Source organism: Bombina bombina, chromosome 6 (genome assembly GCF_027579735.1).
Source record: "Bombina bombina isolate aBomBom1 chromosome 6, aBomBom1.pri, whole genome shotgun sequence".
NCBI lineage: Eukaryota > Metazoa > Chordata > Amphibia > Anura > Bombinatoridae > Bombina > Bombina bombina.
In genome coordinates, this window is record NC_069504.1 from 1,137,304,885 (window position 1) to 1,137,376,973 (window position 72,089).

Genomic DNA, 72,089 nt, shown 5'->3' on the forward strand with positions numbered 1-72,089 from the left:
AACGTCTAATAGTGAGATCTATAACAGTATCTTTATATCACTGATACAATCTAGTACTCTCTGTATAAGGAATTCCTTCATATAATGTCTAATAGTGAGATCTATAACAGTATCTTTATATCACTGATACAATCTAGTACTCTCTGTATAAGGAATTCCTTCATATAATGTCTAATAGTGAGATCTATAACAGTATCTTTATAGCACTGATACAAACTAGTACTCTCTGTATAAGGAGTTCCTTCATATAACGTCTAATAGTGAGATCTATAACAGTATCTTTATATCACTGATACAAACTAGTACTCTCTATATAAGGAATTCCTTCATATAACGTCTAATAGCGAGATCTATAACAGTATCTTTTTATCACTGATACAAACAAGTTAACTCTGTATAAGGAAATCCTTCATATAACGTCTAATAGTGAGATCTATAACAGTATCTTTATATCACTGATACAAACTAGTACTCTCTATATAAGGAATTCCTTCATATAACGTCTAATAGCGAGATCTATAACAGTATCTTTTTATCACTGATACAAACAAGTTAACTCTGTATAAGGAAATCCTTCATATAACGTCTAATAGTGAGATTTATAACAGTATCTTTATATCACTGATACAAACTAGTACTCTCTGTATAAGGAATACCTTCATATAGTGAGATCTATAACAGTATCTTTATGTCACTGATACAAACTAGTAATATATGTTTAAGGAAAACCTTCATATATTGAGATCTATAACAGTATCTTTATATCACTGATACAAACTAGTACTCTCTGTATAAGGAATTCCTTCATATAACGTCTAATAGTGAGATCTATAACAGAATCTTTATTTCACTGATACAAACTAGTACTCTCTGTATAAGGAATACCTTCATATAGTGAGATCTATAACAGTATCTTTATGTCACTAATACAAACTAGTACTCTCTGTATAAGGAATTCCTTCATATAGTGAGATCTATAACAGTATCTTTATGTCACTGATACAAACTAGTAATATATGTTTAAGGAATACCTTCATATAGTGAGATCTATAACAGTATCTTTAAATCACTGACACAAACTAGTACTCTCTGTATAAGGAATTCCTTCATATAGTGAGATCTATAACAGTATATTTATGTCACTGATACAAACTAGTACTCTCTGTATAAGGAATTCCTTCATATAACGTCTAATAGTGAGATCTATAACAGTATCTTTATATCACTGATACAATCTAGTACTCTCTGTATAAGGAATTCTTTCATATAACGTCTAATAGTGAGATCTATAACGGTATCTTTATATCACTGATACAATCTAGTACTCTCTGTATAAGGAATTCCTTCATATAACGTCTAATAGTGAGATCTATAACAGTATCTTTATATCACTGATACAATCTAGTACTCTCTGTATAAGGAGTTCCTTCATATAACGTCTAATAGTGAGATCTATAACAGTATCTTTATATCACTGATACAAACTAGTACTCTCTGTATAAGGAATTCCTTCATATAACGTCTAATAGTGAGATCTATAACAGTATCTTTATATCACTGATACAATCTAGTACTATCTGTATAAGGAATACCTTCATATAACATCTAATAGTGAGATCTATAACAGAATCTTTATATCACTGATACAATCTAGTACTCTCTGTATAAGGAATTCCTTCATATAACGTCTAATAGTGAGATCTATAACAGAATCTTTATTTCACTGATACAAACTAGTACTTTCTGTATAAGGAATTCTTTCATATAACGTCGAATAGTGAGATCTATAACAGTATCTTTATATCACTGATTCAAACTAGTACTCTCTGTATAAGAAATTCCTTCATATAACGTCTAATAGTGAGATCTATAAACCCTAAGTTAGCTACAATATAACTAATAGTTACATTGTATCTAGCTTAGGTTTTATTTTTATTTCACAGGCAAGTTTGTATTTATTTTAACTAGGTAGACTAGTTATAAAATAGTTATTAACTATTTACCCAACTACCTAGTTAAAATAAATACAAATTTACCTGTAAAATAAAACCTAACCTGAGTTATAATAACACCTATCCTTACACTACAATTAAATAAATTACATTAATTAAATACAATTAACTAAATTACAAAAACAAAGACTAAATTACACAAAATAAAAAATAAATTTTCAAATATGTAAACTAATTACACCTAATCTAATAGCCCTATCAAAATAAAAAGCACCCCCCCCCAAATAAAAAAACCCTAGCCTACAATAAACTACCAATGACCCTTAAAAACATAATTTATGTAAGAACTTACCTGATAAATTAATTTATTTCATATTGGCAAGAGTCCATGAGCTAGTGAAGTATGGGATATACAATCCTACCAGGAAGGGCAAAGTTTCCCAAACCTCGAAATGCCTATAAATACACCCCTCACCACACCCGCAATTCAGTTTAACGAATAGCCAAGTAGTGGGTGATAAAGAAAGGCGTAAAAAGAATCAACAAAGGAATTTGGAAATAATTGTGCTTTATACAAAAAAATCATAACCACCATAAAAAAGAGGGTGGGGCTCATGGACTCTTGAAGAGAGGGTGGGCCTCATGGACTCTTGAGGCAAGAGTCACTAGAGAGGGAGGGACAAAATAAAAACAGCCATTTCGCTGACAAAAATTAATCCACAACCCAAATATAAGTTTATTCTCAAAAAAGAAAAAGAAAAACTTAAATCATAAGCAGAAGAATCAAACTGAAACAGCTGCCTGAAGAACTTTCCTACCAAAAACTGCTTCCAAAGAAGCAAATACATAAAAATGGTAGAATTTAGTAACTGTATGCAAAGAAGACCAAGTTGCTGCTTTGCAATTCTGATCAACTGAAGCTTCATTCTTAAAAGCCCAGCAGCATTCCAAGATTTGAGCCACAAAGCTCTTCTAGCTAAAATAGCTAAAGACATAGATTTAACATCAATTTTGATATAAAATTGGCATCACAAATGAAATTATTAGCATGTTGAATCAACTTAACAATGCTAGACAAATCATGATCCGATACTTGTTGCGCTAAAGTTTCCAACCAAAAAGTTGAAGCAGCTGCAACATCAGCCAAAGAAATTGCAGGCCTAAGAAGATGACCTGAATATTAATAAGCCTTCCTTAGATAAGATTCAAGTTTCCTATCTAAAGGATCTTTAAAAGATTTCCGTAGGAATAGTAGTACGTTTAGCAAGAGTAGAGAGAGCCCTATCAACTTTGGGGATCTTTTCCCAAAACTCAAATCTAACTGCTGGCAAAGGATACAATTTTTTAAACCTTGAAGAAGGAATAAAAGAAGTACCAGGCCTATTCCATTCTTTAGAAATCATATCAGAAATAGCATCAGAAACTGGAAAAACCTCTGGAATAATCACAGGAGGTTTATAAACAGAATTTAAACGTTTACTAGTTTTAATATCAAGAGGACTAGTTTCCTCCATATCTAATGTAATCAACACTTCTTTTAATAAAGAACGAATATACTCCAATTTAAATAAATAAGAGGATTTGTCAGTGTCAATATCTGAGGCAGGATCTTATGAATCAGATAGATCCTCATCAGAGAAGGATAAATCAGTATGTTGCCGGTCATTTGAAATTTCATCAACTCTATGAGAAGTTTTAAAGGCCTTTTATGTTTATTAGAATGCGGGATGGCAGACAAAGCCTTCTGAATAGAATCGGAAATAAATTATTTTAAATTTACCAGTATATCTTGTGCATTAGATGTTCAGGGAACAGCAACAGGTAATGAACTACTACAGATGGATACATTTTCTGCATGTTAAAGTTTATCATGACAACTGTTACAAACCACAGCTGGAGGTATAATCTCCACAAGTTTACAACACTTAATTTTGGTAGAACTGTTATCAGGCAGCAGGGATCCAACAGTGAATTCTGAGACAGGATCACATTGAGACCTTGCAAATGTAAGAGAAAACAACAAAATATAAAGCAAAATGATCAATTTCCTTATATGGCAGTTTCAGGAATGGGAAAAAATGCAAACAGCATAGCCCTCTGACATAGAAAAAGGCAAGAGGCAAATAGGAATGGGGTCTTAAATAATGAAAATATTTGGTGTCAAGAATGACGCACAACAAATAGAAAAATATTTTTTGTCGACAAAAACGTCCGAAAACAACACACTAGCGTCATAGATGATGCAACCTTGTGAAGGAAATGACGAATTTGAGTCAACAAACGTAACTTTGCGGCAAAATATCTTGCACCAAAAATTACGTAATAAACTTTGGCATTTTGCGCCCTCGCAAACCTAATTCTGCCCGCGAATTTAAAAGACAGTCAATTTGAAAAAGAGACTATACCCCAGGTAAGAAATAAATTTTCATTGAAAAAAACATTTCCCAGATATGAAACTGACAGTCTGCAAAAGGAAATATACTGAAAACCTTAATCATGGCAAAAGTACAATACATACTGTATATTTAGAACTTTATATAAATACATAAAGTGCCAAACCATAGAGAGTGTCTTAAGTAATGAAAACATACTTACCAAAAAGACACCCATCCACATATTGCAGATATCCAGATATCCAGTACTGAATTGGTTGTCAGTAGAGGTAATGGAATATGAGAGTATATCGTTGATCTGAAAAAGGAGGTAGGAGATGAATCTCTACGACCGATAACAGAGAACCTATGAAATAGATCCCCGTGAGGAAAACCATTGCATTCAATAGGTGATACTCCCTTCACATCCCTCTGATATTCACTGTACTCTGAGAGGAATCGGGCTTCAAAAAATGCTGAGAAGCGTATATCAACGTAGAAATCTTAGCACAAACTTACTTCACCACCTCCATAGGAGCCAAAGTTTGTAAAACTGAATTATGGGTGTGGTGAGGGGTTTATTTATAGGCATTTCGAGGTTTGGGAAACTTTGCCCCTCCTGGTATGATTGTATATCCCATACGTCACTAGCTCATGGACTCTTGCCAATTACATGAAAGAAAGGGCGTTTTGTGGGTTATTGCCCCAAAGAAATCAGTTTTTTACCTGTAAAAAGAAATACAAACAACCCCCCAACAGTAAAACCCACCACCCACACAACCAACCCTCGAAATAAAATCCTATCTAAAAAAGCTAAGCTCCCCATTGCCCTGAAAAGGGCATTTGGATGGGCATTGCCTTTAAAATGGCATTTAGATCTTTTTCTGCCCAAACCCTAATCTAAAAATAAAACCCACCCAAGATCCACTTACAGTTTTTGAAGACCGGACATCCATCCTCAACGAAGCGGCAGAAGTCTTCATCCAAGTGGGCCGAAGTCTTCATCCAAGCCCGCAGAAGTCTTCATCCAGAGGGCATATTCTATCTTTATCCATCTGGCGCGGAGCAGCTCAATCTTCAAGACATCCGGTGCGGAGCATCCTCTTCTTTCTACTGCTAACGAAGAATGAAGGTTCCTTTAAGGGACGTCATCCAAGATGGCGTCCCTTGAATTCCAATTTGGTGATAGAATTCTATCAGCCAATCGGAATTAAAGGTGAAAAAATCCTATTGGCTGATGCAATCAACCAATAGGATTGAGCTCGCATTCTATTGGCTGTTCCAATCAGCCAATAGAGTGCAAGCTCAATCCTATTGGCTGATTGGATCAGCCAATAGGATTGAAGCTCAATCATATGGGCTGATTGCATCAGCCAATAGATTTTTTCACCTTTAATTCCGATTGGCTGATAGAATTCTATCAGCCAATCGAAATTCAAGGGACGCCATCTTGGATGACGTCCCTTAATGGAACCTTCATTCTTCGATAGCCGTGGAAAGAAGAGGATGCTCCGCAACAGATGTCTTGAAGATGGAAATTAGCTGGGAGTGGACAGTGTAATAATTCACAATATTTTACAGTTTTTGTTATTTATAAATGTAACTTAAACTGACCAAAGACCCCCAAAAATAGTTTGATTCAGATAAAACTTACAATTTTGAACAACTTTACAATTTACTTCAATTATCAAATTTTCTTGTTTTCTTGTTATCCTTTGTTGAAAAGCAGGGGTGTAAGCTCAAGAGTGTGCACGTGTCTTCAGCACTAGATGGCAGCAGTTGTATAATAATGTTATACATTAGCAAGAGCACTAGATGCAGCAGTTTTATAATAATGTTATCCATTAACAAGAGCACTAGATGGCAGCAGTTTTATAACAATGTTATACATTAACAAGAGCACTAGATGGCAGCAGTTGTATAACAATGTTATATATTAGTAAGAGTGCTAGATGGCAGCAGTTTTATAACAATGTTATACATTAGCAAGAGCACTAGATGGCAGCAGTTTTATAATAATGTTATCCATTAACAAGAGCACTAGATGGCAGCAGTTTTATAACAATGTTATACATTAGCAAGAGCACTAGATGGCAGCAGTTTTATAACAATGTTATACATTAGTAAGAGCGCTAGATGGCAGCAGTTTTATAACAATGTTATACATTAGCAAGAGCACTAGACAGCAGCAGTTTTATAATAATATTATACATTAGCAAGAGCACTAGATGGCAGCAGTTTTATAATAATGTTATACATTTACAAGAGCACTAGATGGCAGCAGTTTATAACAATATTATACATTGACAAGAGCACTAGATGGCAGCAGTAACAATGTTATACATTAACAAGAGCACTAGATGGCAGCTGTTTTATAAAAATGTTATACATTAACAAGAGCACTAGATGGCAGACGTTTTGTAACAATGTTATACATTAACAAAAACACTAGATGGCAGCAGTTTTGTAACAATGCTATATATTTTAAAATCTATATCAACAAACTGCACCACCTCCCAGAAATACCCCACTGCTATAAATCTCATTCTCACCTACTCTTACTTTCCATCTTGATGCTATTAGCATCAGGCAACATCTCTCCAAATCCTGGGCCCACCATCATTTCTACCATTACCCAATCACGTACTCCTTATAGAAACTTTAATAAAAGCAACACACATAACCTCATTTCCATCCAATGCATCCCACACGCACACACTCCTTTCACCTGCGCACTATGGAACTCACGCTCTGTCTGCAACAAACTTACAGCCATTCATGACCTGTTTATATCAAATGCTTTCACCCTTTTAGCAATTACAGAAACCTGGTTATCTCCTTCTGACACTGTTTCTATTGCTGTTCTCACACATGGTGGCCTTCACTATAGCCATACCCCTAGGCCAGGTGAGAAATGTGGCGGCGGTGTTGGCATCCTGCTCTCCCCCTCCTGCACTTATCAATACCTACCTCCAATCCCATCTCCTCCTTTGAAGTCCACTGTATTCGCCTGTTCTCCCCTTTCTCCCTCAAAGTGGCAGTCATCTATCGCCCTCCTGGACCAACCTCCCAATTTTTTAACAACTTCGCCGCCTAACTTCCTCACTTTCTCTCTTCAAATATACCAACCCTACTTCTTGGGGACTTCAACATTCCCACTGACAACCCATCTGCCCCCACTGCCTCTAAACATCTTTCACTCACAATCCACCCTACTCCTGACTCACCGTGATGGACACTCCATCGAACTGGTATTTTCCTACCTCTGCTCTATATCTGACACCACCTGTTGCCCTTTTCCCATTTCAGACCATCACCTGGTCACCTATAATATTAATGCAAAAGCTAAACCCAGTTCTCCATCCCGCCCCCGCACCTGCAGAAATACACATGCTGTGGACCCGCTCCAATTTTCAAAAAATCATTCAAAATCTCCTCCCTTACACTTCCACTATAACCTGCCCTGATCTTGCTACAGCCCACTATAACAAAACTCTTTCCTCTGCATTAGACACTCTTGCCCCTCCCCAACTGCGCAAAACACAATGCAATCAGTTACAGCCCTGGCATGCTCAGCAAACACGCTATTTGCAAAAATGCTCTCGTACTGCTGAGCTTGTCTGGAGGAAAACTCACTCTGAACCTGATTTCATACACTATAAGTTTATTCTTCATTCATACACTTCTGCCCTTCACTTAGCCAAGCAAACCTACTTCTCTTCTATCATATTTACTCTTTCCTCAAACCCTAAATGACTCTTTTCCACCTTTAACTCTCTCCTCTACCCACCTGCTCCACCACCCCCGTCTGTCTTTAGTGCTCAAGCCCTGGCGGACTACTTTTTAAACAAAACACGTACTATCTGAAGCAACATCCCAACACCAAGCTGCAATATTCCAACAACAGGCCCAATTACTCCCTCTGCCACCCTCTCTATCTTCCATCCAGCCACTGAGAATGAAGTTTCTTCCTTACTATCTTCCTCACACCTCACTACCTGCCCACTTGACCCTATCCCTTCCCATCTAATATCCTTCCTATCTTCCACCCTCACTCCTGCTCTTACCCACATCTTCAACCTATCTCTCTCTCTACCGGCTCATTCCCATCTTTTTTCAAACACGCAAAAGTCACTCCCATACTCAAAAAACCCTACCTCAACCCTAATTCTCCTGATAGCTACCGCCCCATATCACTGCTTCCACTAACATCAAAACTCCTTGAAATACTAGTTTACAATCACCTAACCCACTTCCTGTCCACCAACTCCTTGCTTGACCCACTGCAATCCAGATTCTGCCCAAAACACTCAACTGAGACTGCCCTTACCAAGGTTACAAACGATCTTCTCTCTGCAAAAAATATTGCCCACTACTCTATACTCATCTTACTCGACCTCTCAGCTGCCTTCGACACAGTTAGCCACCCCCTCCTTCTAAAGACCCTTAGCTCTTTTGGCCTCTGTGACACTGCTCTTTCCTGGATTCACTCCTATATTTCTCACAGGTCTTTTTCTGTGTCATTTGCCAGCGACTCCTCCTCTCCTATGCCTCTGTATGTTGGAGTACCTCAAGGATCTGTTCTGGGTCCTCTACTCTTCTCCATCTATACTTCTTCACTGGGTAAACTTATCAACAGTTATGGCTTCAAATATCACCTCTATGCTGATGACACCCAAATCTACCTCTCCACCCCTGCTCTCTCTCCCTCTGTCCTTTCTCATGTCAGCAACTGCTTATCTGGTATTTCTTCCTGGATGGCCTCTCACCACCTAAAGATTAACATGTCCAAGACTGAACTCCTTCTTATCCCCCCTCAAGCTCTACACCGACTTATGAATTCTCTATCCCATTTCCCCATCGCTCCAAGTCCGCTGCCTCTGAGTCACACATGACTCAAATCTATCCTTCGTCCCCCATATCCAATCGCTTTCTACATCCTGCAGCAACCATCTACGCAATATTTCCAAAATTCGCCCTTTTCTGAGCACTGACACCACAAAGCAAATAATACACTCCCTTGTTATCTCCCAACTACTGCAATAACTTACTCGCTGGCCTTCCTCTATCCCGCCTCTCTTCCCCTTCAATCCATCCTAAATGCCTCTGCCAGGCTGATCCACCTTTCCCGTCGATCTGTATCTGCTGCACCTCTCTGCGAGTCCCTTCATTGGCTCCCCATTCACAGCAGAATTAAATTCAAAATTCTCACCCTTACATACAATGCTCTCACCAACGCCACTCCCCTCTACCTATCCTATCTAATACACAAGTATACTCCAGCCCGTCCACTAAGATCCAACAATGACCTGCTCCTTGCATCCACAACTATCACCTCCTCTCATGCTAGACTGCAGGACTTCTGTCGTGCAGCACCTACCCTCTGGAACGCTCTCCCTTGTGCTGTCAGGCTTTGCCCTAATCTGTCTTCCTTTAAATGTTCCCTAAAGACTTTTCTGTTCAGGGAAGCCTACCACCCAACTCAATAATAAATTAATTTCACTTACCTAACATTTCCCTCATCTAACTCTGTATTAACATCTTTCCCAATCTTGCAGTCCTCACCTCCTGTTTCTCAACCTCCTACCCTTCTAGATTGTAAATTCCCACGGAAATAGGGCCTTCAATCCTTCCTGTATGTGTAAATTTTGTCCTGTATCTTACAAGTCTTGTATTGTTTTATTTAAATGAATTGTATCCATGGACAGCGCTGCAAATATGTTGGCGCTTCATAAATAAAGTATAATAATAATTTGCAAGAGCGCAAGATTGCAGCAGTTTTATAAAAATTTTATACATTAGCAAGAGCACTAGATGGCAGCAGTTTTATAACAATGTTATACATTAGCAAGAGCACTAGATGGCAGCAGTTTTATAACAATGTTATACATTAGCAAGAGCACTAGATGGCAGCAGTTTTATAACAATGTTATACATTAGCAAGAGCACTAGATGGCAGCAGTTTTATAACAATGTTATACATTAGCAAGAGCACTAGATGGCAGCAGTTTTATAACAATGTTATACATTAGCAAGAGCACTAGATGACAGCAGTTTTATAACAATGTTATACATTAGCAAGAGCGCTAGATGGCAGCAGTTTTATAACAGTGTTATACATTAGCAAGAGCACTAGATGGCAGCAGTTTTATAACAATGTTATACATTAGCTAGAGCACTAGATGGCAGCAGTTTTAAAACAATGTTATACATTAGCCAGAGCGATAGATGGCAGTAGTTTTATAATAATGTTATACATTAACAAGAGTGCTAGATGGCAGCAATTTTATAACAATGTTATACATTTGCAAGAGCGCTAGATGGCAGCAGTTTTATAACAATGTTATACATTAGCAAGAGCACTAGATGGCAGCAGTTTTATAACAATGTTATACATTAGCAAGAGCACTAGATGGCAGCAGGTTAAAAACAATGTTATACATTAGCAAGAGCACTAGATGGCAGCAGTTTTATAACAATAATATACATTAGCAAGAGCACTAGATGGCAGCCGTTTTATAATAATGTTATACATTAGCAAGAGCACTAGATAACAGCACTATTACCCGTCATGTAGTGCAACAGATACTACCAAGGTATCTCTATAACACACAATATTATACATTAGCGAGAGCACTAGATAACAGCACTATTACCTGTCATGTAGTGCTACAGATGTTACCTAGGTATCTCTATAATACACAATATTATACATTAGCAAGAACACTAAATAACAGCACTATTACCTGTCATGTAGTGCTACAGATACTACCTAGGTATCTCTATAATATACAATATTATACATTAGCAAGAGCACTAGATAAAAGCACTATTACCTGTCATTTAGTGCTACAGATGGTATCTAGGTATCTATAACACACAATATTATACATTAGCAAGAGCACTAGATAAAAGCACTATTACCTGTCATTTAGTGCTACAGATGGTATCTAGGTATCTATAACACACAATATTATACATTAGCAAGAGCACTAGATAACAGCACTATTCCTGTCATGTAGTGCTAAAGATACTACCTAGGTATCTCTGTAACACAATATCATACATTAGCAAGAGTACTAGATAACAGCACTATTACCTGTCGTGTAGTGCTACAGATTCTACCAAGGTATCTCTATAACACAAAATTATACATTAACAAGAGCACTAGATAACAGCACTATTACCTGTCATGTAGTGCTACAGATACTACCTAGGTATCTCTATAACACACAATATTATACATTAGCAAGAGCACTAGATAACAGCACTATTACCTGACATGTAGTGCTACAGACACTACCTAGGTATCTCTATAACACACAATATTATACATTAGCAAGAGCACTAGATAACAGCACTATTACCTGTCAAGTAGTGCTACAGATGCTACCCAGGTATCTCTATAATACACAATATTATACATTAGCAAGAGCACTAGATAACAGCACTATTACCTGTCAAGTAGTGCTACAGATGCTACCTAGGTATCTCTATAACACAATATTATACATTAGCAAGAGCACTAGATAACAGCACTATTACCTGTCATGTAGTGCTACAGATACTACCTAGGTATCTCTATACCACACAATATTATACATTAGCAAGATCACTAGATAACAGCACTATTACCTGTCATGTAGTGCTACAGATGCTACTAGGTATCTTTATAACATATTATTATACATTAGCAAGAGCACTAGATAACAGCACTATTACCTGTCATGTAGTGCTACAGATACTACCTAGGTATCTCTATAACACAATATTATACATTAGCATGAGCACTAGATAACAGCACTATTACCTGTCATGTAGTGCTACAGATGCTACCTAGGTATCTCTATAATACACAATATTATACATTAACAAGAGCACTAGATAACAGCACTATTATCTGTCATGTAGTGCTACAGATACTACCTAGGTATCTCTATACCACACAATATTATACATTAGCAAGAGCACTAGATAACAGCACTATTACCTGTCATGTAGTGCTACAGATACTACCTAGGTATCTCTATATCACACAATATTATACATTAGTAAGATCACTAGATAACAGCACTATTACCTGTCATGTAGTGCTACAGATACTACCTAGGTATTTCTATAACACAATATTATACATTAGCATGAGCACTAGATAACAGCACTATTACCTGTCATGTAGTGCTACAGATGCTACCTAGGTATCTCTATAATACACAATATTATACATTAACAAGAGCACTAGATAACAGCACTATTACCTGTCATGTAGTGCTACAGATACTACCTAGGTATCTCTATACCACACAATATTATACATTAGCAAGAGCACTAGATAACAGCACTATTACCTGTCATGTAGTGCTACAGATACTACCTAGGTATCTCTATAACACACAATATTATACATTAGCAAGAGCACTAGATAACAGCACTATTACCTGTCATGTAGTGCTACAGATACTACCTAGGTATCTCTATAACACACACTATTATACATTAGCAAGAGCACTAGATAACAGCACTATTACCTGTCATGTAGTGTTACAGATACTACCTAGGTATCTCTATAACACACAATATTATACATTAGCATGAGCACTAGATAACAGCACTATTACCTGTCATGTAGTGCTACAGATACTACCTAGGTATCTCTATAACACACAATATTATACATTAGCAAGAGCACTAGATAACAGCACTATTACCTGTAATGTAGTGCTACAGATACTACCTAGGTATCTCTATAACACACAATATTATACATTAGCATGAGCACTAGATAACAGCACATTACCTGTCAAGTAGTGTTACAGATACTACCTAGGTATATCTATAACACATAATATTATACATTAGCAAGAGCACTAGATAACAGCACTATTACCTGTCATGTAGTGTTACAGATACTTCCTAGGTATCTCTATAACACAATATTATACATTAGCAAGAGCACTAGATAACAGCACTATTACCTGTCATGTAGTGCTACAGATACTACCTAGGTATCTCTATAATATAATATTATACATTAGCAAGAGCACTAGCTAACAGCATTATTACCTGTCATGTAGTGCTACAGATACTACCTAGGTATCTCTATAACACATAATATTATACATTAGCAAGAACACTAGATAACAGCACTATTACCTGTCATGTAGTGCTACAAATACTACCTAGGTATCTCTATAATATAATATTATACATTAGCAAGAGCACTAGCTAACAGCATTATTACCTGTCATGTAGTGCTACAGATACTACCTAGGTATCTCTATAACACACAATATTATACATTAGCAAGAGCACTAGATAATAGCACTATTACCTGTCATGTAGTGTTACAGATGCTGTCTAGGTATCTCTATAACACACAATATTATACATTAGCAAGAGCACTAGATAACAGCACTATTACCTGTCATGTAGTGCTTCAGATACTACCTAGGTATCTCTATTACACACAATATTATACATTAGCAAGAGCACTAGATAACAGCACTATTACCTGTCATGTAGTGTTACAGATACTACCTAAAAGTATCTCTATAACACAATATTATACATTAGCAAGAGCACTAGATAACAGCACTATTACCTGTCATGTAGTGCTACAGATACTACCTAGGTATCTCTATAACACAATATTATACATTAGCAAGAGCACTAGATTACAGCACTATTACCTGTCATGTAGTGCTACAGATACTACCTAGTTATCTCTATAACACAATATTATACATTAGCAAGAACACTAGATAATAGCACTATTACCTGTCATGTAGTGCTACAAATGCTACCTAGTTATCTCTATAACACACAATATTGTACATTAACAAGAGCACTAGATAACAGCACTATTACCTGTCATGTAGTGCTACAGATACTACCTAGGTATCTCTATAACACACAATATTATACATTAGCAAGAACACTAAATAACAGCAATATTTCTACAGGCATGTGCACGCTACCTACCTAAGTATCTCTTCAACAAAGAATAACAAGAGAATGAAGCAAATTAGATAATAGAACTAAATAGTTGTTTGAAACTGTGGGATCTATCGGAATTATAAACTGAAAATTTTGGTTTTCACGCCCCTTTAAATGAATGTTGCAGATTATGAATGAGATGATTTAGATTTTTGCATGAAGAGTTATTGTAATGCAGCATTTAATTGCTGGTTATAAAAAAACAACTTAAAGTCCCTTTAACGCCTGGTTATGTAATTGCACTTAGGTGACGTTAATAATGCGTTATTCATGTGTTGCTAACAAGCAGCAGGGCAGACACATTACACTGCCTTGTACACAATGATTATACAAACCCTCAGCGGGTATACTAAGTGCTATTCTTTCTACACTACAATATTCGTATGATGGTTATTTCAATAGGGTAAAATGATACATAAAACAAAAGGTGCTTCTTGCGATGCTTTTTTCCGTAAGTGTTTTGGTAATAGACAAAAGGGGAGCACAATACACGAGTGACAGATGTGCGTCTTCTGGAGCTGTGTCAGTAACTCTACCTCACTGGCAGATTTAATAAATGCATAGTTAAAAGCAGACAACGCCTTTGTTCCGTGCGAGCCATCTGGCACAGTGCGCGGCGCCCAGTAATCATGATACATTTCTGCTATTGTAAAGCTGACATTGTCATGCTCCCCCCATTTATTTGTACTGAAATGATACAGCGCTTCACTCTTCAATAAATCATTTACTGTACATCTGTCTGTGAGTTCTTATGTAATTAACAGTACAGGATACGTGGGATGGGGAGTGTTATTGTAAAATTCATATAGGTGTTAGTTTTATCAGCACTTCTCCGTTATACGCCCTAATCTGTTATACACCCTAATCTGTTATACACCCTAATTCATTATATGCCCTAATCTGTTATACACCCTAATTCATTATACGCCCTAATCTGTTATATACCCTAATCTGTTATACACCCTAATTCATTATACGCCCTAATCTGTTATATACCCTAATCTGTTATACACCCTAATTCATTATATGCACTAATCTGTTATACACCTAATTCCTTATATACCCTAATCTGTTATACACCTTAATTTATTATATGCCCTAATCTGTTATATGCCCTAATCTGTTAAATAGCCTAATTCATTATAAACCCTAATGCTTATACGCCCTAATGCAATATATGCATTAATCTGTTATACACCCTAATCTGTTATATGCCCTAATCTGTTATATGCCCTAATCCATTATACCCCCAATCCATTATACACCCTAATCAGTCATATGCCCTCATCCAATATAGACCCTAATCCATCATACCCCCTTATCCGTTACACCCTAATCTGTCACACGCCCTTATCTGTTATACACCCTAATCCGTTATACACCCTAATCCGTTATATGGCCTAATACATTATACACCCTAATCCATTATACAACCTAATCTGTTATACACCCTAATCCATTATACCTAGGCTTACCATAATTTTTAGAGGTGAAACAGGGACCACCTGGTGCAGTGCCAGTGGGGGTGTGGTCAAGGGGGCGTGCCAATTACCGGTCCTTTTAAAGTAGTAGCTTTTATGTGCGTAATGTTTTTTGGATACTCTACCCTTCTTCAGTTAAACAACAAGTGAATCACACAGTTTAAATAGACCATAACACCACCCCTAGTGAAAAAGGAACCATTACGTTGTCATGGCAACCCATACACAACATGCGCAAATAAATAATTAATCTAAATCTCAGATTATAAATAATGCCAAACATTAAGCATAATTACCAATTTCATAAAATAGTGAAAAGCATATACATCACACAATTTAATATCTGCAGTGTAATATGTGTTTTATGTGTCTAATTAAGGAACAGAGCCAAATACTTATAAGGCATAAATACAACATTGAATGAAAGTAAAAAAGAAACACGTACCTGCTAAAGCTGTTTAAGAGGCTACTCTATACCATAATGCAGGAAGATTACAGCCAAAATGCTGTCCTGCATGAAGTAAAGCAAGATCCACGCCAATCCTGCCTGTCTGCACTTCCTGATCATACTTATATGATTCCCCTAAAGGTGTATTACCGGTGATGTCACCAGGGGTTGGGGGGGGTGTTAAATTACTAGAAATATAAACCAAGTAGTACTACAAAATAAAAAAACCTATGCTGCTCACTCAGCTGTATTACTAAATGTAAACTTCAAAGGGCACAAACGTTAAGCTAAGCAGGGCTTTATGTAACAAAGTGCTGGAAGCGCACAGAATCACAGTCCCGGTTCATTTTGACTAATGGCGGTCTGAAACCCGGACACATGATTTGAAACCCGGAGGTAGCAACACTACTGGGACAAAATGAACAACTGGGTAGCAGGGACAATCACAGTCAAAGTGGGACTTCTGGTAAGCCTAGTTATACACCCTAATTCGTTATATGCCCTAATCTATTATACAACCTAACCCGCTATACACCCTAACCGGTTGTACGTCCTAAACGCTATATGCCCTCATCTCTTATACACCCTAATCTACTATACATTACCCCTCACCTCTCATCCAGACAAGTTTATTGCTATGCAGAGTCAGCCAACACACAGTGCAGGAGCCTTTACACAGGTTCAGGATTTCTAAACCGTGTGATTAATATTCTTATCTGATATTTACACTTTCATGTTCACTTGACAAGAGGGACCTGTTATTACAGTTTACAGGACTATTATTAAACACTTTATCTCACGTTCCCTAGAGAGGATTAAAAGCTAATTCTCTTACCTGGGGTTTCAGACTGCTGCAAACTGCATAAACCAGCTATTAATTTGCAGCACTTGCAGGTTTTGCTTTTTGTTGTCTCTAGGGAGCGTTGCACAAGCACACGTTATATATATAAAAAAAAGCAAGAGTTGTTTACTGTGATTTTATTCTAAAGCAATGAACTGGGCTGAATTCCTTAACTAGGGACTGGCAGGTACTGTTAGCAAATCTGTCAGTAGCTTTTCAATATTTAAATTGCTTGCATCTTATTATCAGGTTTTCTATCAGCAAAACTAACAAACTTATTTGCTCAAAACTAGTGAGAGATAAAACCACAGCAGTTCTAGTGTCTCTGGATAAAACTAGTGAGAGATAAATCCACAGCAGTTCTAGTGTCTCTGGATAAAACTAGTGAGAGATAAATCCACAGCAGTTCTAGCGTCTCTGGATAAAACTAGTGAGAGATAAATCCACAGCAGTTCTAGTGTCTCTGGATAAAACTAAGTGAGAGATAAATCCACAGCAGTTCTAGTGTCTCTGGATAAAACTAGTGAGAGATATATCCACCAGCAGTTCTAGTGTCTCTGGATAAAAACTAGTGAGAGATAATCCACAGCAGTTCTAGTGTCTCTGGATAAAACTAGTGAGCAATAAATCCACAGCAGTTCTAGTGTCTCTGTATAAAACTAGTGAGAGGATAAATCCACAGCAGTTTCTAGTGTCTCTGGATAAAACTAGTGAGAGATATAAATCACAGTAGTTCTAGCGTCTCTGGATAAAACTAGTGAGAGATAAATCCACAGCAGTTCTAGTGTCTCTGGATAAAAATAGTGAGAGATAAATCCACAGCAGTTCTTGTGTCTCTGGATAAAACTAGTGAGAGATAAATCCACAGCAGTTCAAGCATCTCTGGATAAAACTAGTGAGAGATAAATCCACAGCAGTTCTATTGTCTCTGGATAAAACTAGTGAGAGATAATCCACAGCAGTTCTAGTGTCTCTGGAGTAAAAACTAGTGAGAGATAAATCCACAGCCAGTTCTATTGTCTCTGGATAAAATAGTGAGAGATAAATCCACAGCAGTTCCATTGTCTCTGGATAAAACTAGTGAGATGTAAATCCACAGCTTTCTAGTTTCTCTGGATAAAACTATTGAGATAAATCCACAGCAGTCTAGTGTCTCTGGATAAAAACTAGTGAGAAGTTAAATCCACAGCAGTTCTAGTGTCTCTGGATAAAACTAGTGAGAGATAAATCCACAGCAGTTCTAGTGTCTCTGGATAAAACTAGTGAGAGATAAATCCACAGCAGTTCTAGTGTCTCTGGATAAAACTAGTGAGAGATAATTCCACAGCAGTTCTAGTGTCTCTGTATAAAACTAGTGAGAGATAAATCCACATCAGTTCTAGTGTCTCTGGATAAAACTAGTGAGAGATAAATCCACAGCAGTTCAAGCATCTCTGGATAAAATTAGTGAGATAAATCCACATCAGTTCTAGTGTCTCTGGATAAAACTAGTGAGAGATAAATCCACATCAGTTCTAGTGTCTCTGGATAAAACTAGTGAGAGATAAATCCACAGCAGTTCAAGCATCTCTGGATAAAATTAGTGAGAGATAAATCCACAGCAGTTCTATTGTCTCTGGATAAAACTAATGAGAGATAAATCCACATCAGTTCTAGTGTCTCTGGATAAAACTAGTGAGAGATAAATCCACAGCAGTTCTAGCATCTCTGGATAAAACTAGTGAGAGATAAATCCACATCAGCTCTGAGTGTCTCTGGATAAAACTAGTGAGAGATAAATCCACAGCAGTTTCTAGCATCCTGGATAAAACTTGTGAGAGATAAATCCACAGCAGTTCTAGTGTCCAGGTGGAATACATATTCATACTAGGGTACAGGTGAATGACATATATATATATATATATATATATATATATATATATATATATAGTTATATATATAATACACTAACATATATATAATAATACAAAAGAATTTGTTTATATATGAAGGGGAGGGTGGGGCCATATTTTTATCATATATTACTAGAGGTTGCAATTCTGATGTCAGGAATTGACTTATAAACCCCATATGATTTGAATACACATCTCAAGGCACAATGCAGACAGGATGTCCCAAAAACTTCAAAAGAGAGCATTTGCTCCCTAGCCAAGTACAAACTTCAAAACATTCTTTTACCTCACCACTTAATGAGATTAGATCTTTTTCAAACAAAGATAGACAGGTACCTAGATCAGGATACTACCTGTTGGTGGGAGGGACGCTGAGTCTATAATCAGAAACGGAAAGATACTCAAAATCCCAAGGAAATGGTAATTAGCATAGGGCTGTTAATTACCCCTGGAAACTCAGATACACGTCTGTATTGCTAGCTAAACAAAGAAACATGGTTCTACATTGTGACTGTCAAAAAATACTGTTAAAATACAACTCGTATTTAGATTTCAAGTAAAATATACCTCGATATTGTAGGAAAATATATATTTTAATGGATATGAGATTGTCTATGTGTATGATATTAATATGAACACATGAATGATGGGGATTTGTCTATGCCTAAGAAAGATTAATATGGAAAGCTGGAAAACCTAAAAAATCCAAATTTCAACATGTCTTAACCTATGTATTTTGTTTTTTTTAAAACATAGGGATGTTTTTTAAGGATTTAATATAGCCAATTTTAATAATCTATTTCTTTATTTTCCAGGGCATATAACAAATACACGTGTGGTGTCCCAATAAGAGGGGGGTACTGGAATATGAAATATGCTGTGGTTTTATATGAATAAAGGAATAACCAATGCTATTTTTAAATGGATTTTAAGATAATAATTAGCAGTATAAATTGCTTATTAATATGATTATTAAAAATATGCTTATGTCTGGTATTGGATGATCAGGAAAAATGACATGATACTACCTATCTATAATTCAAATTGTAAGTGATTAATGCAAAGAGTTATAATAGTATTAAATAATCACTTTATAAGGATATTTAAATTGTAGGCAAAAATTGAAGGAAAACTGTATTGCTGATTGTCTGCTGCCCCTAGAGAATTGAATGGTATGACAGCCAAATGAATTGTCTATTAGAACATATACAGAGCCAGGTGAGGAGGGGGCGGTCCCCCAAAATGAACCAAAAATGCTATGCATCCCGAAGGGCCAATCCAAGACCGAACCATTGGGCATTAAAAAAACAGATCATCAGTGATTAAATATAAGAAAGGCAGGAATGCAAGGGAAGGCTCTGTGTCTGCTGATACCATGTGATTGACTTGATGCAATACTAGTTGGAAACACAATCACATATCAAAAGCTGAGACTAGCTTCTGGATCTTTGCAATAACTTCTTTTCTCATATGAGGTGATCTGAAAATATTTGGAAAAGATTGAACTACAAATTGGCTCAAACTGGTGATGTATGATTGTTCTATTTTTTTATATTTAAATCAAAGTATTTGGTAAACATAAACAAATTGCAGTTCAGCAATTTTAAAAAGGTAATTTTATATTTTAGACTTATATTCACAGTCCTGTGTAGTTTTAAACTAGTCGTTTGTTTGCCAAATAATTTATAGTTGCAGCCACATAAATATATTATTGAATTTGTCTTAATTGTAGATAATTAAGAATTTTACTCAGCCTAGATAAATTGGCATTAAAACAGGAGCTGTTTACAGTAAGAATATTATTATTCCGGTGTTTTATTATAGAGTTAAATAGAATAATCCACAGCAGTTCTAACATCTCTGGATAAAACTAGTTAGAGATAAATCCACAGCAGTTCTAGCGTCTCTGGATAAAACTAGTGAGAAATAAATCCACAGCAGTTCTAGTGTCTCTGGATAAAACTAGTGAGAGATAAATCCACAGCAGTTCTAGTGTCTCTGGATAAAAATAGTGAGAGATAAATCCACAGCAGTTCTAGTGTCTCTGGATAAAAATAGTGAGAGATAAATCCACAGCAGTTCTTGTGTCTCTGGATAAAACTAGTGAGAGATAAATCCACAGCAGTTCTAGCGTCTCTGGATAAAACTAGTGAGAGATAAATTCACAGCAGTTCTAGCGTCTCTGGATAAAACTAGTTAGAGATAAATCCACAGCAGTTCTAGCGTCTCTGGATAAAACTAGTGAGAGATAAATCCACAGCAGTTTTATTGTCTCTGGATAAAACTAGTGAGAGATAAATCCACAGCAGTTCTAGTGTCTCTGGATAAAACTAGTGAGAGATAAATCCACAGCAGTTCTGTGTCTCTGGATAAAACTAGTGAGAGATAAATCCACATCAGTTCTAGTGTCTCTGGATAAAACTAGTGAGAGATAAATCCACAGCAGTTCTGAGCATCTCTGGATAAAACTAGTGAGAGATAAATCCACAGCAGTTCTAGGGTCTCTGGATAAAACTAGTTAAGGATAAATCCACAGCAGTTCTAGCGGTCTCTGGATAAAACTAGTGAGAGATTAGATCCACATCAGTTCTATTGTCTCTGACTAAAACTAGTGAGAGATAATCCACAGCAGTTCTAGTGTCTCTGGATAAAACTAGTGAGAGATAAATCCACAGCAGTTCTTGTGTCTCTGGATAAAACTAGTGAGAGATAAATCCACATCAGTTCTAGTGGTCTCTGGATTAAAACTAGTGGAAGGATTGGGGCGTGTCTCTAGGCAGCACCTTGAATGGTTGCAATATGGCAGCTCTGTGTGGATCGCTGATTAAATTGCCTGTTATCAGTGAATTGAATGATTGTTAACTTATACCATCCTAATATACAGATTCTGCAGATCAAGCTGATTTGAAAGATATGTTTTTTACTGATTTTTCCACCTTAGCTAAACCGATCTGGAGCGTTGAGGGCCTAGGGCAAACTCTATACAGAGAAGGCTCTCAACACCCCCCCCGGTATTACTACAGGCCGGGTAAGCAGTGCATAGACACTGGAATAAGAAGAAAGAAGAAAGAGAACAAAAAGACGACAGAGACCACATATTTTTCACTCATATAGTCTGTGTTTATACATCACCATACTTGATTTAAGTGGCAGCTAAGAAGGTGGATTGAGGAGCTGTTCTGTTACTAGCATCCACTATAAGATGGCGTCGGGAGCTAAGGCTCTACTTGAGGCCGTGGGCATCCTACTAAACAATCACCACGAGAGATACTGCAAGCCTGGTCAACTGGAATGGGGTAAGCTAAGTGCATTCACAAAGGCAAATAAGGGGCCCGACGAATAATTCCAGGAGGGCATACCTGTGAAACCCGACAAAGATATGAGTACCCAGGTCTTTGCTCCAGGTCCACCAACTCCCTTTCCTGAGGTGCAGGCTCCAACTGAGTCAAATCGGGACCGACACTTAAATGGTCCGGTACACAACTTTCCCGCTGTGGACAACTCTACAGAAAATGTGCCCGGCGTGAGAGCATCAAGGATATCTGTTCCGGTGGGGCCACTGACCGCAGCTAAATGGAGGTGCGAGATCGAGTCTGTTGCGGAGGCCCTGTTTCCCAGCCCGGGGGAGACCCGCCACACACTGAAATTAGGAGACTGCTGTGTGATCACTCCGGACTTATGGCAACACAGGGACTTAACGCCAACCACGTGTGAGAGGGGCCAAAACTGGGATGAAGCCCGTGCATCGAGCGGTGAGCATACCAGGAGGGGTAATTGAGATGGCCGGGATGTCCCTTCTGGCATACTGCAAGCCCGCTCTGAACAGAAAGCCGGATGGCAATTTGGGACTGCCGTTTGATCTGGAGGCTTGGTGCATTCATTAGGACTGGGGTTGCAGCGCCGCTGCTTGAGCGATAGCATTAGAAAGCCCCAGGTTATGGCATGTGTTTTGTACACTAGAAATATCTGTTACTTTTTGGGGATAGTATAAATAAGTATTCCTCATAAATAGATTGCGGCGGGAAGCCCCCCCAGTAATGATACTTTAGTCTATGGAGCCGGAAAACTGAACTTAACTCACATAGCCCTCAAAAAAGTTAGAGCACAATTCTCTTACAATGTCTGGTGTGGACAGCTGAGGAGTTGTTCCCGGCATCAGATAACCTTATAGACTATAGAGCACTGTACTTTATTGCAGGTTTATATCAGTTTCTATGGACTCCTATGCTATGTACCTAGTATACCAATATTATTCATTGAGTCCTATGTTTACCACACGCTGTTTGTCTGTATTATTCCAACTGCTATTATGTGCCTGGACCCACCTCAACAAGTGCCGACTTAATGCTGTCATATCCCTTTCAGCTAGAGGCAGACAGCTCCATTAACCTATTAACATGTAAATACTATATTACATATGATAACCCCCCCCCCCCTTTTTTATTATTTTAATGCACAGCAACATGAAGTCAACTAGCATCCCTGCATAGGGCTCCAGATATAGCGTTCTTGCTTTGTTAATGGCTAGTGATATACTCATCTGAATAGATCTTAGATAAGTCTATGCCATCCTCTTTGACTCTAACTCTCTCCCCATTCTAGGTCTACATATCCCACTGCGCTATTAGTCTCTATTGCTGTTATACAGTCACTGACATAAAGTCTTACTTAGAGCTGGAGGAAGTGGGCAGACATTGTTTTGTTTTGCTATTTTCTGTATAATTAGTATTAGGTGATTCTAATTCTAGTCCAGGTTTATGTTTGAAATAATGCTCCAGTGTTGTCTCTGAACATTACAAGTGACACTAAACTGATCTTACTGTTGAATATAATCTTGTTTACATATTTTAAGCCCAAAAGTGGCTATTGACCACACTACCTTTCTCCGCTATAGACCATTACCCCACTAGGAGGTCCAAAAGTGGCCTACTCATACATTGGAGGTATATATAATTATGAAAAGTGAGGATCTATCAGATTTGCCTATTCTTCACCCCTGCGGAAGGTATGGGACTATATTACACATATTCTTTTCTTGTGGGGTGGTGAGCATTGTACCTACATATGTATGTACACTATTCCTTTAATTTTATTTTTTTTTCTATGTTAGTAGCAGAATTTCCATTTACTCTGTATTGTTTTTTTTTCTTTATTCCTCAATAAAAATTAATAAAAAAAAAACAAAAAAAAAAAAAACTAATGAGAGATAAATCCACAGCAGTTTCTAGCATCTCTGGATAAAACTAGTGAGAGATAAATCCACAGCAGTTCTAGTGTCCTCTGGATAAAACTAGTGAGAGATAAATCCACAGCAGTTCTACGTGTCCAGGTGAATACATATTCATACTAGGGTACAGGTGAATGACATATATATATATATATATATATAGATATATATGATATATATATATACTATTGATATATATATATATATAGTACACTAAGATATATATTATAATACAAAAGAATTTGTGTTTATTATGAAGCCATATTTTTATCATATATTACTATAGGGTAGCATTCTGATGTCAGAGTATTGACTTAAAACCCATATGATTTGAATACACTTCTCAAGGCAACAATGGCAAGGCAGGATGTCCCAAAAACTTCAAAAGAGAGCATTTGCTCCCTAGCCAAGTACAAACTTCAAAACATTCTTTACCTCACCACTTAATAAGATTAGATCTTTTCATAACAAAGATAGGCATGGTACCTAGATCAGGATACTACCTGTGGTGATGAGGGGACGCTGAGTCTATAATCAGAAACGGAAAGATGACTCAAAATCCCAAGGAAATGTTATTAGCTGTCAGGGTTTTAGGTGTACTGTTTCTTTAAATTCTTTCTCCAATCATTTATCTACTTTCTCCCATAAAGCACCTGTTCACTAAGCACTCCTTGCTGTATATTGTTATTCACCATTGGAGTAACACTGAGCCTTGCTCTGCTGAGCATTTACTGACTTATTTTGTTTCCTCTGCCTATCCAGTTATCAGGCCTGTCTGCTGAGCTTTGCCAACAACATCTCTGGAACCTCTGCCTGTCTGCTACAAATATCGTTGTTCTCTAAGTGCCTGTAACACCTTGGCTAACTCAGCACTATTGACGGATCCAAATCTGCTACGGACAGTTTTCTACCACCTCTGCCTCCTGCTACATAAAGATCTCATAGTGAGTGGTGATTGCCTACTCTTGTTCTGTGCCATCAGCTGTTTACCAAAATTATATAGATAATCCTGTTATCTCCTTAACCGCACTTACCTCCTTGTAAATCGGAACCGGCTTCTCTTTTGTTGCGCGTGAAGTCATACGCAGCTCTGCAGAACTCTCCACCGGGAACTCAGTCTCCTCCCCGCTCTCAAACTGCTGTGGAGTCTGGACTGCCATTCAGTGTCTCCTTTGCACGCCGAGACAAGGTACTGTGCTGTACATTTAGTACTTGCTGCCAGTTTTGCTGCCTTAGACATATTGATACTATTTATCCTCACACTGTGGGGAAGTTTCACCATAGTTTTATGCCTCCTCTCCCCACTTACTGTGTACATTGACAGATCTTATGATTGCACATTCATCTTCAGAGCTTGTTTATGCATACATGAATTCTATCACATATTAAAGGCACACAGTTTTATTTGAGAACATAAGAGTGTGTGTGTTCCCAATAGAATTTGTGCTACAGTACCATTATTTTATATTACCACAAGATAGCACAGTAACTCCACTTGGAGGCTAATTCTTACATAATACTAAGCCCTTAAAAGAAATGGATCCAGCTGATATTCCCCAAACAGTTTATAACTTATGCCAAAAGGTGGACCAAATGGGTCAGGCTATACTTGATTTACAAGTTGAAAATCAGGTTCTTAGGGAACTGATTAAGGAGGGTAAAGAACAACAAACCCCCACCACTGAACCACAGATCAGTTTGCCAGATTTATTTTATGGCGAAAGGAAATGTTATAGGCAGTTCAAAAACGCATGTCATCTCCTATACAATTTAAAACCCAAGACTTACCCCTACTGAAAGGGTCAGGGTTTATCTACAATATACTTTCTAAGGTCAGAAACCCAGAATCTGGGCAGATCATTTATTGTGAATAAATGATCCCACATTAAATTCTCTGACTGACTTCTTTCTAGCCATAGGATGAACTATACAGAGACACAGACATCCAATTAACAGGCTGAACAGAAAATGAGGGGTGCCTAAAACAAGGAAGAAATCAGTAGAAAGAATACATCACGGAATTTAAGCTATATGCTTCTGATTCAGCTTGGAAGCTTGGTTTCTCTCAGAAACCAGTTAGATTAGGCCTTTCTGACCCCGTTAAAGATGAGGCTGGCTCGCATCGAGTTTACCAAGCACTCTAGAAGCCCTTATGAAAGTGGCAACCCAAATCGACCGCAGGCTCAGGGAACGGAAGGCAGAACGAGGACATACAGATCAACCTTCAAGAGCAGTAATACCACTTACTCTCAGATGAAGCCCACATACCGATCAACCAACTCCTATGAAATAGGAGGGTCCTAAGGGGGGGCCTCTCACACCAGAAGAAAGGCTAAGGAGAAGATCTAATCATCTCTGCATGTATTGTGCAAATCCTAGCCATACAGTCTCGGACTGCCCAATATTACGCAAGAACAAAAAGAGTAAGTTCACACTTTTTAATATAACCAGACATACTGATAAACCAATTTCTTACTGTAATTTATGTCTCCTGTTACAGTGGGACCTTAGGAGATTGTCTACTTCCGCCATTGTAGATTCAGGAGCCTTTGGCAATTCACCGATGTGTCTATTGTACAACAGAATAAAATACCTATTGTGGTTAAAACAAAACCCAGTCTCACTAAAAGTTATTGATGGTTCTGTGATTTCTAATGGTCCCATAACACATAATACTATTCCCTTATTAGTTACCACTAAAGATGGTCAGTACCGAATACTTAACATTTGATGTAATACCCTCACCACATTTTCCAATAGTTTTGGGTTTATTTTGGTTACAAACACACAATCCTCTAATTGATTGGTCAAACCTAACGGTTAATTTCCACTCTACTTACTGTGAAAACACTTGCTTCCCACAACCAATAATATTACACACAGATTCAGAACAGATACGAATACCCAACCCTACCAAGATTTTAATGAGGTGTTCAGCAAAATTGAAGCTGAAACTCTTCCACCCCACCGAGTATATGATTGCCCAATTGAACTTATTCCTGGAGCAACATTACCTGTGGGACATCTTTACCCATTAAGTCAACCTGAATTAAATCATCTAAAATTGTATTTACAGGATAACTTAAGGAAAGGTTTTATTAGACCTTCATCATCACCCGCAGCAGCCGGAATGTTCTTTGTTACAAACAAAGACTCATCTCTCAGACCGATAATCGATTATCGGGAGCTTAACAAAAGGAGAGTAAAAAACCGATATCCACTCCCATTAATTCCGGAGTTAATCGAAAGATTAAGCAATGCTACTATCTTTACTAAGTTGGACTTGCGTGGGGCTTACAACCTTATTCGTATAGGAGAAGGCGACGAATGGCTCACAGCATTTAGAACAAGGTATGGTTTATTTGAATACCTTGTGAATGCCATTCGGCCTATGTAATGCCCCCGCAACGTTCCAACATTTTATTAACAATATATTTTGTGATCTACTCGATATATGTCTAGTAGTCTATTTAGACGATATTCTCATCTATTCTAACAACTTAGATGATCATATAAAACATGTTCGATGGGTTTTAGCACGACTGAAAACTCATAAAACTTTATGCCAAACTAGAAAAATGTGCTTTCCACAACACCACTGTATCATTTCTAGGCTATACTATCTCACCTGAAGCATTCAATGCAAACCGAGAAGGTTCATTCAGTAAAAATTGGCCACAACCTGCTGACAAAAAATCACTTCAAAGGTTTTTAGGTTTTGCCAATTATTACAGAAATTTATAAAGAATTTTTCTTCAATTGTCAGACCTCTTACTCAACTCACTGGTTCTACTCAACCATTTCATTGGAACAATACTCATTCAAGAGTTTTTGATTTTCTAAAAAAAGCTTTTACGAAGCTCCCATACTCACATTCCCAAATGTGGATTTACAATACATCCTTGAGGTAGATTCTTCCGACTTTGCAATTGGAGCAGTTCTATCTCAACAGAAAACGCCTAAAGATCCCTTACATCCTATCTCCTTCTTCTCCCAAGAGTATGACATCAGCTGAAAGAAATTACGCAATTGGAGACAAGGAATTATTGGCTATCCGCAAATCCTTGGAGTTCTGGAGGCATCTTTTAGAAGGAGCAAATAAGCCCTTCATAATCTACACAGACCACAAAAACCTACAATATCTCCAAACAACAAAACTCTTTCTGCCAGACAGGTTAGATGGAGTTTGTATTTCGCAAGGTTCGATTTTCAATTCTATACCGCCCAGCCAACAGGAATGGAAAAGCAGACGCTTTGTCTCGTCAGACATCAACAACCTTACCAAGTGATATGCCCACTTCAATAATTCCCACTGAACGTTTTATTGGTCTTACAACAGACTTTCTCACAGATATCAAGAAGTCATCAATCACACCTCCAATTGATGTAAACGTTGCCTTGGACAAGAAGAAGGATTGTACTTTTACAAAGAAAAGATCTATGTCCCAGAAATATGAGAATCCTGGTACTCAAAACAACATCATGATTCACCTCTATCAGGACATCCAGGAATATCTCGCACTGAGGACCTCATAACCAGGACTTACTGGTAGCCGGATATAAGGGAAAATGTTTCAAATTACATAAAAGGTTTGCGTCAACTGTCAAACATGTAAAACAGAACGAAAAGCACCTTATGGACTTCTTCTGTCAATCCCAGCTTCAGATAGACCGTGGAAGCAAATAGGAATTGATTTCATAGTAGATCTACCCCCATCTAATAACCATACAACGATAATGGTAGTTGTCGATAGTTTCACAAAAATGGCACATTTCATACCATTCCATAAACTTCCTACTTCATCAGAAACAGCCACACTCTTCATTCAACATGTGATTCGACTACATGGTGTTCCCACGACACTGATTTCTGACCGTGGATCTCAGTTCACATCCCAGATTTGGAAAAGTCTCTGCCAATCCATCAATATTACTCATCAATTCACAACAGCTTCCACCCACAGGCAAACGGACAAGTCGAGAGAATCAATCAATGGTTAGATGAATACTTACGATGGCTTTTGTTCCTACAGCAAGAAAAACTGGGTAACTTACTTACCTTTCGCTGAGGTTTTTCCTATAACAACTTAACCAACTCATCCACAAAATTATCTCCATTTTTCGCTAACTATGGTTATCATCCACCAGCACAACTATAGTTCAACTCCTTCCATATCACCTCTGGTAGATGAACTTAATAACGCACTTCTAGACAACTTCAGATTTATCAAAGAAAATATCACAAAAGCTCAGAACAACCAAAATACTACTATGACTTACGACACAGAGAGCCACCAAATTATCAAATTGGTGATCAAGTCTGGTTGTCAACTAAAAATTTAAAGTTACATCTACCTAGTAGGAAAATGACACAAAAGTTCTGCGGACCTTTTACTATAGTCAAAATAGTCAATAGGAATGCAGTTTCTCTGGATTTGCCTCCTTCTATGAAAATTCACTCGACATTTCATGTCTCCCCTCCTCAAACCCACAAGAACCCTACAACCACGATTACCACCTCTTGCAACCAGTCACGATTCAGATGTGTACGAAGTGAAGATATTATTGATTTCGAGATTTTCAAGAGGGGTATTGCAATACTTAATTAGGTGGAAGGATTACTCAGAAGAGGTATGATACTTGGGAACCTGCTTCTAACGTTAATGCATCTCGTCTGATATCCCAGTTTCACCGGAGGTTTCCAGATCGTCCTAGACTTCAAGCTGCGGATCAGCTTGCTTGAGGGGAAGTCATGTCAGGGTTTTAGGGTTTACTGTTCCTTTTAAATTCTTTCCTCCCTCCAATCATTATCTTACTTTCTCCCATAAAGCACCTGTTCACTAAGCACTCCTTGCTTAGTATTTTGTTATTCACCATTGGAGTAACACTGAGCCTTGCTCTGCTGAGCATTTACTGACTTATTTTGTTTCCTCTGCCTATCCAGTTATCAGGCCTGTCTGCTGAGCTTTTCCAACAACATCTCTGGAACCTCTGCCTGTCTGCTACAAATATCGTTGTTCTCTAAGTGCCTGTAACACCTTGGCTAACTCAGCACTATTGACGGATCCAAATCTGCACGGGACAGTTTTCTACCACCTCTGCCTCCTGCTACATAAAGATCTCATGTGAGTGGTGATTGCCTACTCTTGTTCTGTGCCATAAGCTGTTACCAAAATTATATAGATAAATCCTGTTTATCTCCTTAACCGCACTTACCTCCTTGTAAATCGGAACCGGCTTCTCTGTTGTTGCGCTGACGTCATACGCAGCTCTGCAACCTCTCCACCGGAACTCAGTCTCCTCCCCGCTCTCAAACTGCTGTGAGTCTGGACTGCCATTCAGTGTCTCCTTTGCACGCCGAGGAAAAGGTACTGTGCTGTACATTTAGTACTTGCTGCCAGTTTTGCTGCCTTAGACATATTGATACTATTTATCCTCACACTGTGTTTTGAACGAAGCTTTTTGTACTGGAAAGTTGTCTCCATTCTGTGTATTGATATAAGCTATTATTTGCTATTTAACAACTAGGAAGTTTCACCATAGTTTTATGCCTCCTCTCCCCACTTACTGTGTACATTGACAGATCTTATGATTGCACATTCATCTTCAGAGCTTGTTTATGCATACATGAATTCTATCACATATTAAAGGCACACAGTTTTAATTGAGAACAGAAGAGTGTGTGTGTTCCCAATAGAATTTGTGCTACAGTACCATTATTTTATATTACCACAAGATAGCACAGTAACTTCACTTGGAGGCTAATTCTTACATTAGCATAGGGCTGTTTAATTACCCCTGAAACTCAGATACACGTCTGTATTGCTAGCTAAACAAAGAAAACTTGTCTACATTGTGACTTTCAAAAAATACTGTTAAAATACAACTCGTATTTAGATTTCAAGTAAAAATATACCTCAGTATTGTAGGAAAATATATACTTTTAAGGATATGAGATTGTCTATGTGTATGATATTAAATATGAACACATGAATATGGGAGATTGTCTATGCCTAAGAAAGATAATATGGAAAGCTGAAAACCTAAAAATCCAAATTTCAACATGTCTTAACCTATGTATTTTTTTTTTTTAAAACATAGGATGTTTTAAGGATTTAATATAGCCAATTTTAATAATCTATTTCTTTATTTTCCAGGCATATAACAAATACACGTGTGGTTGTCCCAATAAGAGGGGTACTGAATATGAAATATGCTGTGGTTTTATATGAATAAAAGGAAATAACCAAATGCTATTTTTAAATGGATTTTAAGATAATAATTAGCAGTATAAATTGCTTATTAATATGATTATTAAAAATATGCTTATGTCTGGTATTGGAATGATCAGAAAAATGACATGATACTATCCTATCTATAATTCAAATTGTAAGTGATTAATGCAAAGAGTTATAATAGTTTAAATAATCACTTTATAAGGATATATTAAATTGTAGCAAAAATTGAAGGAAAAACTGTATTTGCTGATTGTCTGCTGCTCCCTAGAGGATTGGAAGGGTATGACAGCCAAATGAATTGTCTATTAAGAACATATACAGAGCCAGTGAGGGGGGCGTCCCCCAAAATGAACCAAAAAATGGCTATGCATCCGAAGGGCCAATCCAAGACCGCACCATGGGCATTAAAAAAAACAGAGTCATCAGTGATTAAATATAAGAAAGGCAGAATGCAAGGGAACGGTCTGTTGTCTGCTGATACCATGTGATTGACTTGATGCAATACTAGTTGGAAACACAATCACATATCAAAAGCTGAGACTAGCTTCTGGATCTATGCAATAACTTCTTTTCTTCATATGAGGTGATCTGAAAATATTTGGGAAAAGATTGAACTACAAATTGGCTCAAACTGGTGATGTATGATTGTTCTATATTTTATATTTAAATCAGAAGGTATTTGGTAAACATAACAAATTGCAGTTCAGCAATTTTAAAAAGGTACTTTATATTTTAGACTTATATTCACAGTCCTGTGTAGTTTTAAACTAGTCTTTTGTTTGCCAAATAATTTATAGTTGCAGCCAAATAAATATATTATTGAATTTGTCTTAATTGTAGATAATTAAGAATTAACTCAGCCTAGATAAATTGGCATTTAAAACTGACTGTTTACAGTAAGAATATATATAACTCCTGGTGTTTTATATAGAGTTAAATAGAATATTTTGTGGGCTAAGTTGCCTAAATATATTTGTCTAGAAGTTAGTGACCCATACTAAATATCTCATTATGATATTTAAATGCAACTCTGTTTTGGAGATAATTGTGAATAAGATCATTCTATGATTTTTTGCATAGCATATTATATCAGTTTAAACTTGTATAGTAATGATTCCTGTCTGGTTCTCTATAAAATATAGTATCAATGTGTCTATACATTTTAACTAATACAATGAATTTAGGAATTGTACATTAATTTTATTGTTTTGTATATGCATTTTTTGGGGGCTTATAGTTTAAAGGAAAATTATTAAATATATTATATTATAACCGGCCATATACTGACAAGTGTTTCTGGATAAAACTAGTGAGAGAAAAATCCACAGCAGTTCTAGCGTCTCTGGATAAAACTAGTGAGAGATAATCCACAGCAGTTCTAGCGTCTCTGGATAAAAACTAGTGAGAGATGATCCACAGCAGTTCTAGCGTCTCTGGATAAAACTAGTGAGAGATAAATCCACAGGAGTTCTAGTGTCTCTGGATAAAACTAGTGAGAGATAAATACACAGCAGTTCTAGTGTCTCTGGATAAAACTAGTGAGAGATAAATCCACAGCAGTTCTTGTGTCTCTGGATAAAACTAGTGAGAGATAAATCTACAGCGGTTCTAGCGTCTCTGGATAAAACTAGTGAGAGATAAATCCACAGCGGGTTCTAGCATCTCTTGATAAAACTAGTGAGCGATAAATCCACAGCAGTTCTAGTGTCTCTGGATAAAACTAGTGAGAGATAAATACACAGCAGTTCTTGTGTCCTCTGGATAAAACTAGTGAGAGATATATCCACAGCAGTTCTTGTGTCTCTGGATAAAAATAGTGAAAGTCAGTCAGGTATTTCAGTAGATACAAAAAACTAAACCAATTTACCTTTCTCATGGTCCTCCTCTGCTAAAACGTTTATGAGGGCATACTGAGGTAGACTCAGGAGCATGCCCGTGTCTTTAGCACCATATGGCAGCAGTATTGGAACACACTTTAGTTTTGCTCTCATGAAAAGGAGCTGTGTAAACAAAGCAAACTGTGAGAAATCTGATAATAAAGGTAAATTGTACATTATTTTATAATTGTATGGTCTGAATCGTGAAGAGAGAAGTTTATCCCAAAAGGGACAAAAAAGAGGGCTTAAATTAAGGGTTAACTTTTGTCTAAACTGCTGTGTCTGTGTAGGTGTAATAGCTGATCTGGCAGCTAGGGGGCGATGTTGCAGAGTCTATATTAGTGACTGCAGGCAGGAAAGTAGGGTCACTAACCTGTTCTTGTCTTCCCTCCCCCCCCTCCCCCCCCAAGTTACAGGTTGTTCAGATGTCAGTTATGGACGAAGTGACGGGGTTGACAGTGTGCATTGGAGATCCTGGCAATAATCTCACGTTGGCTAGTTGCTGAATATTCATCCGGACCTTGGTAAGACCAGAGTGCTGTAGTTGTGCTTTTAGGGACCTTCCTGTAGAGTCTTTTGGCTAAGGAACCGTTGACTTAGTAGTTTGAGGGTCCCTCAACTCCAGGCTTAATTGCAGGAGTATGGCGTCAAGTGTCCTGTGGTGGGCGGGCGGGCAGCGGTGTGCGAAAAATCAGCAGTAGGCTTAGCCTGGAGGGGTGAAAGAAGAGGGGGAAAAGTAGAGCACATTCAGTGCTAGCCGCAAGGGCTGGTGCTCAGTGGCTCCCTGCATGATCCCTCCTGACAAGCTCACCAGGCTGATGGAATGGGGGCGCCCCCATTCTTTAGGACGGTCACACCCCTTACTTAGGAGTTATAGGACAGGGAAGATCTTGCCAGCCAATGTTAAGTTATTTCAGTTATTCAAGTTAATAAGTTATTGTATTAAATAAATGAAACCCCTCTCCCCAGAGGGGGAAGTGGTTTTCTCCCATAACTGGTGTCCTGAGTGTTTATTTGGGCATTGTGTTGGTATGGAAATGTTATCACCTAGTGAGGAAGGTTATAGAAAGTTTTGCCCGTAATAAAATTAAAATGTTATGATCCGGGAACAGCAGCAATGTTCCAACTTATTCCTTTATCAAACGCCTAGATTTAGAGTTCTGCGTTAGCCATCAAAACCAGCGTTAGGGGTCCTAACGCTGGTTTTGGCCGCCCATTGTATGGTATTTGGAGTCAGTCAGAAAGGGGTCTAACGCTCACTTTCCAGCCGCGACTTTTCCATACCGCAGATCCCCCTACGCCATTTGTGTATCCTATCTTTTCAATGGATCTTTCTAACGCCGGTATTTAGAGTCTTGGCTGAAGTGAGCGTTAGAAATCTAACGACAAGGACTCCAGCCGCAGAGAAAAGCCAGGAGTTAAGAGCTTTCTGGGCTAACGCCGGTTCATAAAGCTCTTAACTACTGTGCTCTAAAGTACACTAACACCCATAAACTACCTATGTACCCCTAAACCGAGGTCCCCCCACATCGCCAGCCACTCTATTAAATTGTTTTAACCCGCTAATCTCCCGACCGCACACCGCCGCAACCTACATTAATCCATATGTACCCCTAATCTGCTGCCCCTAACATCGCCGACCCCTACATAATATTTATTACCCCCTAATCTGCCCCCCCCCCAACGTCGCCGCTTACCTACCTACAATTTATTAACCACTAATCTGCCGACCGGACCTCACCGCTACTCTAATAAATGTATTAACCCCCTAAAGCTAAGTCTAACCCTAACCCTAACACCCCCCCTAAGTTAAATATAATTTAAATCTAATGAAATAAAATAAATCTTATTAAATAAATTATTCCTATTTAAAGCTAAATACTTACCTGTAAAATAAACCCTAATATAGCTACAATATAAAGAATAATTATATTGTAGCTATTTTAGGATTAATATTTATTTTACAGGCAACTTTGTATTTATTTTAAACCAGGTACAATAGCTATTAAATAGTTAAGAACTAATTAATAGCTACCTAGTTAAAATAAATAAAAAATTACCTGTCAAATAAATCCTAACCTAAGTTACAATTAAACCTAACACTACACTATCAATAAATAAATTAACTAAACTATCTACAATTATCTACAATTAAATACAAATAAATACACTAACTAAAGTACAAAAAATAAAAAAAGAACTGTTACAAAAAATACAAAAATAATTTACAAACATTATAAAAATATTACAACAATTTTTAAGCTAATTACACCTACTCTAAGCCCCCTAATAAAATAACAAAGCCCCACAAAATAAAAAAAATGCCCTACCCTATTCTAAAATAAAAATTGTAAAGCTCTTTTACCTTACCAGCCCTTAAAAGGGCCTTTTGCGGGGCATGCCCCAAAGAATTCTGCTCTTTTGCCTGTAAAAAAAAAAACCATACAATACCCACCCCCCCAACATTACAACCCACCACCAACATACCCTAATCTAACCCAACCCCCCCTTAAATCAACCTAACACTAAGCCCCTGAAGATCTCACTACCATGTCTTCACCACGCCGGGTATCACCGATCCGTCCAGAAGAGGGTCCGAATCAGCCAATCAGATTGAGCTCGCATTCTATTGGCTGATCGGAACAGCCAATAGAATGCGAGCTCAATCTGATTGGCTGATTGGATCAGCCAATTCGATTGAACTTGAATCTGACTGGGCTGATTCAATCAGCCAATCAGATTTTTTCCTACCTTAATTCCGATTGGCTGATAGAATCCTATCAGCCAATCGGAATTCGAGGGAACACCATCTTGGATGACGTCCCTTAAAGGAACCTTTATTCGTCGTTAGTCCGTCGGTGAAGAAGGATGGCTCCGCGTCGGCTGCTTGAAGATGGTCCCGCTCCGCGCCGGATGGAAGAAGATAGAGATGCCCGCCTGGATGAAGATGCTTGCCGGTCCCGGATGTCCTCCTTCTTGTCCGATAGGATGAAGACTTTGGACCCTCTGGAGGAGCTCTTCTTGCCGGATACGATGACGACTTAGGACCCTCTTCTGGACGGATCGGTGATACCCAGCATGGTGATGACAAGGTAGGAGATCTTCAGGGGCTTAGTGTTAGGTTTATTTAAGGGGGGTTTGGGTTAGATTAGGGGTATGTGGGTGGTGGGTTGTTGGGGGGGGGTATGTATGTTATTTTTTTACAGGCAAAAGAGCAGAATTCTTTGGGGCATGCCCCGCAAAAGGCCCTTTTAAGGGCTGGTAAGGTAAAAAGAGCTTTACAATTTTTATTTTAGAATAGGGTAGGGCATTTTTTTATTTTGGGGGGCTTTGTTATTTTATTAGGGGGCTTAGAGTAGGGTGTAATTAGCTTAAAACTGTTGTAATATTTTTATAATGTTTGTAAATTATTTTTTATTTTTGTAACTTAGTTCTTTTTTTATTTTTTTGTACTTTAGTTAGTGTATTTATTTGTATTTAATTGTAGATAATTGTAGATAGTTTAGTTAATTTATTTATTAATAGTGTAGTGTTAGGTTTAATTGTAATTTAGGATTTATTTTTACAGGTAATTTTTTATTTATTTTAGCTAGGTAGCTATTAATTAGTTATTAACTATTTAATAGCTATTGTACCTGGTTAAAATAAATACAAAGTTACCTGTAAAAATAAATATTAATCCTAAAATAGCTACAATTATAATTATTATTTATATTGTAGCTAATTAGGGTTTATTGTACAGGTAAGTATTTAGCTTTAAATAGGAATATAATTTATTTAATAAGATTTAATTTATTTAGTTAGAATAAAATTATATTTATTTAGGGGGGTGTTTAGTTTTAGGGTTAGACTTAGCTTTAGGGGTTAATACAGTTATTAGAGTAGCGGCGAGGTGCCGGTCGGCAGATTAGGGGTTAATACTTGAAGTTAGGTGTCGGCGATGTTAGGGAGGGCAGATTAGGGGTTAATACTATTTATTATAGGGTTTTTGAGGCAGGAGGTGAGGCGGAATTAGGGGTTAATAACTTTATTATAGTAGCGGTGAGGTCCGGTCGGCAGATTAGGGGTTAATAATTGTAGGTAGGTGGCGGCCGACGTTGGGTGCGGCAGATTAGGGGTTAATAAATACTAAATAGGCGTTCGGCGGTGTTAGGGGCAGCAGATTAGGGGTACATAGGGATATTGTAGGTTGCGGCGGTGCGGCGGTCGGCAGATTAGGGGTTAAAAATAATATGCAGGGGTCAGCGATAGCGGGGGTGGCAGATTAGGGTTAATAAGTGTATGGTTAGGGGTGTTTAGACTCGGGGGTTCATGTTAGGGTGTTTGGTGCAGACTTAGGAAGTGTTTCCCCATAGGAAACAATGGGGCTGCGTTAGTTGCTGAACGCTGCTGTTTTTGCAGCTCAAACTGCCCATTGTTTCCTATGGGGGAATCGTGCACGAGAACGTTTTTGAAGCTGGCCGCGTCGTAAGCACCACTGGTATTTAGAGTGCAGTGGCGGGTAAATTATGCACTCTACGCTCCCTTTTTGGATCCTAACGCCAGCCATTCTGTGAACTCTAAATACAGCGGTATTTAAAAAGGTGCGGGGGGAAAAATACACGCGTAGCTAACGCACCCCCTTTGGCCGACAGAACTCTAAATCTAGCCGTTAGTTTGCTCACGTGGTACTTTGTTGGAAAGCTGACATAGGTAAGCTCAGGGGCAGCAATGCAGTACTGAGAGTTAGCTGTCTTGTTCTTGGCTCACCAGATCTGTTCAGCTAGCTCCCAGTAGATCATGGCTGGTCCAGTGCCAACATAAGTTTACCCATCAACAAATAAACTGCTAAATACAATTCTTCCTTGGATGGATTAAGTTATATCTGTAGACCTTGATGACAAGAAATAGGATGTATTACCCCTGTATTGAAATGAACCCAGACTCTGGGTCTCCATATTATCATTATAAATAAATAACCTGGTGGAAGTGGAGGGCCCTCTAGTGGGCCTGTAGCAAAATTAAGGGATAGCTGACTTGAAGTCTGGAGGTTTCTGAGAGTGTGGTGTATGCTACAATGTTGCAAGTGGGTGGGCGGGTGTACCTCTTGCCTTTATAGGGTCCTGCTCCAGTGGATCCGGCCTCTTCCTGCCTCCAGACTTCGATGAGAAATTTCTGCAGAGCTGGTCTTCTTCCACTTAGGCCTCAGCTGTCATGAAGCGTTCTAGACGAAATTCTTTGCCTCCCAGGAGATACAGGGATGCTGTGGTGGAGCCTTCTAGGAGGAAGAGACCTGGAGGAGAAAAAGGAACATCAGATCCTGAAAATGTGGTACCCCCCCTACCCCCCAGATTAGGGCGTCCAATAGGCCCATATTGCTGCTAAGCAAGCTGCTAGAAGGGAGTTTGAGTTTTCCCCCCTAAGAACAAGGTGTGGGGCTAGGGCTGGCACTAGGGCCGGGGGGAGTGAGTCTAGGGCTGTGCAGGAGGGGTTAGCAATGAATTAGCCCAGGCCTCTGCTAGGGCTCTGACAGGCGAGGGGGCTGTGTCTACTCGGGAGAGTGAGGTGGCAGCTTGGCTACAGCAGGTTCCGGCGCTCCCGCCGGGGTGCTCTAGCCGCCGTCCTGTCCCTTGCGCAGTCCCTGGCTTCTACCATGGGGCCGGGCGATGCGCTGCAGGGGGCCGGGATGTGGCTGGGGGGGTCCGGGAGGTAGCTGTGGCTTGCCAGGCCAAACGAGCGTTGGGGCCTTCTACGTCGGCGGGGCGTGGCCACGCCCCCGCACGTGACCGCGCGACGCAACTCCTCCCCTTCAGACGGATCTTCCGTGGGTGAGGAGGCGTGGGTCGCACGCGAGCCAGACGCCCGCCCTGCTTCGAGACCGAGGACGCCGACCGGAGTAGCTCCAAGTAAGTTGGGGAGACTCCGGGTGGCGACGACGGTCGCAGGGGGCGGGGGGGTGCGGGTGAGGGCCCGGCAGTTCAGCGAGAAGGAGGCATGAGGCAGGAGCAAGCAGACCCGGAGAGGTGCCATAGGCGGGGGGCGCAGATGACGTCACCGCAGGGTCAATGCTGTAGTGGTCAATCGGCGCACGGGGCCCAGGGCAGCAATCGATATCCAGCATTCAAGGGGGGGCTACTCAGGCAGGGGTTATTTTAGCTCACGGCTGTGGGCAGCAACCTTTTAGGCAGGCTGGGGCAGCTGAGTTAGCTAGACTGAGGGGGTATAGGCGCACATGACGCCGACATCATTGTGGCTAGGGAGGTGGTAAGGCCAGGGCCTAGTCAGGGTATGAAACAGGAACAGAGGGCAGAATGTGGGCGCAAATGACGCCGGTACCATCTCAGGGCCTCCTGGGCACCAGGCAACAAGCAGAAGACAGGCTAGGTGCTGGCAGGGGTCAGAAATTTGGGCATCAAGGCCGGAGACTAATAGGAATGGCCAGGGATCAAGTGGGGTCCAGTGAATCAGGCGAAGATGGGCAGCAGAGCCAAGGCAAGGGGTGTGATTGTAGGCATGGATGGCGCACAAATGCTGCGACTGTGCAGCGGGAAGTGAGAGGAGTGTTGTGAGTCAGGCGCTGGGGGCTCAGGAGGAGCTGATTAGGAGAGCTGTGGCGTCTGCATTGGGGGTGCATGAGAGGGCACGGGTTGGCGAAGGGGAGGGCTGTTCCCCATCTGGGGCCCTCATTGCCGCTCAGAGTACTCCCCAGTCTGCTTTTTCTTCACAGGTCCCTACGGTTGAGGAACGCAGGATGCAGGCTGGCACAAGTAGTCAGATGGCAGCTTCTGGAGCCGTTGGGGGGTCTTCTACATCTGCAGCAGTTGCTGGTCATCAACACCTTCTAGTACAGTGCAGCTTCCATCATCGGAGGGCGCATCGCTGACGCTACCACAGGGCCGGTGAGTGTAACATCACTGACATCACACACACGAACATGGGTTCTTCCTCTAGTGACTCTGGCTCTGATAGTGAGGCAGGGCTGGGTTTAGTGGGAAAGGACAGCAGCAGATGTTCAGGATGATAAAGAAGTTGGTGGCAGCTCAGGTTCAGGCGAAAGCAGGCGCACAGGGCGTAGTTGAGGGCGACTCTGCAACCCAGGTTGCGGAGGCGGCGGTAGTAGCCGCAGGCCAGGTAGCTCCTCGGAAAGTGGCGGTGCACGGGGACTCGTACCCGTGTCTTGTCCATTCGCTATATGGGCACCTGAAAGCGAAAGCTATCAAAAAGATACAGGAAGGTAGATATGTGAATATCTACGAGCTCTCTCCAGAAGCTTGCAGGGCCAAGGAGAGGGCGGCCGATGGCTCTGGCCCCAAAAAGGTGCGGCGTCAGGAGACGTACGAGGAGTGGCAAACAGGTTATAGGATATTGGCGTCTTGCTACGTGGATAGGTGGCCGACTCAGGGGCATAACCTCTTTAAATATCAAGACACTATTGGCGATATTTACAAGAGATTTAAAGAAGGCGCATGGCGGGATTACGATGTAGCATTCCGCAAGAAAATGGTCGGCAATCCTATATTGCATTTTGGGACGCAGGATATGCACCTGTGGTCCAAATTGGGGCGCGAGAGGTCCACCTCACCACCGGCGGTGGCTAGGCCTGGAGCCCAGCGGTCCTTAACCCGCCAGAAGAGACGCGGGAGGGAGTGCTGGAAATTCCAGGACAAACAGTGTGACAGGGGAGCGAATTGCTCCTTTCGTCACATCTGCAAATTTTGCAGCGGACCACACCCAGGGTCTGAGTGCGCGAAAAGGAGGGACGCTAGCGCACCCTTCCAGAGTAGTAGAGGGGGGGGCTGGGGTCAAGGGCCCCAACTCCACTCAAAATTGAGAGGATGGCGCCTTGGTTGGCGCTATAACCCTGATGGGGAGGCGGCGGTGCTCCTATCGTCAGGGTTAAGAGAGGGTTCAGGATTCCAGTTAATACCCCCGGTAACCGGGTCATGCGTACACCGCAATTTGAAGTCGGCTGCTGAATTCCCCCACGTGGTGAGGGGAGAAAGCTGGCGAAGGAGTTGAGACTGGGGAGGGTAGTTGGGCCGTTCAGAGAACGGCCTCTACCGGATCTGGTTGTTTCTCCCTTGGGAGTGGTGCCCAAGAGAGAGCAGGGTAAGTTTAGGCTTATCCATCACCTTTCGTTTCCCAAAGGGGCGTCAGTGAACGACGCAATAGACCCAGACCTCAGCTCGGTGCACTACCAATCTTTCGATGATGCACTGGAGGTGGTTCGGTCACGGGGTCGGGGGGGGCGCTAATGGCTAAGCTGGACATCGAGTCGGCTTTCCCGCTTGCTCCCGCTTCAATCCTTCTTCCTTCAGGTTGATGGGTATGAAGTTCGAAGGCGAATTCTTCATTGACAGGTGCCTGCCCATGGGCTGCTCATTGTCGTGCGCCCTGTTTGAGTGCTTCAGCTCCTTCTTACACTGGGTGGTACAAGAGGCATCTGGGGGGCGGGGCTGTGGCCCACTATCTAGATGATTTCTTGCTGGTAGGGGGGGGCCGGTAGCGGCGAGTGCGCCAGGTTGATGAGGGTAATGCAGGAGGTTACGACCGATTTTGGGTCCCTCTTGCAGGGGAGAAAACCCAGGGCCCATGCACTTGCCTGACATTCCTGGGCATAGAGATAGACACAGTAGAATCCCTATGCAGGCTCCTGAAGGATAAAGTCGACCGCCTCCTGGAGGCGGTTCAATCGGCGTGCCGCGCGGAGTACATCTCCATCAAGGAGCTGCAATCGCTATTGGGCCTCCTTAACTTCGCAGGCAGGGCCATTCCCATGGGGAGGGTCTTCAATCGCAGGCTGGAGGCCCAATTGAAAGGGGCCATGGGGGTTCAGGCAAAGACGCCGGGTGACGGACCAGATGAGGGACGACCTAAGAATTTGGGAGAAGTTCCTGGTCCATTTTAACGGGGTATGCCTTTGGAGGGCTGGGCCCATCTCTAACCAATCCCTGCACCTGTTTACGGATGCAGCTGGGGGTTTGGCTATGGCGCATATCTGGACGGGGATTGGGAGCGCGGAAGCTTGGCCAGAGAATTGGTTTGTCTCAGGTCTCACGCGTAATTTAGCACTGCTGGAACTTTTCCCCATAGTCGTTGCAGTCGAGCTGTGGGGGGGAGGACTGGCCAATCGGTCGGTAATATTCTGGTCAGACAACATGAGCGTGGTGTACGCCATTAACAGGTTGTCTGCAGCTTCGCCGGTAGTGGTAACCTACCTGCGACACCTGGTCTTGCGGTGCTTGCAGCTTAATGTTCGCTTCACTGCTCGGCACGTGCCAGGGGTTAGCAATGTTATAGCTGATGCATTATCTAGATTTCAATGGGATCAGTTCAGGAGGGTGGCCCCGAGGGGCAGCGGCGGAGGGGTCTAACATGCCCTCCTTTTCTTTGGCAGCTGGCAGAGGTTGGGAGACCGTTCTCCCCCCTAATCAGGGCGTCACTCGCTCCTAAGACGTGGGCGACGTACATGTCGCACTGGAAGGCGTGGGAGCGCTTCAGTGAACAGAAGGATTTCTCAGTCCATCAGGCGTCTCAGGTACACGTTTTAGAATGGTTGGCGTGTCTGAAGCTAGAGGGTGTGTCGAGGTTGTCAACTCTCAGCAGGCTAGCGGCTGTGTCGTTTTTCAACAAAGCCTTGGGCTTGGCAGATTACACTAGTGCTTTCTTAGTAAGGCAGATCTTGAAGGGGTGGGGGTCGGCTGGCCCCACCTCTCAAGGATCAGAGGGAACCAATCACGTCTGATAGATTGCGGTTGATGGTAGGCAAGCTGGGGGTCATATGCCGCTCTTCCTACGAGGTGTGTTTGTTTCGGGCGGCTTTCGCGCTGGCGTTCGCAGGGGCACTCAGAATAGGGGAGGTCGTTTCCGCTTCTACAAAGGCAGAAGGGGGGCGTATTAAAATGGAGCATGTGAGGTCCTCCGAAGACGGTGTCCTTCTGCTCATTCCACGATCCAAGACGGATCAAGGAGGGAAAGGGGGGCTTGGTTACCTTTAGCCAGAAACGAATTCCAGGACTGCTGTCCGGTGCGGAGCGTGGCGGAGTATTGCCGCATTCGCCCGGAGGGAGCGCATCAGTTTCTCGTCCACGAGGACGGTAGCTCACTTTCGGCATTCCAGTTCCGTAGAGTGCTAGCCAAGGTGGCGGCGGCAGCGGGATTAGATCCCTCTAAGATCGCCCCGCATTCGTTTCGGATCGGGGGGCGGCGACTAGCGCAGCGGCTAGTGGGTCATCTAAGGCGGTCATTAAGAAACTGGGGGCGGTGGAAGTCAGAGCGCTATAGGGGCTACATCCGCCCTCTGAAAGACTAGTGCTTGGGGGCGGGGGTTGGGTGGTCCTCTCTGTCACCTCCTCGGCCGGGGAGGGGGGGGAGGCAGGGGAGGCCTACTGTGGTCATATGGCAGCATTTCATGGTCCCCATCCATGTTGTTTTAGGTAAAGTAAGGACCCCCAGTGCGCGTGTGGATTATTGGGCATTCCTTTATCCACTGGGCGGCTATCAGGGCACATCAATCCCCGGGGCGGGCAGCAGCTAGGAGTGGCGACTTCCAGGGCTAACATCCGCTGGCTCGGGCCGCAGGGGTTTAAATTGGAGCGAACTTCCCTCATTGTTACAGGATGCGCATAGGAGGTGGGGAAAGCCTCAGTGATTGTGGTGCATTTGGGGGGGAACGACCTGGGATCTATCCCAGTGTTGGATTTGATACGGATTATGATTGCGGACATAAAGTGGGTGTGCACGTGGATCAAGGACGTGCGGATTGGATGGTCTAACGTGGTTGCACGGCTGCGGTGGCGTCACATCGTCACGCAGAAGGCAGCGTATAACGTCCGCAAGAAAGTAAACAGGGAAGTGGGAAGAGCGGTCACGGCCGTAGGAGGTTTTGTCATCAGGCATGACACTATCACGGCCGACAAGAAGGCCCTTTACCGACCTGATGGGGTTCACCTGGCGGACGCTGGGTTGGACATTTTTCTGGCTGACATTAAGAAAGCCATCTCATTGGTTATTTAAATTGGAAGTTGTCAATTTCAATAGTTAATTTAGTTGCAGTTCAGGCTATGGTTGGTATCTGACCGTGGTTATATATGTAAAAAAAGAAAAAAAAATTTTGTATAATTGTTCTGAGTTTTATATGGTTGATGTTATTTAAGGGCTATGTTGGTTAAGGTGGCGGCGAGAGTTGATGTTCTCTCGTGGCGGTCGGTCAAGGCCCTGGGAGCGGGTACAGAGAGAGCAGAGTGACGGCCCGAACACAGGGGGAGGTGTCGCCCACTAAGTGCCGGCTTAGGGGTTCCTCTCCCTTTAAAGAGCTGCAGGCCGAAGAGCTCTTCGTAACGAATCTCTCTCGCTGTACCAATGAGCGTGCGCAACCCTGTGCCACGCTGCAGACATCGGAGGGGCCTTGACCGGCAATCAGTAGGGGTTAGCTAGTTAGAAGAAGATGCCGCCACCAACTGGAATGAACTTGTTACAAGTTCATTCAGAGGTTGAAATTTGCTGCCTAAGTATTGGCTAATTTAGGCAGAATTAAATTTGGTTTATTTAATAAACGCGACCGTGACCGGTCTTTTCCCCAAGCAGTTAGTGTTGTGTTTTTATTTTATTATTAGAACGTAGGACGTAATAGGAGGTTTATCCCTTATGTCATTATGCTGATAGTGTGTGATAAACACCCTGGTGTCATTATGCTGATAGTATGTGATAAACACCCTGGTGTCATTATGCTGATAGTGTGTGATAAACACTATGGTGTCATTATGCTGATAATGTGTGATAAACACCTTGGTGTCATTATGCTGATAGTGTGTGATAAACACCCTGGTGTCATTATGCTGATAGTGTGTGATAAACACCATGGTGTCATTATGCTGATAGTGTGTGATAAACACCCTGGTGTCATTATGCTGATAGTGTGTGATAAACATCCTGGTGTCAGTATGCTGATAGTGTGTGATAAACACCCTGGTGTCATTATGCTGATAGTGTGTGATAAACATCCTGGTGTCATTATGCTGATAGTGTGTGATAAACATCCTAGTGTCATTATGCTGATAGTGTGTGATAAACACCCTGGTATCATTATGATGATAGTGTGTGATAAACACCCTGGTGTCATTATGATGATAGTGTGTGATAAACACCCTGGTGTCATTATGATGATAGTGTGTGATAAACACCCTGGTGTCATTATGCTGATAGTGTATGATAAACACCCTGGTGTCATTATGCTGATAGTGTGTGATAAACACCCTGGTGTCATTATGCTGATAGTGTGTGATAAACACCCTGGTGTCATTATGCTGATAGTGTGTGATAAACACCCTGGTGTCATTATGCTGATAGTGTGTGATAAACATCCTGGTGTCATTATGCTGATAGTGTGTGATAAACACCCTGGTGTCATTATGATGATACTGTGTGATAAACACCCTGGTGTCATTATGCTGATAGTGTGTGATAAACACCCTGGTGTCATTATGCTGATAGTGTGTGATAAACAACCTGGTGTCATTATGCTGATAGTGTGTGATAAACACCCTGGTGTCATTATGCTGATAGTGTGTGATAAACAACCTGGTGTCATTATGCTGATAGTGTGTGATAAACACCCTGGTGTCATTATGCTGATAGTGTGTGATAAACACCCTGGTGTCATTATGCTGATAGTGTGTGATAAACACCCTGGTGTTCATTATGCTGATAGTGTGTGATAAACAACCTGTGTGCATTATGCTGATAGTGTGTGATAAACACCCTGGTGTCATTATGCTGATAGTTGTTTGATAAACACCCTGGTGTCATTATGCTGATAGTGTGTGATAAACATCCTGGTGTCATTATGCTGATAGTGTGTGATAAACAACCTGGTGTCATTATGATGATACTGTGTGATAAACAACCCTGGTGTCATTATGCTGATAGTGTGTGATAAACACCCTGGTGTCATTATGCTGATAGTGTGTGATAAACAACCTGGTGTCATTATGCTGATAGTGTGTGATAAACACCCTGGTGTCATTATGCTGATAGTGGTGTGATAAACAACCTGGTGTCATTATGCTGATAGTGTGTAATAAACACCCTGGTGTCCATTATGATGATAGTGTGTGATAAACACCCTGGTGTCATTATGCTGATAGTGTGTGATAAACACCCTGGTGTCATTATGCTGATAGTGTGTGATAAACATCCTGGTGTCATTATGCTGATAGTGTGTGATAAACAACCTGGTGTCATTATGATGATACTGTGTGATAAACACCCTGGTGTCATTATGCTGATAGTGTGTGATAAACACCCTGGTGTCATTATGCTGATAGTGTGTGATAAACAACCTGGGTGTCATTATGCTGATAGTGTGTGATAAACACCCTGGTGTCATTATGCTGATAGTGTGTGATAAACACCCTGGTGTCATTATGCTGATAGTGTGTGATAAACACTCTGGTGTCATTATGCTGATAGTGTGTAATAAAAACCTTGGTGTCATTATGCTGATAGTGTGTGATAAACACCCTGGTGTCATTATGATGATAGTGTGTGATATACACCCTGGTGTCATTATGCTGATAGTGTGTGATAAACACTCTGGTGTCATTATGATGATAGTGTGTGATAAACACCCTGGTGTCATTATGCTGATAGTGTGTGATAAACACCCTGGTGTCATTATGCTGATAGTGTGTGATAAACACCCTGGTGTCATTATGCTGATAGTGTGTGATAAACAACCTGGTGTCATTATGCTGATAGTGTGTGATAAACATATTTATTCAGTAACGTGAAGAGCTGAGGGAACTCGATTCGTTTTTCAGTAAACGTGAGTCTTATATCCTGATGATCTAAAGCTCTCTGGTCTAGAATTATTGTCTAAGAAATCTCTTTAGTACTGGGAGGTCACAAAGAAATTAGAAAAGCAGAATGTACCCTGGGAGACGTTCATCTCACTATGCAGGTGGTTGGTGTTAAGGATAGACAAATAGATTACAGTATAATGCTCAAAAAAAAAGAAAACGATTTGGGCCAGATTACAAGTGGTTCGGTATTATTTTTTTTTTGATATTGTAAAAACTCTGCTAGATTTTTTTATTTTTGAGTTTGTCAGGTTGGGTTCGAATTACAAGTTCCAAAAAAACGTATTTTGTGCTAGCGTTAAAGTTATAGTAAATCCTAGCATTTGTGAAACGCTAGGATTTACCATTGGAACAAATAAAGGGTACTTTCAGTCATGAAGTAATAAAATACTTCATGCTGAAAGCTCCTTTATGTATTTGTAGCGTTCCTCGCGCTGTGATCCTTAGGCAGCCCACGGCAGAACGCTATATTGCTGAGAGGTGACGTTTCCACCTCTTAGCCAATAGCCATGTGGGCTATCCAGCTTGGCACCAGCTGGAACGCACAGCTATTTGCTAAGAGGTGGAAACATCACCTCACCCTGAAAAATAGCGTTCTGCTGTGGGCTGCCTAAGGAGCTCAGTGGCCCGCGATCGCTTGGAACAAATAAAGGAGCTTTTAGCATGAAGTATTTTATACTTCTTGACTGAAAGTCCCATTTATTGTTACCAATGTTCAATGGTAAATCCCTAGCGTTTAAATTTGGGTAGAGAAAGGAAAGAAGCACTGTTGTGGCACACTTAAAACTATTACAGGGTGAGGTGTGAGATCAATATCGAGGTATAGAGAGATGGGGGGTGACAAATCTACTGATTAAAACTTACGTTTTACTTCTATAAATATAAAAATGGTGAATACACAAACATTAAAAAACACATGTCGGTATGACTGCCCCCTGTGTGTGTTTAGGTCAAAATATTATTATAAACAAACTGATTTATCACAATGAAGCATTAAACATACATAGGATAGCAGAATCCAATATAAGTAGCATATACGACAAAAAGTCTCTATTTAGTTAGCAGCCGTAACAACTGACATATTCCCATTAAGTAGCTACTAAAAGATATCCATTAAGTGTCTTTAACCCTCTTAGGTTTAAATGCTAAATCCGGAACCGCATACTTTTATAGCGGTTATAAAGCAATAATTGTTTTGTAACACAACATGGAGCAGTGCGAATGCTTTTATCTCTATATGATACTCCATCAATTAGGTAGCTTGCAACTGAGATTAACACTGGAATTTTGTATAACGTTGTGTTTATTGTGATAAGTGCGAACTAGCAGACAATGTGTAATAATATTAGGAATTCCATCTGTGCAAGCCAGTAGGATATAATGTGAAACTGAAACATACCTCATGTAAGAGATATACTCTGTAAGACAAATGACAATCTTGGAACCCTAAAAAGTCAAATAACTTAATGTTGAAAATGACCATTGGTCAACTATTATAATATCTCTTTATCAACGATTTGTGTCTGAGCTAATATAAGAAAAATACACAGACAAGAAAGATCTATGAATATATCAAGGTATGTCCAAACACATAGGACACAAGGGATATAAGTATCTTATAAGGTGAGTGTATATGCTGAGACAATTAACCTTTTAATAATCATGATATCCTAAAACTAGATACTGGGTCACTCCCAAAGCTAATGCCTGTGCATATGTGTATCAATGTTAAAGAACCATACAGGACAAACGTGACCAGTAGGACTTAGCATTTATAGGTGTACAAATAACATAATTTATTAAGAATTTACCTGATAAATTCATTTCTTTCATATTGGCAAGAGTCCATGAGCTAGTGACGTATGGCATATACAATCCTACCAGGAGGGGCAAAGTTTCCCAAACCTCAAAATGCCTATAAATACACCCCTCACCACACCCACAATTCAGTTTAACGAATAGCCAAGTAGTGGGGTGATAAAGAAAGGAGTAAAAAGCATCAACAAAGGAATTTGGAAATAATTGTGCTTTATACAAAAAAATCATAACCACCATAAAAAGGGTGGGCCTCATGGACTCATGCCAATATGAAAGAAATGAATTTATCAGGTAAATTCTTACATAAATTACAGGTAGCCCTCAGTTTACGCCGGGGTTAGGTTCCAGAAGGAATGGTTTGTAAATCGAAACCGTTGTATATTGAAACCCAGTTTATAATGTAAGTCAATGGGAAGTGAGGGAGTTAGGTTCCAGGCTCCTCTCAAAATTGTCATAAGTAACACCTAATACATTATTTTTAAAGCTTTGAAATGAAGACTTTAAATGTTAAACAGCATTATAAACCTAATAAAATAATCACACACACCACAGACTTCACTTGCATTTTTCTGCAAACAGTTCTTTCTATGCATTCCAATCTGGACTGATTTATAGACAGGAAGATCTTGTTCCTTTGAAATCTGCTCGATAGCCCAGGTCTGGTCAAACTGATTAATTTCAGCTTGCTTAGCTTTGCTGCAACACAAACGGACAGCTCCACCTACTGGCTATTTTAATAAATGCTACTGCTTCTCAATAGCAGTCACATGACTGGAAAAAAGGTTGTTATTCTGAAACGGTGTAAATTGAACCGTTGTAAAACGAGGGCCACCTGTATGTTTTCTTTCATGTAATTAGCAAGAGGTCCATGAGCTAGTGATGTATGGGATATCAATACCCAAGATGTGGAACTCACTCAAGAGTCACTAGAGAGGGAGGGATAAAAAATAAACAACAGCCATTTCTCGCAGAAGAATCAAACTGAAACAGCTGCCTGAAGAACTTTTCTACCAAAAACTGCTTCTGAAGAAGCAAATACATCAAAATGGTAGAATTTAGTAAATGTATGCAAAGAAGACCACGTTGCTGCTTTGCAAATCTGATATAAGTATCAGATATAAGTATCTTATAAGGCGAGTGTATATACTGAGACAATTAACCTTTTAATAATCATGATATCCTAAAACTAGATACTGGGTCACTCCCAAAGCTAATGCCTGTGCATATGTATATTAATGTTAAAGAATCAAACAGGCAATGAACGTGGACAAACGTGACCAGTAGGACTTTGCATGTATAGGTGTAAGAATAACATAATTTATGTAAGAATTTACCTGATAAATTCATTTCTTTCATATTGGCAAGAGTCCATGAGCTAGTGGACGTATGGATATACAATCCTATCGGGAGGGGCCAAAGTTTCCCAAACCTCAAATGCCTATAAATACACACCCCTCACCACACCCACAATTCAGTTTAACAAATAGCCAAGAAGTGGGGGTGATAAAGAAAGGAGTAAAAAGCATCAACAAAGGGATCTGGAAATAATTGTGCTTTATACAAGAAAATCATAACCACCATAAAAAGGGTGGGGCCTCATGGACTCCTGCAATATGAAAGAAAATTAATTATCAGGTAAATTCTTACATAAATTATGTTTTCTTTCATGTAATAGCAAGAGTCCATGAGCTAGTGATGTATGGGATATCAATACCCAAGATGTGGAACTCAACTCAAGAGTCACTAGAGAGGGAGGGATAAAAATAAACAACAGCCATTTCTCGCAGAAGAATCAAACTGAAACAGCTGCCTGAAGAACTTTTCAACCAAAAACTGCTTCTGAAGAAGCAAATACATCAAAATGGTAGAATTTAGTAAATGTATGCAAAGAAGACCACGTTGCTGCTTTGCAAATCTGATCAACTGAAGCTTCATTCTTAAAAGCCCACAAAGTGGAGACTGATCTAGTAGGTAGCTCAGTTGGTACATACCCTGACTACAATAAAGCCTGTTTGAAAGATCCAAGGTCACAGGTTCAAATCCCGGCAGGGCCGACTCAGCCCTTCATCCTTCGAGGTCGATAAAATGACTACCATTAAATTGGGTAATAATAACAACTAATACTATTCAGCCTGCCGATTTGGTTAATATCCGAGAGCGAGCGTTGAAAAAGCGTTTTTGAGTCCCACTGGGAGAAAGGCGCTATATAAATACTAGTTATTATTATTATTATAATGAGCTGTAATTTTCTGAGGCGGGGCCTGACCCGACTCCAAATAAGCTTGATGAATCAAAAGCTTTAACCAAGAAGCCAAGGAAATAGCAGAGGCCTTCTGACCTTTCCTAGGACCAGAACATATAACAAATAGACTAGAAGTCTTCTTGAAATTTTTAGTAGCTTCAACATAATATTTCAAATCTCTTACCACATCCAAAGAATGTAAGGATCTTTCCAAAGATTTCTTGGATTAGGACACAAGGAAGGGAAAACAATTTCTCTACTAATGTTGTTAGAATTCACAATTTTAGGCAAAAATTTAAATGAAGTCCGCAAAACCTCCTTATCCTGATGAAAAATCAGAAAAGGAGATTCACAAGAAAGAGCAGATAGCTCAGAAACTCTTCTAGCAGAAGAGATGGCCAAAAGGAACAAACACTTTCCAAGAAAGAAGTTTAATGTCCAAAGAATGCATAGGCTCAAAAGGAGGAGCCTGTAACGCCTTCAAAACCAAATTAAGACTCCAAGGAGAAAACAGAAAGGGCAGAGATTTGTCCCTTCAAGGAAACTTGCAGACAAACCTTTATCCAAACCATCCTAAGAGAACTGTAGAATTCTAGGAATTATAAAAGAATGCCAAGAGAATTTATGAGAACAAACACCAGGAAATGTAGGTCTTCCAAACTCGATAATAAATCTTTCTAGAGACAGATTTACGAGCTTGTAACATAGTGTTAATCACTGAGTCAGAGAAACCTCTATGACTTAGTACTAAGCGTTCAATTTCCATACCTTCAAAATTAATGATTTGAGATCCTGATGGAAAAACGGACCTTGAGACAGAAGGTCCGGCCTTAACCAGAAGTGGCCAAGGTTGGCAACTGGACATGCCGAACAAGATCTGCATACCAAAACCTGTGTGGCCATGCTGGAGCCACCAGCAACACAAATGATTGTTCCATGATGATTTTGGATATCACTCTTGGAAGAAGAACTAGAGGCGGAAAAATGTAAGCAGGATGATAACACCCAAGGAGTGTCAGCACATCCACTGCTTCCGCCTGAACATCCCTGGACCTGAACAGGTATCTGGGAAGTTTCTTGTTTAGATGAGAGGCCATGAGATCTATCTCTGGAAGACCCCAAATCTGAACAATCTGAGAAAATACATCTGGATGTAAAGTCTGACGGCTGAGAAAATCCGCCTCCAATTGTCTACACCTGGGATATGCACCGCAGAGATTAGACAGGAGCTGGATTCTGCCCAAGCAAGTAATCCAAGATACTTCTTTCATTGCTTGGGGACTGTGAGTCCCACCCTGATGATTGACATATGCCACAGTTGTGATATTGTCAGTCTGAAAGCAAATGAACGGTTCTCTCTTCAACAGAGGCCAAAACTGAAGAGCTCTGAGAATTAGCACAGAGTTCTAAAATATTGATTGGTAATCTCGCCTCTTGAGATTTCCAAACCCCTTGTGCTGTCAGAGATCCCCAACAGCTCCCCAACCTGAAAGACTTGCGTCTGTAGTGATCACAGTCCAGGTAGGCCGAACAAGGAAGCCCCTTGAACTAAACGCTGGTGATTTAACCACCACATCAGAGAGTGTCGAACATAGGGATTTAAGGATATTAACTGTGATATCTTTGTATAATCCCTGCACCACTTGACTCAGCATACAAAGCTGGAGAGGTCTCCATGTGAAAACGAGCAAAAGGAATCGCGTCCGATGCTGTAGTCATGAGGCCTAAAACGTCCATGCACATAGCCACTGAAGGAAATGACTGAGACTGAAGGTGCCGACAGGTGCCGACAGCTGCAACCAAATTTTAAACGTCTCTTGTCTGTTAGAGACAGAGTCATGGACACTGAATCTAGCTGGAAACCTAAAAGGTGACCCTTGTCTGAGGAATCAAGAAACGTTTTAGTAAATTGATCCTCCAACCATGTTTTTAAAGAAACAACACTAGTTGATTTGTGTGAAGATTCTGCAGAACGTAAAGAACTGAGCTAGTGCCAAGATATCATCCAAATAAGAGAAATACCGCAATACCCCGCTCTCTGATTACAGAGGAGTAGGGCACCCTAGAACCTTTGAAAAGATTCTTGGAGCTGTTTGCTAGGCCAAATGGAAAGAGCAACATAATTGGTAATGCTTGTCTAGAAAAGAGAATCTCAGGAACTGATAATGTTCTGGATGAATCAGAATATAGAAGGTATGCATCCTGCAAGTCTATCTTGGTAGACATATGATGTCCTTGGCTGAACAAAAGGCACATAGTCCTTATAGTCACCATCTTGAAAAGTTGGTACTCTTACATAGCGATTCAAAATTTTCAGATTCCAGAACTGGTCTGAATGAATTTTCCTTCTTTGGGACAATGAATAGATTTGAATAAAACCCCAGACCCTGTTCTGAAAAGGAACCGGCATGATTACCCCCTGAAGACTCAGGTACTGAAACATACTTCAGGAAAGCCTGAGCTTTTACTGGATTTGCTGGGATACGTGAGAGAAAAATTTCTCACAGGAGGTCTTACTCCTAAATCCTATTCGATACCCTTGAGAGACCAATGCTCTGAATCCATTGATTTTGGACAGAATTTATCCAAAAATCCTTAGAAAAACCTTAATCTGCCCCCTACCAGCTGAGCTGGAACGAGGGCCGCATCTTCATGCGGACTTTAGGGCTGACTTTGGTATTTAAAAGCGCTTGGATTTATTCCAACTTTCAGGAAGGCTTCCAATTGGAAACAGATTCTTGGGGGAAGGATTTGATTTTTGTTCCTTATTTTTGACCAAAGGAACGAAAATGGTTAGAAGCCTTAGATTTGCCCCTTAGGTTTTTTATCCTGAGGCAGAAAAATCCCCTGTCCTCCAATACCAGTTGAAATAATAGAATCCAACTGAGAACCAAATAAATTATTACCTTGTAAAGAAAGAGATAATAATCTGGACTTAGATGTCATATCAGCATTCCAAGATATAAGCCACAAAGCTCTTCTAGCTAAATAGATCTAAATAAATTTTGATAATATAAAAAATGGCATCACAATAAAATAATTAGCATATTGCAGCAAACGAACAATGCTAGAAAAGTCGGTATCCAATTTTGTTGCGCTAAATTCTCCAACCAAAAAGTTGATGCAGCTGCAATATCAGCCAAAGAATTGCAGGCCTGAGAAGATGACCTGAATATAAATAGGCTTTCCTTAGATAGGATTCAAGTTTCCTATCTAAAGGATCTTTAAAAAAAAAGTACTGTCTTCCATCAGGAATAGTGGTACGTTTAGCAAGAGTAGAAATAGCCCCATCAACTTTGGGGATCTTTCTCTATAGAAATTGCTGGTAAAGGATACAATTTTTTAAACCTTGAAGAAGGAATAAAAGGAGTACCTGGCTTATTCCATTCCTTAGAAATCATATCAGAAATAGCATCAGGAATAGGAAAAACCTCTGGAGTAACCACAGGAGATTTAAAAACAGCATTTAAATGCTTACTTGTCTTAATGTCAAGAGGACTAGCTTCCTCAATATCTAAAGTAATTAACACTTCTTTTAACAAAGAACGAATATACTCTATTTTAAACAAATAAGTAGATTTGTCAGTGTCAATATCTAAGGAAGGATCTTCTGAATCAGATAGATCCTCATCAGAGGAGGATAAATCATTATATTGCCGGTCATTTGAAATTTCATCAACTTTATGAGAAGTTTTAAAAGACCATTTACGTTTATTAGAAGGCGGAAATGCCGACAAAGCCTTCTGAATAGAATCAGTAAAAAAATTCTTTAAAATCCATAGATATATCATGTACGTTAGAAGTAGAAGGAACTGCAACTGGCAATGTACTATTACTGATGGACACATTCTCTGCATGTAAAGTTTATCATGACAACTATTACAAATGGGCATTTGGAGATATAATTTCCACAATCTTACAACAATGCACTTAGCTTTGGTAGAACCGATGTCAGGCAGCAACATTCCAACAGATACTTCTGAGGCAGGATCAGATTGAGACATCTTGAAAATTTAAAAGAAAAAACAACATATAAAGCAAATTATCAATCTCCATATATGACAGTTTCAGGAATGGCGAAAAAATCCAAACAGCATATCCCTCTGACATAGAGAAAGGCGAGAGGCAAACAGCAATGGGGTATAAAACTAATGAAAAATATGGTGCCAAGTTTGACGCACAACGTAAGAGAACAATTTTTTTAGGCGCCAACAATATCCGGAAAATGACACACTTGCGTCATTAACAACGCAACCGTGTGTAAGACTTCAGCATCAACTACGATGCTGGAAGTGACTAACTTGCGTCAACGGACGTACTTTTTGCGCCAAAAAAAATTCTCGTGCCAAGAATGACGCAATAAAGTCTAGCATTTGGCACACCCGCAGGCCTAAAGCTGCCCGCAATTTGAAAGAGTAAAAAGTAGTCAATTTGAAAAAGACTAAACCCCAGGTAAGAAAAAAATATTTCTTAATATGTTTTATTTCCCAATATGAAACTGACAGTCTGCACAAGGAAATACCATGAACCTGACTCATGGCAAATATAAGTACAATACATATATTTAGAACTTTATATAAATGCATAAAGTGCCAGACCATAGCTGGGGTTGTCTTAAGTAATAAAAAACATACTTACCAAAAAGACACCTATCCACCTATAGCAGATAGCCAAACCAGTACTGAAACAGTTATTAGTAGAGGTAATGGTAAATTTGAGAGTATATCGTCGATCTGAAAAGGGAGGTAGGAGATGAATCTCTACGACCGATAACAGACAACCATGAAATAGACCCCCTTTAGGGAAATCATTGCATTCAATAGGTAATACTCCCTTCACATCCCTCTGACATTCGCTGTACTCTGAGAGGAATCGGGCTTCAAAATGCTGAGAAGCTAATGTCAACGTAGAAATCTTAGCACAAACTTGCTTCACCACCCCATAGGAGGCAAAGTTTGTAAAACTGTATTGTGGGTGTGGTGAGGGGTGTATTTATAGGCATTTTGAGGTTTGGGAAAACTTTGCCCCTCCTGGTAGGATTGTATATCCCATACGTCACTAGCTCATGGACTCTTGCCCAATTACATGAAAGAAATATAGACATCCCTAAATACTCCAAGTACAGCCTAGGTACTTATGATATGTAAATAAGTATAGTACATGTAAAAATCCTATCACTGAAAGGGGTAAAACAGTGATGTGGCATACAACAAGACAACCTGTCATTCCAATATGAGTCCTATTTGACTAAGGACTGAGGTGTGTCTAAAGGGCTGTATCCTCATTGGTGCCAATTCCCTCTCTATGCTACCCAATAGAGCGCTACCTTTTTTCCTTCTAGGGCGTCCCTAAGTAGATGATCGCTAACTGTAATTCCTATTGGCTGTCTGCCACATAAAAAAGCTGAGACCGGGGGCAGACGATGCCTTTGAAAAAGCAATTGCGAAACGCGTGTCAGGCGTTCGCACTGCTCCATGTTGTGTTACAAAACAATTATTACTTTATAACCGCAGTAAAAGTATGCAGTTCTGGGATTTAGCATTTAACCTAAGAGGGTTAAAGACACTTAGTGGAGATCTTTTAGTAGCTACTTAATGGGAATATGTCAGTTGTTACGGCTGCTAACTAAATAGAGACTTTTTGTCTTATATGCTACTTATATTGGATTCTGCTATCCTATGTATGTTTAATGCTTCATTGTGATAAATCAGTTTGTTTATAAATAATATTTTGACCTAAACACACACAGGGAGCAGTCATACCGACATGTGTTTTTTAATGTTTGTGTATTCACCATTTTTATATTTATATAAATAAAACTTAAGTTTTAATCAATAGATTTGTCACCCCCCCATCTCTCTATACCTCAATATTGATCTCACATCACCCTGTAATAGTTTTTTAAGTGTGCCACAACAGTGCTTCTTCCTTTCTCTACCTATATTTATTCATAACTTTAGCACTAGGCACTGCCCTGCTCTAGGTATCTTTAACTTTAGGAGGGACTAGAGGGGGGGTGTTATTTACCCCATTATTGTCATGGAACCTTTGCTTTAACAAATCCTAGCATTTCACAAACACTAGGATTTACCATCACTTTAACCCAAATAGCACGAAAAACCTAACCTACGGCTAGATTTAGAGTTTTGTCGGTAACGACCCGCGTAGCTAACGCCGGCTTTTTTCTGGCCGCACCTTTAAAATAACTCTGGTATTGAGAGTCCATATAATGTCAGCGTTAGGCTCCAAAAAAGGAGCGTAGAGCATATTTAACGCAAATGCAACTCTCGATACCAGAGTTGCTTACGGACGCGGCCAGCCTCAAAAACGTGCTCGTGCACGATTCCCCCATAGGAAACAATGGGGCTGTTTGAGCTGAAAAAAAACCTAACACCTGCAAAAAAGCCGCGTTCAGCTCCTAACGCAGCCCCATTGTTTGCTATGGGGAAACACTTCCTACGTCTGCACCCAACACCCTAACATGTACCCCGAGTCTAAACACCCCTAACCTTACACTTATTAACCTATCGCTGACCCCTGCATATTATTATTAACCCCTAATCTGCCGCTCCGTAAACCGCCGCTACTTACATTATCCCTATGTACCCCTAATCTGCTGCCCTAACATCGCCGACCCCTATATTATATTTATTAACCCCTAATCTGCCCCCCACAACGTCGCCTCCACCTGCCTACACTTATTAACCTCTAATCTGCCGACCGGACCGCACCGCTATTATTATAAAGTTATTAACCCCTAATCCGCCTCACTAACCCTATCATAAATAGTAATAACCCCTAATCTGCCCTCCCTAACATCGCCGACACCTAACTTCAATTATTAACCCCTAATCTGCCGACTGGAGCTCACCGCTATTCTAATAAATGTATTAACCCCTAAAGCTAAGTCTAACCCTAACACTAACACCCCCCTAAATTAAATATAATTTTAATCTAACGAAATTAATTAACTCTTATTAAATAAATTATTCCTATTTAAATCTAAATACTTACCTGTAAAATAAATCCTAATATAGCTACAATATAAATTATATTTATATTATAGCTATTTTAGGATTAATATTTATTTTACAGGTAACTTTGTATTTATTTTAACCAGGTACAATAGCTATTTAAATAGTTAAGAACTATTTAATAGCTAAAATAGTTAAAATAATTACAAATTTACCTGTAAAATAAATCCTAACCTAAGTTACAATTAAACCTAACACTACACTATCAATAAATTAATTAAATACAATTCCTACAAATAAATACAATGAAATAAACTAACTAAAGTACAAAAAATAAAAAAGAACTAAGTTACAAAAAATAAAAAAATATTTACAAACATTAGAAATATATTACAACAATTTTAAACTAATTACACCTACTCTAAGCCCCCTAATAAAATAACAAAGCCCCCCAAATAAAAAAATGCCCTACCCTATTCTAAATTACTAAAGTTCAAAGCTCTTTTACCTTACCCAGCCCTGAACAGGGCCCTTTGCGGGGCATGCCCCAAGAAGTTCAGCTCTTTTGCCTTTAAAAAAACACATACAATACCCCCCCCCAACATTACAACCCACCACCCACATACCCCTAATCTAACCCAAACCCCCCTTAAATAAACCTAACACTAAGCCCCTGAAGATCTCCCTACCTTGAGTCGTCTTCACCCAGCCGAGCCAAATTCTTCATCCAAGCGAAGCAAGAAGAGGTCCTCCATCCGGTAGAAGTCTTCATCCAAGCGGGGCAGAAGAGGTCTTCCATCCGATTGAAGTCTTCATCCAAGCGGGATCTTCTATCGTCATCCATCCGGAGCGGAGCGGCAGCATCCTGAAGACCTCCGACGCGGAACCATCCATCCTGGCCGACGGACTGACTGAACGACGAATGACGGTTCCTTTAAATGATGTCATCCAAGATGGCGTCCCTCGAATTCCGATTGGCTGATAGGATTCTATCAGCCAATCGGAATTAAGGTAGGAATATTCTGATTGGCTGATGGAATCAGCCAATCAGAATCAAGTTCAATCCGATTGGCTGATCCAATCAGGGGGGGGGGGGGTATTGTATGGTTTTTTTTACAGGCAAAAGAGCTGAACTTCTTGGGGCATGCCCCGCATAGGGCCCTGTTCAGGGCTGGTAAGGTAAAAGAGCTTTGAACTTTAGTAATTTAGAATAGGGTAGGGCATTTTTTTATTTTGGGGGTCTTTGTTATTTTATTAGGGGGCTTAGAGTAGGTGTAATTAGTTTAAAATTGTTGTAATATTTTTCTTATGTTTGTTAAAAAAAATTTATTTTTTGTAACTTAGTTCTTTTTTATTTTTTGTACTTTAGTTAGTTTATTTCATTGTAGTTATTTGTAGATATTGTATTTAATTTATTTATTGATAGTGTAGTGTTAGGTTTAATTGTAGGTATTTTATTTAATTAATTTATTGATAGTGTAGTGTTAGGTTTAATTGTAGGTAATTGTAGGTATTTTATTTAATTAATTTATTGATAGTGTAGTGTTAGGTTTAATTGTAACTTAGGTTAGGATTTATTTTACAGGTAATTTTGTAATTATTTTAACTATTTTAGCTATTAAATAGTTCTTAACTATTTAATAGCTATTGTACCTGGTTAAAATAAATACAAAGTTACCTGTAAAATAAATATAAATCCTAAAATAGCTATAATATAAATATAATTTATATTGTAGCTATATTAGGATTTATTTTACAGGTAAGTATTTAGCTTTAAATAGGAATAATTTATTTAATAAGGGTTAATTAATTTCGTTAGATTTAAATTATATTTAACTTAGGGGGTGTTAGTGTTAGGGTTTAGACTTAGCTTTAGGGGTTAATACATTTATTAGAATAGCGGCGAGATTCGGTCGGCAGATTAGGGGTTAATAATTGAAGTTAGGTGTCGGCGATGATAGGGAGGGCAGGTTAGGGGTTAATAAATATAATATAGGGTTCAGCGGTGTTAGGGGCAGCAGATTAGGGGTACATAGCTATAATGTAGGTGGCGGCTCTTTGCGGTAGGCAGATTAGGGGTTAATTATTGTAGGTAGGTGGAGGCGACGTTGTGGGGGGCAGATTAGGGGTTAATAAATATAATATAGGGGTCGGCGATGTTAGGGCAGCAGATTAGGGGTACATAGCTATAATGTAGCTGGCGGCGGCGTGGCGGACGGCAGATTAGGGGTTAATAAGTGTAGGTAGCTGGCGGCGCGACGTTGTGGGGGCAGATTAGGGGTTAATAAATATAATATAGGGGTCGGCGGTGTTAGGCGCAACAGATTAGGGGTACATAAGTATAACGTAGGTGGCGGTCGGCAGATTAGGGGTTAAAAAAATTTAATCGAGTGGCGGCGATGTGGGGGGACCTCGGTTTAGGGGTACATAGGTAGTTTATGGGTGTTAGTGTACTTTAGAGTACAGTAGTTAAGAGCTTTATGAACCGGCGTTAGCCCAGAAAGCTCTTAACTACTGACTTTTTTCTGCGGCTGGAGTTTTGTCGTTAGATGTCTAACGCTCACTTCAGACACGACTCTAAATACCGGAGTTAGAAAAATCCCATGAAAAGATAGGATACGCAATTGACGTAAGGGGATCTGCGGTATGGAAAATTTGCGGCTGAAAAGTGAGCGTTAGACCCTTTTTTTAATGACTCCAAATACCGGAGGTAGCCTAAAACCAGCGTTAGGAGCCTCTAACGCTGGTTTTCACGGCTACCGCCAAACTCCAAATCTAGGCCTTAAGTTTTTGCATGCTCGTGCATGTCTGTATATATGCATATATATGTCTATATGTGTGTACATATTTATTTATGTGTTTATATATATGACTGTAAATACATATAAAAGTTCAAAGAAGGTGAGCGAATAATAGGCTGGTCACTCTGCACAATAATAATGCACGGTTAAGGCACATAGGATATATTTTGCAAATGCATGTACTCACAACCGGAGATGTCAAGCTTGTGCTACCAAACTGGATATACCATGGAATGCAGGGACCTTCCATCAAAGCCAAGGAGACTTTCTTTTTCTGTAGGACCTTATTCCCTTAGCTGCATCTCTTACTCGGACACCGGGTCTCTCCACTGCTCTGCTTCTAAACGCGGTAAACCATGCGATCCAAATGGTGATGCCATACAACAGACCTCGGATATCCTCTGCTTACAAGCCACTCCTGCAGTAAACTGGTTACAGGTAAATGACACAAAAGAGAAAATAGCCCATAGCAGGTAAATGTTCCAATTTTATTTCCAACGTATTTAAAACAGTTGGGAAAATCCATCCACATCATCAGTCAGGAATCAATGTAGCCAGAAGGGGCTTACGTATTTCGGGTCAAAAGCCGTAATCATAGCAAAACTCACTGGCCATAACTGATGCCTTTTAAAATACACAACCTAACATGATTGGCTAAAACATGTTAAAGGAACACGAACTTGATTCCAAGAAAAAACAACAATAATATATACATAGTTATGACATTTTCGCTTTATAGCTATACATGTATATATGTAAATAATCTTAAACGTCATGTACGTATGGTAGCGGGCGGACTGTGTCAATTGTTAAATTGTTATATATTTCATATGTGTTACAAATCTGATGTATCTACTTATAGATAGATAATCCAGAGGTGCAATCTGAATAATGTTATTATACATAAACAACCGGTTATAGTTGACATCCATGATAAACATCATAAGCAATAGAGAGAGCATTACAATAAGCAGTCTTTGGAACAACAATGTCTAGAGGAACTTAGTTGGGTAGCAATAAAATAAAAAATGTCATATATGCTATGGTGAAAACTTAGCATTATTCCCAATAATTCACTAAATCATACTCGGAATTGAGTCTCTCTAGTTTTCAATTTAAACACCCAAAACATTTCTCTTTTGCCAAGTAGGCAATCTCTATCTCCGCCTCTTTTTGGTTTGAGAACCTGCTCAATGAGGCACCACTTGAAAGAAGAGAGCTGTTTGTTTTGAAACTGAGAAAAATGTTGAACAATAAGTAACAGGGTAAGTAGCAGTGCCTATGGTGATTGAAGATAGGCAGCCCCGGATGTAATGAATAGGAAGGAGGGGCTTTTGACCCCATGGCAGGCCAGAAGCAGGGATAGGTAGTTGGTAGTTTTGGGGGGTGGAGCTTTGGTAGGGTAAGCTTTGGTGAGGCAGGAAGTCAGGTTCATCTTACTTCCGGACCTGTTAGGAGCAGGAGCAGCTAGCACTGTACCGGTATGGAGAACCTGACGGAGCTTTTGGCGGCGGCGGCGGCTCTTTCAAAAGAGCGTGGTCGGGTTGGTTGCTGGACCAACTTAAAGAGGCTGGTGCCCTTCAGTAGCGGGCACTGGTGCTGGGCAGAAGGAGAGGCCGGTGTGAGGAGGTCCAAGGCCCCGGTTCGGCTGAGCCCGGAAGTAACAGCTCGGCGGTCCCGTGGGGCCCAGGGTGGGGGTCCTCGAAGGGCAACTGGCCGGCCAAGGAAGGCAGTATCGAAGTCGGGCCTGGATACAGGCCGTGTGGTTGGTGGTGAGATGATGGAGAAAGTCGGTGCGGCAAGGACAGGAACCCGTGACGTCATCGCTGATGGCGGATGGCGGCCAGGTGAATGCTGTGCAGCCAGGAGGGTCTGGTACTCATACTTTTGGCGGCATCGGCCGTTCAGGGTCAGGGTAAGGCTCCTTGTTAGCCGGGGTAGTCCTCATGAGGGGTAATTAGTTTGGTCCTGGGACAGGGCGTGTGGCGGTAGCCATTTTGTTGAGGGGAGTCCTGTGGCGTTTGCGCGCGCTTTTCTTGAGGTGGGGGGGTTCAGCTTTTGTGTGAGTTTGGATGGGGGGTGTATTTTTATATGCTTCTTTGTGTATTGGTCTCTTATTTAAAATATGTTTAGTGTATGTTTGGTTTTGTCTTAGGGGCTATATTTATTTGTTATGAGCCTTTTCTTTGTTTCATTAATCTCTCTCCTTAATGTTCAACACTTCCTTTGTTCTATTGCCTTTTTTCCTGTTTGTTTCGTTTCAATTTTAATATTAAAAAAAAAAAAAAAAAAGTGTTATGCAGTTTATTTTGTTTTTTGTGTTTGCTGTAATTTTTTCTTTGTCCAGCAGGTGTCGCTGCTGTATTAGGAATGTATAGTTTTAATTCATTTGTGTAATATTTCTTTCCTTGTCTTTTAGGTTGCTGTTTTTCCCTTGGTTCGTTTTTCACCTCTTTTAAAAATTTTATGGGGGTTATATGGTTTGTCTTTGGTTACATGTTGTTTTATATGTTTAATTATATTTGCCCTCCCCCCCCCCTTTTTCCTCTGTAGGCTCAGTTTTATTTTATGATGTCTATTTCATATCATTTAGGTTTCCTTTTTAGACTGTTTGTTGTGTCTTATGTATATTCCCTGGCCTCCTAATTTCACTTGACCTAAGTCATTTAAAAAAAAAAAAAAATAGGGTTTATAAATAAAAAAAAAAAAAAAAAAGTAAAGAAGATATTAAAAGAAAATAAATAAATAAATGAGTCAATTTTATTTGGTTTTTCCCTTCCCCTTCCCCCCCCCCTCACTCCCCCCCCTCCTCTCTCTCCTTCTCCCATTTTCCCTTCCTGTTGTTGTGGGTGGGGGGGTGTTTGTTGTGTTTTTTGTGCTAATAATTTCTTTTTCTTAGTAGTGGAGCCTGTGATTGCTAATAGTGGTCCGTTGGTGGCTGAAGATGGGCTGACCCGTCGCGGCAGTATCAGGGAGCACGACGGCGACTCCATCAACTTGGAGGACGTTTTAAGCGACTTTGAGGAGGAGGATCTGGGCGAGGGCCCATCATCTGGAGTTACGGCAGCTGGCCAGGTAGGAGAGTTGGATACTTTGGCGCAGCTGTTACGTTGTTTATCACCGCATTTGACCAGGCATGGGGGGCAGCTGGGTGTTTCGGCCGCTACTGGCCGGCAGACGCCGGCAGGTGGGCTAGGCTGCAGAAGGCAGGTGGTGCTAGCATCTAATCTGTTGTTTCAGGAGGATGGGAACAGCCGGGCAGCGGCTCCATCACGGGATGCTGGTTACAGGCGGGGTAGGTCTCGTTCGCCGCTGCCTAGAAGAAGAAAGGACGCAGAGGCACGTTCATCGCCTACATGGGCTGGCTTGGACAGATCACCTCGAGGCAGGAGCAGAGAATGGAGGCGGCATGCCCGATACCAAGAGGAGGTCGCCTTTAAGAAGGAGGCGTTCGGTTGGCAGAGACGATCGCCGTCGTTACGGCCAGGCCAAGGGGGGTCGACTCCAGTGGTATCTACGGCTTCTGCTTCAGGACCTGTGACAGCGCCTTGCGAAGCAGGTGAGGTGCAGGGTGTGGGGACGCCCATTGGGCCGGGCGGGGGGTATGGATAAACAGCAAACTTTATTGCAAGGTTTGAAAGACTTGATTGCGAGTGTGGAGAAGAATGATATTCGTTCGGGTGGTCAAGGAGCCGGGGGAGCTTGGGCCTCTCCGGCCTCGGGGGAGGTAGAGTCGCAGCCAAGAGTTTTGTTGACGGCGGGCTCGTCGGGTGGTACTCCTGCCGTTGGGTCGGTTAGTGTAGTGGGTGGACTCAGGGTCTCTGAGGAGGCTTTTCAGCGTCCTTGCCTTTGTTCTATTGGCCCTTTGGGGTTACACTTGCAATCAGAAGTTAAGGAAAAGATCTGGAAGTGGGAGTTCTTGGAAATCTTTTCCCTGCTCCCGGTTGATCAGTTTGTAGACTTTAAGGATGACCCAAAAGGGGATTTGGGTAAAAAAGAGGAGGATGAGAGAAAAAAGAGATATCGGAGGTTGCCAAAAACATTGAGTAATTGGTCCAGGTCGTTTTGTATTTTGGCCAGTGTCATTACGGAGAGGTTCCCGGAGCAGGGATCGGCTCTCTTTTGTTATTACGATGAGATTTCCTCGGCATACCGTACGTATGGCGGGTTAGCATGGTGGCGGTATGATGAACAGTTTCGTCAGCGGCTTGCCGTGCGGCCCGCCATGCGTTGGGATGATAGAGATATGGGTATCTGGCTTGAGATCATGACCCCCTTACGGTCGGGGCAGTCCTTTCGAGTTGGGGGGGCCGCCATTGCCGGCGGCGCTGGTGCCAATACCGCTGTCTCCGGTAGGAAGGGGTTGTGCTTCCAATATAACGAGAGTCAATGCCGATTTGGTCTCTCATGTAAATACAAACATGAGTGTTCAGGGTGTGGTGGAGTGCACTCCTACACCAAATGTTTTAAGAGAGGGCGGGCGGGCGCACGCCCAGGTGAAATGTCTATACAGGGCCAAGACACCAGTGAACATAGAAAAGATGGTGCCTTGGCTAAGGCAATACGCTAAGGTTCGGGGCAAGGCAGGTGCGGCCGAGCTGTTGCTTACTGGTTTCAGCTCGGGTTTTTGGATACCTTTTTTGCCGGGGGAGGGCCAACGTTTCTTGGGTAACTTGAAATCAGCCAGGGCTCACCCGGAAATTATTCGGGATAAATTGGCTAAGGAGGTGGCTTTGGGCCGCATGGCGGGTCCTTTTACTGATTTGCCCATGTCTGATTTGCGGATTTCTCCTTTAGGGGTTGTGCCCAAAAAAGGTCAGGGCCAGTTCCGGATGATTCACCACTTGTCCTACCCGAAAGGATCATCCGTGAATGATGGCATCGGCCCTGAATTGTCAGCGGTCTCCTATGCTTCTTTTGACTCAGCGGTTTGTTTGGTCCGGAATGCCGGCAAGGGGGCGTGTTTAGCAAAGCTGGACGTAGAGTCAGCTTTCCGTTTGTTACCTGTCCATCCTAAGTGTCATCACTTGTTGGGTTGCACCTTTGATGATGCCTTTTTTGTTGACCTTTGCTTACCAATGGGATGCTCTATTTCCTGCTCCTATTTTGAGTCGTTTAGTTGCTTTATTGAATGGGTGGTTAAGCGTTTATCAGGCTTGAAATCGATTGTCCATTACTTGGACGATTTCCTATTCGTTGGCCCTCCTCAGTCCGAGATATGCGGCCGGCTGTTGTCAACCTTTATGCATGTTGCGAGGGATTTTGGTATCCCAATAGCTTCTGAGAAGTCAGAAGGCCCGACGTCGGTCCTGTGCTTCTTAGGGATCCAGATTGATTCGGATTCAATGGAGTGTAGCCTACCTAGGGATAAAGTAGTTGATTTAGTCCAAGTCTTACAGATGGCTGTGGGTCGTAATAAGCTGACGTTGCGTGAGATGCAGTCCATTGTAGGTAAACTGAATTTTGCGTGCAGAATCATCCCTGTCGGTCGGGTTTTTTGCAGGCGGTTGTCTCTGGCGACTGCTGGGGCGACAGAGCCTTACCATCACATTCGAGTGACCAGTTTGATCAGGGAAGACCTGAAGGTGTGGCTCATTTTTCTGCAGGAGTACAATGGCAAGTCTATCATTCAGAAGGTAGTGTCAGGGTCTGAGTTGAACCTTTTCACTGACGCTTCCGGCTCATATGGTTTTGGAGCTTATTTGGGTGGTAGATGGTGTGCTGATGTGTGGCCCGAGGCGTGGATCAAGGCTGGTCTAAATAAAAATTTGGTTTTCTTGGAGTTGTTCCCTTTGTTAGTGTCATTAAAATTATGGGCACCAGTGTTGAGAGACAAGAAGGTGATCTTCCATTCGGATAATATGGGGGTAGTCATGTCTGTTAACAATTTGTCAGCCTCCTCCCCCCCTGTGGTTTCTTTGTTACGCCTGTTTGTTTTGGAGTGTCTGAGGCTGAACGTGTGTTTTAGGGCTGTACATGTCCCTGGTGCATCTAATGACATTGCTGATGCTCTCTCACGTTTACAGTGGGACCGTTTCCGGGCTTTGGCCCCAGAAGCTGCTGTGGAAGGGGATCGCTGTCCGGCGGGTTTGTGGAAGGCGGTATTCCCAGGCTGATGAATTTGGTGAGGTCGGCTTTAGCCAAGAGTACTTGGAGGGCATATGGACAGGTATGGGGCGAGTGGCAATTCTTCTTGGAAGCAGGTGGGTATTCCTTTTCGGAAGTTGAGTGGTCCCGGGCCCTGGTTGAGTGGATGGGGGGTTGGAGCGAGTCCCGGTTTTCAAAAACAGTCGTTCAGAGGCGTCAGTTATTGGGCTTCCAGGATATCACAAAATTGTTTGTGGTTAGGATGGTTGGACGTGGTTTGTGTAGGGGCCCCTCGGGTGTGGACAGTAGGCGACCAGTAATTTTTTCTGTCCTACAGAAGGTAGTAGGGGTTTTACCCTCGGTCTGCGCGGATTCGTTCGAAGTGGCTTTGTTCCGTGCGGCTTTTGTGTTAGCCTTTTTTGCAGCCTTTCGGGTATCAGAAGTCGTTGCTCCTAATAGATTGGACAGGGGTGGGATCCAAGTGGGTGATGTGGTTACCGACGGCCGGCAGATTGTCATCTGGCTCAGGCGGTCAAAGACAGATCAGATGGGAAGAGGCCGTTTAATACGGCTGCAGTTTATTGGGGGCCTTTGCTGCCCAGTCGGGGCTGTGAGGGAATTTTTGCAGATTAGGCCAGCTGGTGATGGTCCGTTATTGATCCATGCTGGGGGTTCGTCATTATCGAAATTCCAGTTTGTGGCGGTGTTCCGAAAGGCTTTGACATTAGTGGGTTTCCCTGCCGGAGAATTTAGTTCCCATTCATTCCGTATTGGTGCTGCTACTGAGGCGAGAATGTTAGGAATGAGTGATGAAATGATACAAGGAATTGGGAGGTGGTCATCAGGAAGGTTTAAGTCTTATGTACGCCAGTACTTAGCTCTATAAGTTGTGTTTTTTTTTTTTTTTGTTTTTTTTTTTATTAGAAATAATTCATAGAAAATACAAAAACATGAAGTAAACCATAATACACCTAAACATTACATTACGTACAATTTCAACAATTTCGTGTCATAATTCTTATACTTAAGACATCACATAAAATATACATGATTTAGGCCATGATTAAAGTGAAGTAAATTTAAATTTCATATTACCCATTTAGACACTTATCTTATAAATATCAACATGAATATCATTTACTCTTAACATCTTATAAATTCAGTTTGATGTATCTTAACTAAACAAAGCTTCCTAACCCTTCCTCAAGGTGTAACTAAACCTCGTGTGGTTTTCCCTTTCAGAGCCTAATTCGAACAAATATAGCCCTAAAACTACTAGTTCCACCTTAAAGTCAAAGTAAAGGCCTCTTATATTCTAAGTGGAGCCAAAATTCTATCTTTTTCCTGAGGATCTAGATTATCAATAAACATCCCCCATTTTTTATTAAACTCAGTTATTCTAACGTCCTTATCGTATAATACATCAAATAGTTCTATATTCAGTTGTTCTAACATACACCTAAGGAACTCCTTCATACTAGGACCTCTATTAGATAACCACTTTTTCATTATACATTTTCTCCCTAAAAGGATTATCATGGATAACAGTTTAATATTTCCTTGTTTAACCTGCTCATTACATATAAGTAAAATATTCAAAAAAATCAGGTTAATCTTATATTTTAAAATCCTAGATGCCCAATAACTGATCTTTGCCCAGAATTGACCAATTTTCGGACAATCCCAAAACAGGTGTTTTAAATTCGGGTCATACAAATTACATTTGACACAGTTTCTATTACAGTTAAACAATCTTGAGGCCATTTTAGGTGTTATATAAAATCTATGTAAAACTTTCATTTGAGATTCCCTAAGGTATGAGTCATGAGTAGTTGTCATAATAGTTTTCAAGCTTTTTTCCATTTGCAATACTTCCAGGTTTACAGAGGCCTCTCTTTGCCAACCCTCAATAATCCTCTCCCTTATACTAATTGAGTTTGAGTCTATTAATGTCTTATATAATCTTGAATAAGAGTATATTTCTTTTTTATAATTCTCCGTCATAAAATATAAGGGGTGGGGTTCCCATATGGTATTGGGGAATTTACTTATAATCTCTTTTATATAGTGAGCTATTTGATTGTATGCAAAGTAGTGTAGATCAGATAAACCAAATTTACATTGGAGATCCTTAAATGTATATATTGATCTATTCGAAGGACTTAATAAATCTCCTATCTTGTATATTCCCTTCTTCTCCCATTCCCTAAATATAACAGAGTTCATACCTGGTCTAAAATTTGGATTACCATTTATGGGTAAATATATTGATCCTCTAATTGGAAAGTGCATGATCTTACTGATGAAATGCCAAGCTCTCAGAATATCTCTAAACATAATATTATTCCTAAGTGCACTATCAATATCTTTCAAGGCCATATGAAGTACAAAAGCTTTGTTTATTCCTCTTACTACTATTCTTTCCAAGGAGCTTTCAGAAAAATGTTCAGTGCCCATCAACCACTCCATAGCTATCCTGGTTAGTGATGAAAGATTATATAAATAGACATCCGGTACCCCTAATCCACCTTGTAACATTGGTTGCTTTAATTTTTCTAAGCTAATGCGTGGTTTTTTTCCCTTCCAAATAAACCTAGTAAAAATCTTATTTAATCTTTCTAAATCCTTTCTAAGTATTAATATTGGTAACATATTTAAAGGGTATAACAGCTTAGGTAAGATCATCATTTTGATTATGTGTACTCTTCCCATTAACGAAATGGGTAATGAACTCCATCTTCTTAGAGATTTTTCTAAAGATACAAATATTTTCTCATAGTTTAATTTGTACCAATTTTCCGGATTTGGGGAAATATCAATCCCTAGATAGGTTATAAAATTTGGCGCTTCTATAAATGGCAACTTTCCTAAAACCTCTATGTCTCTTTTGTTCAACCATAATACTTCTGATTTTGTATAGTTTACTTTGAAACCTGAAAATTTGCCAAAATCAGAAATAACAGCAAGGATCTTATTTAAATGTGTCTCAGGGTTTTGAATAAAAAGCAGCATGTCATCTGCGTACAACGAGAGGTGGTATTTTTTATCCTCTATTTCTATACCTGTATACACATTTCTTAGTTTGATTGCCAAAGGTTCCAATGTTAAATTGAATAAAAGAGGGGATAAGGGACATCCATGACGAGTTCCTCTACCCATAGTGAATCTAGCTGACATCTCACCATTAACCGTAACTGATGCATTTGCTTTTGAATAAACATTTTTAATAAAGTTATTAAATGGGCCTTTTATATTATATTCTGTTAAACACGATGTTAGATATGGCCATTCAACTCTGTCGAACGCCTTTTCAGCGTCTAGGGCTAAGAGCAGAGTGTTTGGAATCGACTCACTACTCCTTTGTTGTTTCAAAAGCCAAAAATAATTTACCATGTGAAGAACCTTACGTATATTTTTACTGGATGATCTCGCCTGAATGAACCCGGATTGATCTTTATGAATTAATTCTGGGAGGAGACTTTTTAATCTGTTAGAAAGTATTTTGGCCAATATCTTGTAATCTTGGTTAAGAAGAGATATTGGGCGATATGAGGTAACACATTGTGGGTCTTTCCCACTTTTAGGGATTACTATAATGTTAGCCGCTGAAAACACTGTCGAGGGTTTTATATTTTCACTAAGATAGTCATTAAATAAATTTGTCATTATCTCTAATACAGATTCCTTCATACTTTTATACCATTCTGACGGAAGGCCGTCTGGTCCCGGAGCTTTACCTAAAGGCAAACTAGCTATTACCTCCCCAACCTCTTGTACAGTTACCTTGGAATTTAAGGAATCTTGTTGTTCTTGTGAGATCTTTGGAATTTTAACCTCATCCATAAAAAGTTCACTTTTTCCTTCTTCTTTACTACTCTCAGATGTATATAACTTGCAGTAATATTTCCTAAATTCCTCTACTATCTCAGAATTTTTAATTGATATTTTTTCTTTAGATTTTATAGATAAAATTTGTTTTGCTGAATTTTGTATTTTTACTATAGAAGCCAAAATCTTTCCCGATCTGTTTCCAAATCTATATAGTTTCCCTTTTTCTTTCCTAATATCTCTTATAGCCTGTTGATTTAAATGTGTCTCCAATGCTTTCCTATCTTCCATATATTTTTTCCTCCAAAATTCAGATCTAACTTCAATAAATTGGCTATATGAAAATGCTGTTTTTTCACTTAATTCTTTATATTGTCTATTAATTTCTTTATTATGGTTTAATACATAAGCAGTTATTTCTCCTCTAATTACCGCTTTCCCCGCTTCCCAGATGGTTTCATTATTTTGACAACTCTTAACATTAAAATTTAAATATTCTCTCCATTTTTGATTAATATGTTCTCTAAAGTGATCTGATCCATATAAAAACTTTGGATATCTAAAGCTAATTGTTCCGTTATGTTTCCCACCTAGAGATAATTTTAAATCTATCATAGCGTGATCCGAGATAATAATTTCATTGACATTCACTTCCTCTATATGTGTTGTTAAAGCCTTGGAGATCAAAAAGAAATCAATCCTAGAGAAGGAAACTTGTGCTTTTGAGTAATGCGTGAATTCTCTTTGTGATGGATTTTTATATCTCCAAGCTTCTATTAATCCTAGTGTCTCTGATAATAAATTTACCATTTTTTTATCATAATTCCCTCTTTTAATAGATCCCTTTTTTTGACTCCCCAAGGTGTTCTTACTTCTATCTAAGACAAAATTTGGAGATAAATTAAAATCACCACCTATTATTAAATTAGTGTCTACGTGTTTAAGCAAAGTTTTTAATAGTTTTTCCCAGAATGAACGATTGGTTTCATTTGGACCGTAAATATTACATATCGTTGTTTGTACCTTATTGATAACCAGTGATATTATTATATATCTACCCAAAGGATCATAAATTGTCTTTTTAATCTCATATTCCAATGATTTACTGAATAAGATTGCCAAACCTCTACTTGCTTTTTTGTATGATAAGAAAACCACTTCTTTCACCCAATCTCTT